At 41.9% G+C, this 72089-nt stretch overlaps 1 long non-coding RNA gene across 2 annotated transcripts; it reads right to left on the minus strand.

Moving 5' to 3' along the window:
* Positions 1–28357: 28357 nt before the first annotated feature.
* LOC140199830 (uncharacterized) lies at positions 28358–53682 on the minus strand. Of its 2 annotated transcripts, none has more exons than XR_011886503.1 (3): positions 53576–53682; positions 38857–38974; positions 28358–32307 (listed from the first exon to the last, which is right to left on the minus strand). It is a non-coding gene; the product is annotated as an uncharacterized lncRNA (long non-coding RNA). The 2 variants fall into 2 exon arrangements; XR_011886502.1 differs by having other exon boundaries at positions 38737–38974.
* Positions 53683–72089: the final 18407 nt, after the last annotated feature.

The raw sequence follows: 72089 nt of genomic DNA on the forward strand, positions 1-72089 counted from the left end.
TCTGTGGGTAAGCCTATTCTGAATTCATGTACGCTGGTTTCCCTGGATCCTATGCTTTCCTACTTTCTGAATGAGCCTACCATGGGGAATCTTGTCAAATGCCTTAATAAAATCCATACGAACCATATCCACTGCTCTATCTTCATCAACTCGTTTTATCACTTCCTCAAAGAATTTAATCAGACTCATGAGGCATGACCTACCCTTCCCAAAGCCATGCTGACCATCCCTAATCAGACTATACTTCTCCAAATGCTCGTAAATCCTGCCTTAAAGAATATTCTCCAATTGTTTGTTCACCACAAATGTAAGACTCAGTGGCCCATAACTCCCAGAATTATCCCTATTATCTTTCTTGAAAAAAGGAATAATATTTGCTACCCTGCAACCTTCCTACTCCTGTGGCCAGTGAGCATCATTGTCAAATGCACAGCAGTCACTTCCCATTATAGCCTGGGACATGTCTTGCCCTGTTGGTCTTATCTATCCTAACATTTCTCAAAAGTACAGGCACATCCTCTTTCTAATGTCAACCTGTTCCAGCAAATTAGCCTGTTCTACACTGACCTACCCCACTGGAGCAAAGTATTAATCTAATTCATCCCCTAACTCCAAGCAAATGTTTCTTCTTTTATCCCTGGTTGGTTCTACCCTCACTCTAGTCATCTTCTTGTTCTTTATATATGTGTACAACACCTTGGGGTTTTCCTTAATCCTTTTTGTCAAGGCCTTCTTGGGTCCCCTCCTAGGTCTCGTACTGGAAGTCCCATCATAAAATGCTTCCAAGCTACCTTAAAACTCTCAAGAGCCCTGTCTGATCCTTGCTTCCTAAAATGTAAGTATGCTTCCTTCTTTCTCTTGGCTCGATGTTTCACTTCTCTTGTCATCCATGATTCTTTGACCCTACTATCTTTTCCCTGCTTCAATGGTAAAAAAAACCTATCAAGAACTCCAAGCAAGTACTCCCTAAACAACATCCACATGTCCATTGTACGTTTCCCTGAGTATATCTGTTCCCAGTTTACGCTCCCAAGTTCCTACCTAATAGCATCATAATTTGCCTTTCCCCAGTTACAATCTGTTTCTATCCTTCTGTAAGGCTATGGTAAAGATCAGGGAGTTATCGTCACTGTCTCTGAAATGCTCACCCATTGAAATGTCTGTCTCCTGATCAGGTTCAGCGCCTAGGACTAGATCTAGTATAGCCTCTCTAGTTGGACTGCCCACATATTGTGTCAGGAATCCTTCTTGGACACATCTAACAAATTCTGCCCCATCTAAACCTTTTGCACTAAAGAAGTGCCAATCAATATTAGGGAATTTGAAGTCACCTCTAGTAATAATCCCATTATTTTTGCACCTTTCCAAAACTCTACCTCCCAGTCTGCTCCTCAGTGTCTCTGCTGCTGAAGAAGAAGCTATGGAATACTCCCATCAGAGTGATTGCTCCCTCCCTTTTTCTGACTTCCACCCCAGTAGACAATCCTTCCACAATGTCCTTCCTTTCTGCAGCTGTAATACTATCCCTGGTTTACAATGCCATTCCTCCACCTCTTTTACCTCCCTCCCTGTCCCTTTTGAAACATCTAAACCCCAGAACATCCAGCAGCCATTCCTGCCCATGTGACAGCCAAGTGGCCACAACATCCTAGTTTCATATACATGAAGGCAGGGACAATAAAAAATAGGATTAACAGAGGATTAGTCCAAATGGTTGGTCAATGATCGGTACAGGCACAGTGACTGAAGAACCAGTTTCTGTGCTGTATGAATCTAGGTCAATGGCTGTGTAGGGTAAGCAGTTAAAAGCATATTTGTTTCAACAAATGTATCAGCATTTGGACCAGAGATTTACCAATGTGTAGGAGGACTGGGGGGAGTTGAGAAAACAACTTACTTCACTGAATGAGTGATGGGGTGTGGAATTCATTGCTTGTAGGAGCATCAGAGGCATAAATCCTCACCACAATTAAAAAATACCTGGATGAATGGTTGAAGTGCCATTATCTTGCAGATCTGTGAATTGGGACCCTGGAGTAAATTTTTGCCTGGAATAAACACAATAGGAACAGGGGCCTCCTCTGTGACATAAAATTATGGCATGACAGAAAATAATGTATTTCTTGAAATTTGTCTGTTCCAGTAAACTGCATTGCACTCTCTGTCATAAGATCACACAAGGAAGCTGCCTCCTGAGCGTACTGTTCTTCAGATGTCTCTGCAGGTTCCTTTGCCTCACTGGGATGACTGTGCCTCCCCATCCTCCCATTATCCTGGCTTGCACTTGTTCCTTGCCAACACTCCCCAGAGGAAGAATGCAGGTTCGACAGTTGTGTGACACTTTCAGGGTTTCTTCCTAAAGCTAAATCCGTGAGGTGAGGTACTACTGCCACAAGAAATTTGACCCACTGTTTCTAAAACAAAGGATTACTTAAGTGAGGCCACTGTCACTCTTTTAGAGCTGGCTCCAAAGAACATTGTTAAGGAATTGCCAGAGATCATTTTAATTTTGAGAAAACGATGCAGTTAAATTTCTAAGCCAGACGCTACAGCATTCTTCTTCACTTCAAAGTGAAATCTCGACTTCTGATTGTATTAAAATATACTTCCCACAGTTTGCCCCATCTGTTTAATTTGTTTAAATGTGTTTGATTCAATGTTATTAGAGTGGAAAAGTAGAGGAAGAGTTTTGATGCAAAAGAAATACATTTCTCAGAAGTGGGAAAAACCAAAAAAATGGTGAATTCCTTGAATCTACGTGATTTGTTAAAGTGATGAATAGTTTGCTTCCACAACCTTTTGGACCCCAGCTGTAACATCCCTGTTGATTTCAGTGTCTACCCAATATCCCATTTCTATGTCTTGTATCATTTAGTAACTTGCTGTCAATTCAATGTCTCCGACATTTCCCTATATTTCCCTCTTTATCCTGTCCATCCTTTCCTATCCTCAAAAATAACTTGTTTTATCCCAGAACAAATGAAAGGTCTTCAACCTGCAATGTTCACCAAGTTTCTCTTTCCACAGATGCTGCTTGATCCGCTGAGTATCTCACTCATTTTCTGTTTTCTTTCTTCATATCCTTGGCACTGCACTTTAGTTAGACTCCCAAGTCTCCGGAATGGGATTTGAACTTGTGTACAAATGGTATCTCCTTCTCCCTCTTGCTCGAAGCTGCCGCAGGTTGGTGCTGGATGCCTGGGTCTTGGGCAAGGTTTGATCAATGTGATTTGTGGATTGGACTCTGGAGTTCATGTTGTGATGTGTTTCTGGTCTCTGGTTGCTCCTTTCTTTGCTGCTGTTCTGTGCAATTTAGATTGGGCAGCTAGCAGATGATGAATGACATGGTGTTAAATTGAACTGAACTGACCTGTACTGGATACGCCTGGACTCTGTTGATAACTTTTTGGGTTGATTATTTAGATTCTGTGTTTTTTGCTCTCGTTTTTGCCAGTTGCACAATTTTCTTGTGCATTGGGTGATGTTTTTCTCTGAAAGGATTCCATGGTTTTCTTTGTTCCATGGCTGTCTGTGGGAAAAACGAATCTCAGGGTTGTATACTGCATACATACTTTGATAATAAATGTTCATATACTTTGATAATGTACTTTGAATCTTCAAAACCCTCTCACTGACATAAACTGAGCTAACACTGAATCAAAGCTGAGACTGAAAAGGCACTTGTAACTTGTACGAATAGCCCTGGGTGCTTTCCAAGAACGACACTTCCTTTGCTTTTGACTGAACATTTGTTCATCGTTAAATGCAAGTTTATCCTATATCCAAGACTCTAGACCTGACTCTGGATGGATCACTGATAGCCAAACATAATAAGAGATACAAGGGTAAGAAACAGCTGAGTGATGTTAGACTGCAAGCTCCAGAGGCTAAATATCCTTGTCTCGTCCCCATGCAATCTCTCTTGAAGATGAACATCTAGGGAGAAAGAAATGCCCCTCCTCCCGTTCTCACCCCATCCCTTATTTATTTATTTATTTATTTATTTGTCTGTTTGTTTGTTTATCCTTCTCTCTCTCTCTCTCTCTTTTCTCTCTCTGTCCCTCTCACAATTACTCCTTGCCTGTTCTCCATCTTCATCTGGCGCTCCCCTCCCCCTTTCTTTCTCCCTAGGCCTCCCGTCCCATGATCATTTCCCTCCTCTATTCCTTTCGCCAATCAACTTTCCAGCTCCTAGCTCTATCCCCCTCCTCCTGTCTTCTCCTACCATTTCCGATCTCCCCCTCCCCCTCCCACTTTCAATTCTCTTACTATCTTTTCTTTCAGTTAGTCCTGACGAAGGATCTTGGCCTGAAACGTCAACTGTACCTCTTCCTATAGATGCTGCCTGGCCTGCTGCGTTCACCAGCATTTTGTGTGTGTTGCTTGAACTTCCAGCATCTGCAGATTTCCTCGTGTTTACGTACCTATTATATGGAATTGAGTTCCTGAAAGGGGTAGTAGAAACAATCCAATTTTAACATTTAAAGGAATTTTTGGATAGGTTTCTGAAAAGGAAAGAGAACAAACAGAATGGAGAGAGTTGGTTTACCCACACTCATTTCACAAGTGAGGATGGCCTTTCGTGCTTAATATTTGAATATTCTAAAGCAGTTAGTGTGGGATCTAAGGTACAGGAGCCTTAAGTCCCACACCACCGGGTTCAGGAACAGTTATTACCCTTCAACAATCAGGCTCGTGAACCAGCATGGATAACCTCACTCACCTCAACTCTGAACTGATTCCACAACCTATGGACTCACTTTCAAGGACTCTGCACCTCATGTCCTTAATATTATTTATTTAGTTCTTTTTTGCATTTGAACAGTTTGTCTTCATTTGCACGTTAGTTGTTTGTGTGTAGGTTTTCATTGAGTCTATTGTACCACTTTGTTCTGCTGTGAATGCCTGCACGAAAATGAATCTCAGGGAAGTATATGGTGACACACACGTACTGTGATAATAAAGTTACTTTGAACTTTGGATTAAGAATAAATGTTGGTTGTTAATACAAACTGTTGCACCAGCCCTAGAGGAAATGACTGGTCTTATGCTGAATGAGGGAGCTCCAACATAAAGTATCTGTTGACCTATATGTGAACTTGCCACTTGCTGTTAGCCCAGTAGATTAAATCTGGATGTCTGCTGTGCATTCATCAAACAAGCTACAAGAAAGCAGGCTCGTAGTTTAAAAGTGTTGCAAGTTAGTAAAGAGCTGGCATTTGTAGGTTACAAGTATGAAATTAAACACACATGTTGCCTGATCATTATGTCTAAAACCATCAGCTACCTCTGTTGGTAGTATTGTGGCACTTTGACAAAGCAGCCTCCCAGCAGCTGCACACATTGCAGACACTGTGGGTGTGCGTCTATCTGTTAGCTGATAACTGTGGAACAGCTGGGCCCACTGACAGAGTCCGGGTTGTCTCAATGTTCTGCCTGCATTGATCTTCATCTGGTGTTCCTGTCTATTCAAGTGTTTCATAGGAGGACATGTCGGTCCGCGGTGTCCTCTTGTACTAAGATGAGGAATCCTCAGAGTGGAAGAGCAACACCTTATATTCTGTTTAGGTAACCTCCTTCCAGTAATTTTTTTCCTCCCCTCTCCTCTTCTTCTATTCCCCACTCTAGCTTTTCACCTCATCTCACCTGGGCCCCCTCCGCCTTCCCTTTCTCCTATGGTCCACTCTCCTTTCCTATCAGATTCCTTCCGCTCCAGCCCTTGAGCTTTCCCACCCACCTGGCTTCACCTGTCACTTTCTAGCTAGCCTTCTTCACCTCCCCCTACCTTTTTATTCTGGTATCTTCCTGAAGGGTCTCGGGCCAAAATGTCAACTGCTTATTCATTTCCATGGATGCTGCCCGACCTGCTGAGCTCCTCCAGCATTTTGTGTGTGTTGCTTTGGACTTCCAGCATCCGCAGACTCCCTTGTGTCATTGAAATATTTACAATTTGTCAACATTGAACAACAATAAAAGGGAAGTATGTTTTCAACATGGACGAGAACCACAAACAGGAGGCTCAGATCCCTTTCCCAAGAACACTGTGGCCACTACATCGGCATTTTACTGCAACCTGCCTATTTGTGGTAGAGCAAGACTTGCTGTAGTAAGCTGTGGTTCCTAGGGAAAGGGTCACAGGAACATACCTGCAGCATACGATACATTTGTGAACTTTGAAAGGAGCATTCCTGGAGACTGGATCAAGAGCCATAACTGGGTATCTGTTGCTGTGATTCTGTGCCATCTCAACTGAGGCACCTGTTGATCTAACCACCCTCAGTTCAAGTACCTTTCTTTATCTGTAGTTCCTCAGGTTTCATCTCCCTGATTTCTACCCTCCCACCCTGCGAAGAATTACTCCTTTGCAGGTTTAGATATAGTTGCTCTGGTTTCTGGATCTGGGGGAAAATGGTAAGTTTGCTTGGGACTGAGAAGAGTCTTAGTAGCCTACTTTATCCAAGCAGGCTCCTATGTAATCTCAGAAAATCAGGCTAAGCTGCTTAATGCATGAAATTACTGAGACCAGCATGTGCAACATGCACCACTTTCAATTCCACACGAGTATTGCATCTGAGGATATTCAGTCAGTGCATGGTTGCAATCTGAATCACAGTAATATCGAGAGATACAGAAGAGAAACTTTCCTTCAGGCCACCATCCACTCTGACTAATAACCACCCACTTTCATGTGTTCCATTTTATTCTCATCAACTCTCTCCAGATTCTATCACTCACCTACACACTGAGGCAATTTACAATGGCCAATTAACTTGCCAGCCTGCATGTCTTTAGGAGGTGAGAGGAAATGAGAAGGCCCAGAACAGTTAGTCAGATCACTACACCCTTACTATTGATAGGGCACTGATTATTTTAATTCAATTCAAGTTTAATTGTCAATTAACCAGACATGAATACTCACGAATACAGCCAAACAAGACAGTGTTACTATGGGGTCAAGGTGCAGAGACGTGTTACCAACAGTCACACACAGTCAGCAGACAAAAATATTATAATCACGTAATAAGAATTCCGAGGCCCACCTCCCACCATCAACCCCACTACCCCGCCCCCCCACCGCCGGGACACTGCGGGTTGATGCATACAAGCCAACAAGCCCATATAAAATATTAGTAAAAACACAACAATGCAGAATATGCATTTATATGCATATTCCATAAGACCAGAAGACTTCTTATTAAACCATATTATTAAATCAGAAGACCAGAAGACATAGAGGCAGAATTAGGCCATTCAGCCCATTGAGTCTACTCTGCCATTCCATCATGGCTGATATATTATCCCTCTCAACCCCATTCTCCTGCCCTCTCCCTATAACCTCTGACGCCCTGATTAACCATGAACCTTTCAGCCTCAGCCTTAAATATGCCCAATGACTTGGCATGCCCAGCCATTTGTGGCGATGAATTCCACAGATTCATCCCCACAGTAATGACGACCAATTGGCGGATTGATAAGGCCAAGCATTCAGAGGACACACCACAATCAACAGCACACTGACAATGTCTCCTGGCATGGTGATGAAACACTTGCAAGTGAATTGCCAAGACCAGAGAACAACTCAACCCAACCAGATTCACCACCCTCTGGCTAAAGAAACTTTTCCTCAAATCTGTTCTAAACGGACATCCCTCAGTCCTCTGGTCCTAGACTCACCCACTACAAGAAATATTCTTTCCACATCCACTCTATCCAGACCTTTCAACATTTGGTAAGTTGCAATGAGATCCAACCCCCTCCTCCCATTCTCCTGCAGGACCAGAGCCATCAAACGCTGCTTATATGTTAACCCTTTCATTCCCAGGATCATCCTTGTGAACCTCCTCTGGACCCTCTCTAATGCCAGCACATCTTTTCTTAGATAAGGGACCCAAAGCTGCTCGCAATACTCCAAGTGCAGTCCGACAAATGCCTTATAAACCCTCTACATTACATCCTTGCTTTTGTGTTCTAATCCTCTTGAAATGAATGCTAACTTTGCATTTGCCTTCCTACCACCGACTCAACCTGCAAATTAACCTTTAGGGAATCCTGCACAAGGACTCCCAAGTCCCTCTGCACCTTGAATTCTTGAATTTTTTCCCCATTTAGAAAAAGTTCCTACCTTTATTCCTTCTGCCAAAGTGCATGACCATGCACTTCCGTAGATTATATTCCATTTGTCACTTCCTTGGCCATTCTCCCAATCTGTTTAAGTCCTTCTGCAGACACCCTGCTTCCTCAACACCACCTGCCCCTCTACCTATTTTCGTATCACCCGCAAACTTGGTCACACAGCCATCAATTCCGTCATCCAAGTCATTGACATACAACTTGAAAAGAAGCGGTCCCAACACTGACCCCTGCGGCACAGCACTGGTCACCGGCAGCCAACCAGAAAAGTTCCCTTTATTCCCACTCTTTTCCAATCGTCTATCATGCTAGCATATTTCCTGTTATCCTATGGGCTCTTAACTTGTTAAGCAGCCTCATGTGTGGCACCTTGTCAAAGGCCTTCTGAAAATCCAGATAAACAACATCCACTGTCTCTCCTTTGTCTATCCTGCCTGTTATTTCCTCAAAGAATTCCCAACAAATTTGTCACACAAGATTTCTGCTTTAGAAAACCATGCTGACTTTGACCTATTCTATCATGTGCTTTAATTATGCTGAAGCCACTTCCTAATAACAGACTCCAACAACTTTCCAACAAAATGGATCAGCACAAACTGGATGGGCTGAAGGGCCTACTTCTGTGTTGTACTTCTCTATGACTATGACTCCATGACACTGAAGTCAGGCTGTCTGGTCTATAATTTCCTTTATTCTGCCTCCCTCCCTTCTTAAAGAATGGAGTAACAAGTGCAATTTTCCAATCCTCAGGAACCTTTCCAGAATCTAGTGACTCATGCCTCCATAACCTCTTCAGCTACCTCTTTCAGAACTCTCGGGTGTAATCCATCTGGTCCAGGTGGTTTATCTACCTTCAGACATTTCAGCTTCCCAAGCATCTCCTCCTTAGTAATAGCAGCAACACTCTCTTCTGCCCTCTGACCCTCTCACATTTCTGGCATTTTGCTATTGCCTTGCACAGTAAAGAATGATGTAAAATACTCATGGGGAAGTAATACTTATGGCGTAATAACACTTACTGCGTTTCTCCGCCATTTCTTTGTTCCCCCGTTACTTCCTCTTCATCATCATTTTCCAGCGGTCTGATATCCACTCTCATCTCTCTTTTACTCTTTATATATCTAAACAAATATAATGTATCCTCCTTGATATTATTGGCTAACTTACCTGCATATTTCATCTTTTCTCTCCTTATGGCTTTTTAGTTGCCTTCTGTTGGTTTTTAGAAGCTTCCCCATCCTCTAACTTCCCACTAACTTTTGCTATATTATGTACCCTCCCTTTTGCTTTTATGACTTTGACTTCCCTCGTCAGCCACATTTGCCTCATCCTCCCTTTAGAATACTTCTTTATCTTTGGGATGTTTCTATATGACGACTTTTGATTTTGCTTCTGAAGTAGTTAATTTGTTATAATGTGCTTTTGCACCGCTCAAGGTCATGGAGAGTATCATACAAACCTTCAACTTATTAAAAGAATGTTGTCTAAATATTTAGCAGGACACTGAAGAGGATCATTAGCATTACTGTTAACAAAGATACATACAGTAAGTACAGTCTTGTTATCAGTGAGGTCCAAGAAACTGATATAAAAGGAAAGAATGCATTTTCTTTAATTTCACTTTTCTGTAAATTTGGCTTAAAAATAGAAATTGCTGGAAATAGTCAGGTGGTTGGGTAGCATCTGCGAAGAGAGAAGCAGGGTTTACTGTTCAGGTCGGTGACCTTTAACCTGAAGTGGAAAAAGTGAGAAATGAGAGAAGTTTTAGGTTGCCGGGAACATGGGGAGAGGGAAGAGGTAACAAATAGAGAAGAAGGTATTATGAGGAGGAGATGAAGGAAATCTGAGGTATTGGTGGGGGGTAAATTAATGCTGAAAATGAGATACAAGACTAGAATGGCTGATTATTTGAAATTGTTGAACTAGATGTTAAATATTGAATGTGCAAAGTTGGATAGTTTTGCATCTTGAGTTTATGTTGGGCTCTTCTGGATCACTGTTGAAAACCAAGGTCTGAGAGAGTAGAGTTGGAACGAGATGAAGAATTAAAGTGACACACAATTAGTCACCCATTCAGAGAGATGGTGTCCTGCAAGGCAGTCAGCCACACAGGGGAGACCATATTGTGAGCTGGAAGTAATACAACTAACTTGGGTCTCTAGACAAAGTGGGGAGAAGAAGAAGTGTTGCATTCCCTAAAGCATTGCATTGGAAGGGACCAAGGGAAGAGTGGTTGCTACATAAAAAAGAAGAGGCTATGTTTGATGTCTTTTGACAAGTGTCATTAATTTCATAAGATATTTATCAAATGTGGAAGCTGATGGGAAGGAAGGTGAGGATGGGGCAACACTATTGTTGCCCTATGTGGGAGAAGGGATCTAATTCAGTTCATTGCAATAAATATACAAACATAGGTTATAAACACCACAAAAATTAGCTTTCTGCAGCATCATATAGACTACAAACATAAGTTAACTTAAACTTAAATTAACATAAATTATACATATCTTATATAACAAAATAATAACATTAAAGCAACACACACAAAAAATGCTGGTGAACGCTACAGGCCAAGCAGCATCTATAGGAAGAGCTACAGTTGACGTTTCGGGTCAAGACCCTTTGTCAGGACTAACTGAAAGAAGAGATAGTAAGAGATTTGAAAGTGGGAGGGGGAGGGGAGATCTGAAATGATAGGAGAAGACAGGAGGGGGAGGGATGGAGCCAAGAACTGGAAAGTTGATTGGCAAAAGGGATACGAGGCTGGAGAAGGGAGAGGATCATGGGACGGGAGGCCTAGGGAGAAAAAAAGGGGGGGGAAGCCCAGGGGATGGGCAAGGAGTATAGTGAGAGGGACAGAGGGAGAAAAAAGAAAGAAAAAAAAGAGAATAAATATATACATACATACATACATACATACATACATACATAAATAAATAAATAAGGGATGGGGTACAAAGGGGAGGTGGGACATTAACGGAAGTTAGAGAAGTCAATATTCATGCCATCAGGTTGGAGGCCACCCAGACGGAATATAAGGTGTTGATCCTCCAACCTGAGTGTGGCCTCATCTTGACAGTAGAGGAGGCCGTGCTCCATCCCTCCCCCTCCTGTCTTCTCCTATCATTTTGGATCTCCCCCTCCCCCTTCCACTTTCAAACCTCTTACTATCTCTTCTTTCAGTTAGTCCTGACGAAGGGTCTCGGCCCGAAACATCGACTGTAGAGATGCTGCCTAGCCTGCTGCGTACACCAGCATTTTTTGTGTGTGTTGCTTGAATTTCCAGCATCTGGAGATTTCCTCCTGTTTGCGTTTATAACAACATTAATGTAAGTTGAGGGAGAGAAGAAAGAAATATGGTCCAAGGTAGTGTTAGGGTTTTTCAGGTCAGTTTAGACACGATGACAGTAGAGAAAAAGCTACTATTGAGCCTTAAATTGTGGGTCTATATCCTGCCTGATGACAGCATCCAGAAGAGAGCATTGCCCAGATGGTGACAGCCTTTACTAAAGGGTATCGCCTTCCTGAGACATTGCCTCTTGTAGATGTCCTTGATGGTGGGGGAGGGGCTGAACCCAGGGTGGGACTGGCTGCTCCCCACCATTCTTTGTAGCCTTTTGTGTTCTTGTGCGCTGGAGTTTGCATACCAGGCCGTAACACAGAATGCTTTTCACTGTACACCTGTAGTAGTTTGTCAAAGTCTTAGATGACATGCTGGATTTCCTTAAAATTCCAAGAAAGTTAAAAAAAGCTGGTGTTTCTTCTTCATGGTGACACCTATGTGCTGGGCCCGGTGTAGATGGTCCGAGATGGGGACAGCCATGAACCTGAAGCTGTTCACCCTTTCCACTTTATTACCTTCAATGAGGGTTGCTGCACGTCAAGTATGGGAAATGGAACTGGTTCCGTCTGAGAATCCTTCAACCTCGATAAGGCAAAATCACAACCGAGGGAAAAAGAAATAATCTTTAGGCGAGTGGAGCAAACTCAGGTCTTGATAGTAGAAGTTGATGAAAAAAGATTTGTTTACAGAATAATATAGAGAATAATCAACCTAGGAGCACACTTTCTCAGGATTTGAGCACACTGAAGGGTAGTTCACACAAAGCTCGAATCCAAAACTCAGCGATGAGCGCTGGTCCAGTATAACCTTAAATACAACATAAAACACAGGAAACTCGTACAGGTCAAAATCAAAATCTAATCAGTCAAAACTGAGAAGCTTAAGGAAACCATATTCACATAACCAGCATCACAAATAACACAGTGGCAGCTTATTAATAAAAGTAGTCATTAAACAAATCAAATGAATAATGTTCAGCTGTATTGAGACCTGCCACTACCTGGCACCCCTCACTGGTCCAAAGTTTTAACAAGATAATATCCTATGGCATTTCGGGAAAGATACTGACATGGATAGAGGAATGGTTGGCAGGCAGGAGGCAGTGAGTGGGAATAAAAGGGACCTTTTCTAGTTGGCTGCCAGTGACTAGTGGTGTTCCTCAGGTGTCAGTATTGGGACCGCTGATTTTCACATTGTTTGTCAATGATTTAGATAATGGAATTGATGGCTTTGCGGCAAAGCTTGTGGATGATACAAAGATAGGTGGAGGGGTAGGTAGTGCTGAAGAAGCAATGTGATTGCAAAAGGACTTAGACAAGTTGGAAGAATGGGCAAAAAAGTGTCAGATGGAATACAGTGTCGGGAAACGGACGATAATGCATTTTGGTAAAAGGAACACTAGTGCAGACTATTATCCAAATGGAGAGAAGTTCAAACATCAGAGATGCAGAAGGACTCAGGAGTCCTCATGCAAGACTCCCAGAAGGTTAATTTACAGGTTGAGTCTGTGGTAAAGAAGGCAAATGCAATGTTGGCATTTATTTCAAGGGAAATACAATATAAAAAGCAAGGAGATAATGCTGAGTCTTCATAAGACACTAGTCAGGCTGCACTTGGAATATTGTCAACAGCTTTGGGTCCTTTATCTCGGAAAGGATGTGTTGTCATTGGAGACAGTCCAGAGGAGATTCACGAGGATTATACTGGGAATGAAGGGGTTAACATAGGAGGAGCGTTTGGCAGCTTTGGGGCTGTACTTACTGGAATTTAGAAGAATGCGGAGGGAATCTCATTGAAACCTGTGAATGTAGAAAGGACTAGATAGGGTGGATGTAGAGAGGATGTTTCCTATGGTGGGGATGTCCAGAACTAGAGGGTGCAGCCTCAGAATTGGGGGGTGACCTTTTAGAACTGAGGTTAGGAGGAAATTTTTTTAGCCAGAGAGTAGTGAATCTGTGGAATGCTCTGCCACAGACTGCGGTGGAAGCTGGATCCAAGGGTATATTTAAGGTGGAAATTAATCATTTCCTAATGGGTCAGGGCATCAAAGGATGTGGCGAGAAGGCAGGTGTATGGGGTTGAGTGGGATCCAGGATCAGCCATGATGGAATGGCAGAACAGACCCAGTGGGCTGAATGGCCTAATTCTGCTCCTATGTCGTATGGTTTTGTGGACTCATGACAAAGACATGCTGGAAGCACCCGGTGTGAAGGGTTGCAGTGTCGGAGTGGATACAATAGAGACAATGAATCCTGTCGAATAGAATGGAGTCCTTAAACAGGAGCAAGGTGGGAGGAAGTGCAGTCAAGTCAGATGCAAGAATCTCTGAGCTTGTAATGGAAGCCCAGAGCTAGTTTGCTAGCTAAGCTTTTATCTCGCACAATTGTCACACAGAGTTTCCATCCTTCATTTTGATCTAAAACCACAATTGCTCAAATGAATTTTTGTAATTGCACAACTCGCTTGCTGACAGGGAATTTCTGAGTACTTTCAATTGGAGCACTGAAGCTAAGTGAAGGAATAAACAGACCTTTCGAGCAGAAATAGCAAGGAAATAGGGTTGGAGAGTTTCTCAGAAATGTAACAAACCATGTTGCTTAACAGGAATTGAGTGACATGAAGGGAGATATAGATAGAGCTTGGTTTCCCTAGCTCGGCGAAGAATGCTATATTTATCAGCAAATTTTGTTTATATCTGAATATTTCAATTAATTAGTCTGTACTTACCCTTCATTCAGCACTTTCTTTAAATATTCTGCTATCCTTGAATTAGTCATGGCTAATCAGGTTTTAAAAGAGAATGTAAACATTTAATTTGACTTCCTAATATAGGTTTTTTTCGTATTTTGATATAGCAGTTTTTATTGAGGTAGCAGAAGTTACTTTATGTTAAAATGGGAAAGGATTGTGCACAATATAAACCAGTTAAGCTTGAAAGTAATTCTTGACTATGTTCAAAACTAATAACAAGGTTTAGAATTTGGCCTTTATGCACCTAATACTTCGTATGACTTGCCTAATCTCTTATTACACATAGCAGTTGTTTTGAAATTCTGCCAATACATATTCTTTGATGCTGCTGAAATTACCTCTATTAATGTAGTTTACATGGTTCGTGGAATTTTTTAAAACTTTTATGTACATAAAAATATTAGTCATAAAGAATCTACTGCAGACTGTTAAATACTTCAAAAGATAGCAATGCCAATTGTAGTCACACGTACTGAATACTACTACCATTGTGTTATCATATTTGATTAAATTTGAATTAAGTTTGCTTACTCATATGATGAAGTCTGTGCTCTTCAGGCTGATGAAAATAGATACCGCATCTTTAGCTGTATTTCTTTAATTTTATCATAATAACAGTAGTCCAGGGCATAAGTGTTTTATGCTGAAGCAAATGGATTATAAAATGCATTTCTTAAAATCCGTTGACTCTTATTTATTAAAACTAATTCAATCTAAATTATCAATCGATTTAGGTTAAGCACAATAATGGAGCTTCAGTTGACTGACATTTTAATAAACAAACTCACTGAGCAAATGTCTAGCCCTAGGGGAAGCAGAGTGTAAAAGCCTTTGCATAAGTCACATGATTAAATGTTAGACGGAATATAGTGTAGGAAAGAGCTTGGTCATGCACCTTGGTAGAAGAAATAAAGATGTAGACTATTTTCTAAACGGGGAGAAAGTTCAAAGATCAGAGGTGCAAAAGGAGTGTCCTAGTGCAGGATTCCCTAAAGGTTAACATTCAGGTAGAGTCAGTGGTAAGCAAGGCAAATGCAATGTTAGCATCCATTCAAGGAGAGTAGAATATAAAAGCAAGGATCTGATGCTGAGGCTTTGTGAGGGATTGGTTAGACTGCACTTTTTGAGCATTGTGAGCAGCTTTGTGCCCCTTAGCTAAGAAAAAAAATATGCTCGCACCGAAGAGGGTCCAGAGCAGGTTCATGAGAATGATCCCAGGAATGAAACGGTTAACATATGAGGAGTGTTTGGTGGCCCTGTATTCACTGGAGTTTAGAAGAATGGGGGGCAGGGGATCTAATTGAAATCTATTGAATATTGAAAGGCCTAGATAGCGTTGCATGTGGAGAGGACGTTCCCTGGAGGGCACAGCCTCAGAATAGAGGGACATTCAGTTAGAACAGAGATGAGACCAGAGGGGGGGCGAATCTGCGGAACTTATTGTCACAAGTGGCTGTGCAGGCCAAGTCATTGGGTATATTTAAGGTGAAGGTTGATAGGTTCCTGACTAATTGGGACGTCAAAAGTCACAGGAGAATGGGGTTGAGTGAGATAATAAATCCGCCATGATGGAAACACAGAGCAGACTGAATGGACTGAATGGGCTGATTCTGCTCCTATCACTTATGGTCTGTAATCCAAGAACAATGAAAAAGTCAATACACTAACGTGGTCATCTTACTAATCAACTAGACTTCTGTTGAACTAACTATTGCTACCAATAGGGTTATAACATAGAATTATGTGGAACCTAACGCACAGAAAAAAGAGATTTGTTACTGAAGCACCTTCTTCACCCAGAGAGAAGTAAGTGCCTGAGAAAGTGGCTAAATCTGGGTCCCTGAGAGCATTTAAGAAAAGCCAAGCTGAGCCCTTGAATTGCTTAGGCATAGAACACCCCAATGGGGTCTTCATTATCGCAGGCGATTTTAATCATGCAAGCCTAAAGACAGCCCTGCCTGATTTCCACCAGCATGTTGATTTTTGCTACCAGAGGTGAAAATACACGAGACCTGGTTTACACTAACATACCGGGTGACTATAAAGCGGTCCCTCAACCCCACATTGGAACATTAGTTCACTTTTCTGTAATGTTAATTCCAGCAACCAAACCGGTGACCAAGCGGGTCAAACCAGTTGTAAAGGTGGTGAAAACCTGGCCTGAGGGGGCAATCTTGGCACCGCAGGACTGCCTTGACAACATGAACCAGAGAAGATTCAGGGAGGCTGCGACCCATGGCAACTGAGGAATATGTGGATTCTGTGACCAGCTACATAGAGAACTGGACTGAGGATGCTACCATCATGAAACACATCCTCTGCAGAGGTCCGTGCACCATGCCTGGCTGAGGGATTGTGATGCTGCTTTTAGATCGGGGGATGCGACAGCTCTCAGGGAAGCAAGAACTGTGCTCTCCTGCTCCATCAGGAAGGCGAAACGGGAGCATTCTCAGAGAACTGACAGTCACTTCTGCGATACCACAAACACAAGGCAGGGAATTCAGAGGGCTACAGACTGCAAGTCTACCCTATACATCAGTGACCAGGATGCTTCACCCCCTGAGAGGCTGAATGTCTTCTATGTCCGTTTTGATGCGCAGAACAAAGTGCTGTGAGGAAAGCACCCCCCCCCTCCCCAGGGGAGCAGACACTCCAAATGGCTGAAGCTGAGGAGAGCAAGAACCTGGCCAGAGTCAACCCACACAAAGCTGTGGGGCCCAATAATCTACCAGGTTGGGTTCTGAAAGACTGAGCAGCCCAGCTGATGGATACATTCAACATTTTTCTGGAACTGTCCGTTTTCAAGGTGGCAACCATCATTCCAGTGCCAAAGAAGGCAACAGTAACTTGTCTAAATGACTATTGTCCACTACTACTACTATGTCCACTCAGGCCTAGGGAGCCAGTGTCAGACACGATGACGGACTCTCCACTTCTCTCTCTCCCTGATCACTGTGTTCAGTTCATCTATATTAGCCGCGCCTTTGTCTTCTAGGAGCGTGTTGACCATAGTCTTGGGAGGGCGCCAAGGGTTCATTCTCCCATGCTTGGGCTCCCATATGATGACTAGGCTGGCAGGTAGCTCATGGTGGCATAGACAGTGCCCTGCTAGTTGCAGTCTTCTCACTTCGATTTTAGTGGTGAGCAACAGTAGGTCGTTATAGAGCTCGATGTTCGTCATGTGCTGTTGCCAACTCACGTCAGAGCCATCCGGAGCATTTGTGTATAGCAACTATCTAGACTATTGTCCGGTGGCATTAAATTCAACCATTATGAAATGCTTTCAGCAGCTGGTCCAGGAGCACATTAAAGTCTTTCTCACGGCTACACTTGGACCCCTTCCAGTTCACTTATCACTCAAATCTATCCACTGATGATGCAATAGCCTCTGCTCTCCGCTCTGTCCTGTACCACCTGGAAAATGGGGTCTCATATGTCAGACTGCTGTTTATAGACTTCAGTTCACCGTTCAACACCATCAGACCCCAGAAACTGGTGGGAAACTATTCTCGCTGGGTCTCTCCACCTTCCTCTGCAATTGGATACTGGTCTTCTTAACAGTAAGGCCACAATCAATCTGTGTGGGCAGCAATGTCCCTCGTTCCATTACGCTGAGCTCTGGCACTCCTCAACGCTACGAGTTCACCCCGCTGCTGTTCACACTGCCGAGGCATGACTGGGTTGCACGATCCAGCTCAAACTATGTCACTAACAGTGGCTGGCCTTATCAAGAACAGTGACGAGATGGAGTACAGAGAGGAAGGAGAGCAGCTGGTGGACTGGTGTGAGAAGAACAACCTAAGTCTGAACGTGGAGAAGACAAAGGAAATCATTGTGGAATTCAGAAAGGTACAAGACAAACCACCTCCCTCGGCGATTACACTGCTCCTCCATAGACAGAGTTAAGTGCACCAAGTTCCTCAGAGTTCACATCACAGATGACTTACCTGGTCCCTTAATGTCACCTCCCTGAACAAGAAGGCACAGCAGCACAGCAGCACCGCTACTTCCTAAAGGAGGGTGAGGCAAGTAAGGCTTCCCCCATCAACCCCACCCCCACCACCTTAACTGCATTTTACAGAAGCACCATTGACAGCATCTTGACAAGTTGCGTCTCCACCTGGTACAGGAGCAGTCGAGCATCAGACTGTAAATCCCTACAAAGGACTGAGAAGATCATCGGGGTCTCCCTACCATCCACTAGGGTCATTTATCAGGAGCACTGTGTACACAGGCCACTTAATATTACCAAGGATCCCACCCACCCATCCATCCAACATCCTCTTTAAGTTTCTACCATCAGGCAGGAGACTCTGTTGCATAAAAACAAGAATGTTCAAGATGAGAAACAGTTTCTTCCCCCAGGCCATTAGGTTTCTGAGCTCCCAGCCACATCGCATTCAAAGTGTCGCTAGTTAATCTGTTCGGTACTTTACAATACTTAATAATAATGCACTTTAGTTTGTTATTTATGTGTGATTCATCTGTTGATTTTATCCTTATCTTCATAAGTTGTCATAAGACCATAAGACCATAAGACAAAGGAGCAGAAGTAGGCCATTTGGCCCATCGAGTCTGCTCCGCCATTTTATCGTGAACTGATCCATTCTCCTATTTAGTCCCACTTCCCCGCCTTCTCACCGTAACCCTTGATGTCCTGGCTACTCAGATACCTATCAATCTCTGCCTTAAATACACCCAATGACTTGGCCTCCACTGCTGCCCATGGCAACAAATTCCATAGATTCACCACCCTCTGACTAAAAAATTTCTTCGCAGTTCTGTTGGGAATGGGCGCCCTTCAATCCTTAAGTCATGCCCTCTCGTACTAGACTCCCCCATCATGGGAAACAACTTTGCCACATCCACTCTGTCCATGCCTTTCAACATTCGAAATGTTTCTATAAGGTCTCCCCTCATTCTTCTAAACTCCAAGGAATACAGTCCAAGAGCGGATAAACGTTCCTCATATGTTAACCCTCTCATTCCCGGAATCATTCTAGTGAATCTTCTCTGTACCCTCTCCGTCAGCACATCCTTTCTTAAATATGGAGACCAAAACTGCCCACAGTACTCCAAGTGAGCTCTCACCAGCGCCTAATAGAGCCTCAACATCACATCCCTGCTCCTATACTCTATTCCTCTAGAAATGAATGCCAACATTGCATTCGCCTTCTTCACTACTGACTCAACCTGGAGGTTAACTTTAAGGGTATCCTGTACGAGGACTCCAAAGTCCCATTGCATCTCAGAACTTTGAATTCTTTCCCCATTTAAATAATAGTCTGCCCATTTATTTTTTCTGCCAAAGTGCATAACCATACACTTTCCAACATTGTACTTCATTTGCCACTTCTCTGCCCATTCTTCCAATCTATCCAAGTCTCTCTGCAGACTCTCCGTTTCCTCAGCACTACCAGCCCCTCCACCTATCTTCGTATCATCAACAAACTTAGCCACATGTGTTATATATGTTTGTGTACTGCTGTGCTTTACACCCTGGTCTGGAGAAACGTTGACTTGTATGGTCATATACATGTATATAGTTAAATGTCAATAAACTTGACTTTATATGACTTGACTTGAAGGCTATGGACCTAATGCTAGAATATTAGGTTAACTTGGAGGGTGCCCACTGTTTGGTGTGGACAAGTTGAACCAAATGGTTTGTATCCAGGCTATACAATTCTACAACTGTATGGTTGCTGTATTGACTATAATTCACAAATAAAAGATGAAAAGTTTTTCCCTAAAACTCTCTCTGAGTTACAAGTGCTTGACTGATGGACAGCCTGTATGTGCAAATAAGCATTCGGGAGACCAACAGGATGGATGGAGATGGGTTTGACAAATCATCATCATCATCAGGTGCCGTGCCCAGTTTGAGCTTTGACTGCCATAGACCACACACTCCTGTTTCGGGTCAAGTGGATCAATTCATTGGTATTCATTTCCAGTTCTCTGTCTGCTGTCTCCATCATCATTTGTCTTTGCCTTTCACTTGCTTTCTTCCCTTCAATCTTTCCCATAATTACCATGCATTCTAACTCCTCTTTCCTAATCACATGTCCAATGAAGTTACGTTGCCTTTTAACGATCTCATACATTATTTCTCTTTTTGTGTTTGTTCTGTTCATGACATCCTCATTAGATATTCGTTTCGTCCATGATATTCTTTGCATCCTCCTCAAAAACCACATCTCTGCTGCTTCAATTTGTTTCCTCATGTTACTAGATATTGTCCAATGTTCTGAGCCATATAACATAACTGGATAAACGTAACATTTCAGTGTTCTGAGGCGGGTTGTCATGCCTAGTTTAGTGTTGGTCAGTATACTCTTCATTCTCGTAAAGGTGGCTTTTGCCATCTCTATTCTGCTTTTGATGTCCATGTCGCACCTGCCATCTGATGTCACCCAGCTTCCTAAGTAGCAAAAGGACTGTACCTGTTTTATGTCTTCCCCGTTTATTCTCAGCCTGCAGATAGGATTCTCCTTTTTGGATATCACCATACATTCTGTCTTTTTGTAATTGATAGGTAGACCCATTTTTGCACTTTCTTCAACAATTATATCAATTAAGTTTTGTAGTTCTTCCTCTGTACTTGCAATTAACACAGTGTCATCTGCATATCTAAAATTATTGATGTTTTCACCGCCAACTTTGATTCCCAAGATGTCTCTTACTTTTTGTAATATTGTTTCACTGTACACATTAAACAAATCAGGGGAGAAAACACACCCTTGTCTAACGCCTCTCTTGATTTTCATAAACTGACTCACTTCTCCATCTATTCTTACAGCGGCAGTTTGTTCCCAGTACAGATTTCTGATTAGGCGGAGGTCTTTCGAATCTAGATCTAGAGTTTCCTGTAATATTTCAAATAACTTATTGTGCCTCACTTTATCAAATGCTTTTGTGTAGTCAATAAAACAAACAAACAAATCTCTTTGCACTTGAATAGCTCGTTCTGATAGTATCCTTAACATCAATATCGCATTTCTTGTACCTTTGTCTTTCACAAAACCACATTGTTCTTTACCTGTTTCAGCTTGTATCTTACTTTTAGCTCTTGTCATCAAAATTCTTAGAAGTATCTTAGCGATATGACTCTTTAAACTTATGGTCCTATGTAATTCATATTCTATTGCTCCATGTTTCTTAATAAGAGTGATAGATTTTTTCATCTATTCTGGTATTATTCCAGTCTCATAAATGTAATTGATTAAATCAGTACGTTTTCAATTCCATAATCTTCAAGGGAGATAATTTGTTCTATTACTAATTCATCAGGACCTGCTGCCTTTCCTTTTTTCACCTTATTTATAGCATTACAAACTTCAGATTTTAAAATACTTGGACCTTCAATGTTCTTAATTTCTGGTTTTTCACCTCAATCATCTTCAAACAATTCCTGAATATACTCAGTCCATGTGTACATAATCTCATCTTTTTCCATGATAATGGTACTGTCCTTTGCTTTCAAACATCCACCCGAAGAACAGAGGAACTTTTTACCAGTGGTATTCGTGATTTGTTTATGTAACCTTTTTAGATCAGTAATAGGGATTCTTTCTCGTTGCTCACATTCCGGGTTTAACCATTCTTCTTTGGCTTTTTGACATAGGCTTTTAACTTTTTTCATCTAAGGACTTATACTTGATAGGATTTGCTTTCTTCCGTCTCCTTTCTTCCATTAGATTTTTGATTTCATCTGTCATCCATTTATTCTTTGTGCTTTTTTCTTTTTTAGGAATCACTGACCTTGCTGATTCTACCAAGGCATCTTTCAGACAGGTAAACTTCATTTCTACATGATTGCTATCATCTTCAACAGATTCTATTTCTAGACTTTCCTTACTTCAATTGTAAATTTTTGCCTTAAGTTTCTTTCTTTAAGTAATTGCAACTAGTCAAGGGATTGTTCAGGTTTTTGCTTCTTTAGTTTTTTAAGTTTTACTTTTACATGACATATTACTGGGTTATGGTCACTATTACAGTCTGCACCTGGGTATGTTTTGCATTGAGTCACTGAGTTTCTAAGTCTTTGGTTTATAGTAATAAAGTCAATTTGATTTCTGGTGTTATCACCTGGACTTTTCCAAGTTCACAAGCATCTTGAACAGTTTTTAAGAAGGTATTCATAATTACCTGATTATTCATCTTGCACCATTCTACCCATTTCTCACCTCTTTCATTTGTTTCCCCTCGTCCAAATTTTCCTGTGGTATTTCCATAAGCACCTTGTCCTACTTTAGCATTTAAATCTCCCATGGCAATAACCATATCTTGAGATTTGCATCCATTCTTTGCTTGTTCAAGCTCTTCATAGAATTTGTCTATATCCTCATTTGTTCCATCTGTTGTTGGTGCATATACCCGTATAATTGCTAAATCAAATGGTTGTCCTCTGAACCTAACAAGGAGCACTCTTTCTGATATTGCCCAATGTCCTAAAACACTTTTTGCCATGTTTTCATCCATAAGAATTCCTACTCCATTAGTACGGAATGTTCCACAAGAATAAATTAATGTTTTATTTCTATTCTGACATGTTCCAGCACCTGTCCAACAAACTTCGCTAATTCCCTTGATGTTAATCTTTAGTCTTTCCATTTCATTTACCATATTGTTCAATTTTCCTGCTTGATATAGGGTTCTTACATTCCAAGTGGCAATAATTTTATTTTGTGTTACTTGAATTTTATGAGCAGTAGCTTGATGACGGTTGGGGATCCCCGCTGCCCAGAATCAACCCTACCGAGGGAAGCATCTTCAGAATTGTCCTGAAGATCCTCTTGGCGCTGTTGTGTGCAATACATTTTGTGAGTTTGGCCATGAGTTTCTTAGCAAATAGATTCTAGGAAACCTAGTATCTAACAACGGTGGTTTGCTATTGCCTTCCGTTGGGCGAACTAAAGAAATCACCATTTCTCTTCCCAAATGTTCATCCGCCTGTTCTATAGCCATTGTCATTTGAGGTCCTAGCTCATCCACCTTCTCTGTCATAAGATCAGTTACTGAACCTGTCGGATCTGCCGTTGGCCTTCGCTCGTATCCTGAACAGGAACCCTTACAGGTGCTATTGTTCTGGGTCAGAGCGGCCCTGGGAGCAATGAATGACTAAGGGGTAACTCCACTTTCCCCAAAGCTCTGAAAGTCCCCAGTCAGAGCCTCATCACCGGTTGTAGTTCAGAGTCATGCCCAGGACAAATTTGACAGATACCCTGGTGGAAATGCTGCATGTCCATGTAACTTCTCTCCCCAACTGCAAACCACACCAACCCTTCACCTGCTCCACCCTTCAGCCAAAACCCTCAGGACTCTGGTTGGGCCGAGCAGAGCTGGAAGTGCTGAGCAGAGTCCAGGCGACCAGGTGGCAGACACTCTTCCCACACCTCTTCACTCTCCCCTGATGGCTGTTACTGTGATCCTCTCGCACACACTTCTTCAGAATGTAATCCTAATGCAACCTGGGAACTCTCTGTATATTATTTCAATCATTTTGCTGATAAAGTCTGGTCAGGGAGAGTGAGAAAGTGAAAGAGTGGAGCTATAGGCAAGTAGTCTCTCCAGGGCCTTGGGAGACAGATAGGTGGGTAACAGTCAGGACAGGGAAGGGCAGGAGTCAAATACTAGAGAGTACCCCTGTGGCTGTCCCTCTTAACAATAAGTACTCCTGTTTGAGTACTGTTGGGGGGACGGCCTACCTGAAGGAAGCAACAATGGCCATGCCTCTGGCACAGAGTCTGCTCTGTGGCTCAGAAGGGTAGGGAAAGGAAGATGGCAGCAGTAATAGGGGACTCTATAGTCAGGGGGTCAGACAGGCGATTCTGTGGATGCAGGAAAGAAACGTGGATGGTAGTTTGCCTCCCAGGAGCCAGGGTCTGGGATGTTTCTGATCCCATCCACGATATCCTGAAGTGGGAAGGTGAACAGCTAGAGGTCATAGTGCATATTGGTACCAACGACATAGGTAGGAAAAGGAAGGAGGTACTGAAAACAGACTACAGGGAGTTAGGAAGGAATTTGAGAAGCAGGACCTCAAAGGTAGTAATCACGGGATTACAGCCTGTGCCACGTGACAGTGAGTATAGAAATAGAGTGAGGTGGAGGATAAATGCCTGGCTGAGGGATTGGAGCAGGGGGCAGGGATTCAGATTTCTGGATCATTGGGACCTCTGTTGGGGCAGGTGTGACCTGTACAAAAAGAACGGATTGCACTTGAATCCAAAGGGGGCCGATATCCTGGTGGGGAGGTTTACTAAGGCTATTGGGGAGAGTTTAAACTAGAATTGCTGGTGGGTGGGAACTGAACTGAAGAGACAGAGGAAGGGGCGGTTGGCTCACATACAGAGAAAGCTTGGAGACAGTGCGAGAGGGAGGATAGTCAAGTGATAGGGAAGGGATAAGCTCAGATTGATGGTTTGAAGTGTGTCTGTTTTAATGTAAGAAGCATCATGAACAAAGCTGATGAGCTTAGAGTGGAGCTATGATGTTGTGGCCATTAAGATTTGGATAGCTCAGGGGCAGGAATGGTTACTTAGAGTGCCAGGCTTTAGATATTTCAGAAAGGACAGGGAGGGAGGCAAAAGAGGTGGAGCGTGGCACTGCTGATCAGAGATAGTGTCATGGCTGCAGAAAAGGAGGAAGTCATGGAGGGATTGTCTACTGAGTCTCTGTGGGTGGAAGTTAGAAACAGGAAGGAGTCAATAACTCTACTGGGTGGTTTTTATAGACCACCCAATGGTGACAGGGACATCGAGGAGCAGATAGGGGTAGGAGCCGATAGCAGATAGGAACAGATTCTGGAAAGGTGTAATATTAACAGGATTGTCGTGGTGGGAGATTTTAATTTCCCAAATATTGATTGGCATCTCCCTACAGCAAGGGGTTTAGATGGGGTGGAGTTTGTTATGTGTGTTCAGGAAGGTTTCCTGACACAATATGTAGATAAGACTACAAGAGGAGAGGCTGTACTTAATCTGATACTGGGAAATGAACCTGGTCAGGTGTCAGGTCTCTCAATGGGAGAGCATTTTGGAGATAGTGATCACAATGCTATCTCCTTTACCATAGCATTGGAGAGGGATAGGAACAGACAAGTTAGGAAAGCGTTTAATTGGAGTAAGGGGAAATATGAAGCTATCAGGCAGGAACTTGGAAGCATAAATTGGGAACAGACGTTCTCAGGGAAATGTATGGCAAAAATGTGGCAAATGTTCGGGGGATATTTGTGTGGCATTCTGCATAGGCATGTTCCAATGAGACGGGGAAAGCATGGTAGAGTACAGGAACCATGGTGTACAAAAGCTGTTGAAAATCTAATGAAGGAGAAAAGAAAAGCTTACGAAAGGTTCAAAAAATTAGGTAATGATAGAGATCTAGAAGATTATAAGGCTAGCAGGAAGGGGTTTAAGAATGAAATTAGGAGAGCCAGATGGGGCTAGGAGAAGGCATTGGCGAGCAGGATTAAGGAAAACCCCAAGGCATTCTACAAGTATGTGAAGAGCAAGAGGATAAAACGTAAGAGAATAGGACCAATCAAGTGTGACAGTGGAAAAGTGTGTATGGAATCGGAGGGATAATGGAGGTACTTAATGAATACTCTGCTTCAGTATTCACTATGGAAAAGGATCTTGGCGATTGGAGGGATGACTTACAGCAGATTGAAAAGCTTGAGCATATAGACATTAAGAAAGAGGATGTGCTGGAGCTTTTGGAAAGCATCAAGTTGGATAAGTCACCGGGACCTGATGAGATGTACCCCAGGCTACTGTGGGAGGCGAGGAAGGAGGTTGCTGAGCCTCTGACGATGATCTTTGCATCATCACTGGGGACCGGAGAGGTTCCGGAGGATTGGAGGGTTGCGGAAGTTGTTCCCTTATTCTAGAGTGGGAGTAGAGACAGCCCAGGACATTACAGACCAGTGAGTCTTACTTCAATGGTTGGTAAGCTGATCCTGAGAGGGAAGATTTATGAACAACTGGAGGGCATAATATGATTAGGAGTCAACATGGCTTTGTCAAAGGCAGGTCGTGCCTTACAAGCCTGATTGAATTTTCTGAGGATGTGACTAAGCACATTGATGAAGGTAGAGCCGTAGATGTGGTGTATATGGATTTCAGCAAGGCGTTTGATAAGATACCCCATGCAAGGCTTATTGAGAAAGTAAGGAGGCATGGGATCCAAGGGGACATTGCTTTGTGGATCCAGAATTGGCTTGCCCACAGAAGGCAAAAAGTGGTTGTCGATAGGTCATATTCCGCATGGAGGTTGGTGACCAGTGGTGTGCCTCAGCAATTTGTTCTGAGACCCCTTCTCTTCGTGATTTTTATAAATGACCTGGATGAGGAAGTGGAGGGATGGGTTAGTAAATTTGCTGATGACACAAAGGTTGGGCTGTTGTGGATATTGTGGAGGTCTATCAGAGGTTACAGCGGGACATTGATAGGATACAAAACTGGGCTGAGAAATGGCAGATAGAGTTCAACCCAGATGAGTGTAAGGTGGTTCATTTTGGTAGGTCAAATATGATGGCAGAATATAGTATTAATGGTAAAACGCTTGGCAGTGTGGAGGATCAGAGGGATCTTGAGGTCCAAGTCCATAGGACACTCAAAGCTGCTGCGCAGGTTGACTCTGTGGTTAAGAAGGCATACGGTGCATTGGCCTTCATCAACCGTGGGACTGAGTTTCAGAGCCGAGAGGTAATGTCACAGCTGGTCAAACCCCACTTGGAGTACTGTGCTCAGTTCTGGTCACCTCACTACAGGGAGGATGTGGAAACTATAGAAAGGGTGCAAAGGAGATTTACAAGGATGTTGCCTGGATTGGGGAGCATGCCTTACGAGAACAGGTTGAGTGAACTTGGCCTTTTCTCCTAGGAGCAATGGAGGATGAGAGGTGACCTGACAGAGGTGTATAAGATGATGAGAGGCATTGCTAATGTGGATAGTCAGAGGCTTTTTCCCAGGTCTGAAATGGCTATCATGAGAGGACACAATTTTAAGGTGCTTGGAAGTAGGTACGAAGGAAATGTCAGGGGTACATTTTTTACGCAGAGAGTGGTGAGTGCGTGGAATGGGCTGCCGGCGATGGAGCTGGAGGCAGATATGATAGGTTCTTTTAAGAGGCTCCTGGATAAGCACATGGAGCTTAGAAAAATAGAGGGCTATGGGTAACCCCAGGTAATTTCTGAAGTAAGTACATATTTGGCACAGCATTGTGGGCCAAAGGGCCTGTATTGTGCTGTAGATTTTCTACATTTATATCTTTCTAAAGGAACCTTAGCCTTCTTGATCTGTGATATTTTGATTAGTTTAGACAACTTTGTTAAACAATCTGTTGTAAAGAATGCTTCTCATGATCTAGCTATTAAAAATCAATGTATACAGTATATACATCAGATTCAGTGGAGTTAATTACTTCTTTACTGCTGCATGAATTGGATCAACATGTTGCAAGCAACCATCTAACCAGAAAATGTAGCGCTTATTCAAAGCAATTTAAACATATGTAAAGGAATGGTAGAGGTTAGATGTGTGCCCCTGCAACACATTTCAGCCAATTATGAAAGTCTGAAATTAATTAAGCAGATGATAAAATCTTTTCTTGCTCTTAATTTATAATCTGTCTATTTGATTTAGTTGGTGCGCAATCAGTAAAGTTCCCAAGTTTCCTGTCAGATGCCAAGTCCTACCAAAGCAATGATTTAGTGATGGAAGTTCCCCACCCATGTGCTCATTACTTTAAATGTTTCACAGGATCAGTCACAAATTTAGTGAGTCAGCAAAATCTTTTGTATCAGAACGTTTGCAAACAGTATATTTCAATGGCGTTGAATGCTTTGAGCTGCATTTGGTTTGCAACAATCCAATATGGTCATTTCTTACACAGTCAACACTTTGTGGAGGAATTTTTTAAAAATGAGGCTTACATTCTAAGAATTCTTTTAACAGCAGTACATGGAATTTTCTGAATGTGAAGCTAATCTATATTCGCATCTCCGAAGGGTCTAATCTTTATTCCACTTCACAGAAAATATATATATACACACACTATGTATAAATGTCACATACAAAGATTGCTATATGAAACCAGAGGAAAGAGAAACATCCAGTGACCCAGCGACTGAAATCAGAAATACAGTATGTACCTGTTTTCTCTTTAAAGCGATAATTACCTCGAGTTCATTTTGGGTCACTCTCCTAGTTTCGTTTTGAAGTTTAAGCATGAGACATGCCTGAACTTCATGAATTTGATGTGGTTTGGAGGATCATGAATGCATGGGGACAGGGCAGTGGTAGAGCAGAACATGCTGTTGCCTCATGGATCCAGGAACCCGGGTGCAGTCTATGTGGAGTTTATATGTTCTCCCTGTAACCACCTGGGTTTCATCCCACATTTCAATGATGTGCCGATTGGTTGTTTTGAATTGCCTCCAGTAGTAGAATCTGGAGGAAGTTTTTTAGGAATGTGTAGAAAATAAAATGAGGCTAAGTTAGGATTAGTCTGACAATGGATGCCTGGTACTTGGTGAGCCAAAGGAGCTGCTTCTATGATGTACCATGACCAAATGTCTTTATTGGCTTCAGAGTTGTAGCCACATTAATCTGGATGCTTTTTCTTATAAGACTGCTTACATTTCACATATGGAAAACACTCACAAGAGTCTTGTAAACTTTTCAAGTACACAGTGAAAACTTTATGTCACACACCTAAAAATCACAAAATCATGTCATGTTAATAGTGGCTACCTGGCTGAAACTGGCTAATAGGTGCTGGATTATTTTACCATCCAAATACTATTCTTCTCTCAGCACTGGTAAATCCTCTATTTCAGATTCATCTTTTGAGATTACATTAAATGCTTCTTCTAAAACACACACCCAAATTGTACTAGCTTGTCTAAATCTCATGTCAAGAGATTCACATGTACAAGTCCGTGGTCTGTAAAGTCATTTTCCAGTGCGGCTGTAACTGTTTAATTTTGGTCCCTAAACAGATTCAAACTTTCAAATTGTCCTGTTCACTTAAATAGATACAAAAGGACATGCAGGACATTTGAAGAAGAAAATGAGAGTTCCTTTTTGATTATGACTTTGGTTAAATCAAATGTTTCTCATTCTTTATAATTTGGAAATGAAACATAATTGACTCATATCTGGTTAAGGTGTCAGTAAGAAATAATTACATGAAGATTTACAGCAATTTACAGCATATGGCCTTTCATCCATTCATTATCTTACAACTTCAGCAATTTGTTTGAGTCATGCCAACATCTGAAATATTCCCACTCTATGTGGGTGTTCTTTAGACTTTTGTACTATTAGTCACTTCCAAGGTCATATTTAGTCAATGGTTTACATTACAACACATTGAAAAGTAGAATTAGACTAAACCTTGGTACAGTTTCAAAGTTAAATTTAACATATTCTCCATGTTAAATAATCCACAAAATAAGAAAAGGGAATCTAGTAGAAGAAATATAGCCTTAGGCAATACTGAATGAACAAGAGGGAAGCTAGTTCATGCCACGCCATGACAGAAGCAAAGCAGAAAACCAGCCTCAAGCCTTAACAGTCACTGCAGAAGAAATTGGCCTTCTTCCATAGGAGTGACCAAAGAAGGGCGGCAAAGGTGGAAATTAGCCTCTTGCCTTACTGAACAGTGGGCAGTGAAAGTAATCCAATCTCATGCCAGATATTGAAGTGAGAAATAAACATGCCACCACATACAGCGAAGAAGGTGACCAGCCTAATGTCACAAGTAGGAAACTTGGCCTCGCGCTGCACCAAACAGCCAAAAGAAAAATAACTCAAAAGGTGCAGGTGCTAGAACCCTAAAATAAGAACAGACAATGATGGAAGTGCTCAATAGATCAGGCAGCATCTGGAGAGTAAGAAACAGAATCTGGAAACAGAAAGAACAAATTTGAGTTATTTCTTTGCTTACCCAGTGTTCATTCACCTCAATCAGCTGGTAATAATTACTTGTTTTTTTTATTAAAGTAAGCTCAAACTTAATTTTAATTCCGTTGTTATGCAAAATAAGTATAAATAAGTATAAAAACATTCTGAGTTTCTTTCGTGTATATTTTGTCCACATTTCTATCTGCAAAGATTGGCTGTGTCCAGTTTTCCTCTTCGTATGATGTAAGGCGAGGTTCCCTTTTCACTGCCTGTTATGACTTGAGGTGAGGTTCCTTCTTTGCTGCCCATCACAGGAAAAGGTTAGTTGAATTCTTTACCGTTGGGCATGACGGCAACTTCACCTATCCTCATACTCAAACGTAGAATTTTTCATTGCTAGTTCCATCACAGTTTTGTTTGACCAGCCAGGGTTGTTAGCCCTGAGCTGAACCCCCAAACCTGGAGGATTGGTGGACCACTCTTAGTCTGGCCTCTACCTTTTGACATGTTTGGTAGAACAGGTGACCCTACCAAGAGCCAAAGCATAAAGCTCTGCCTCCAGCAGACATAGCTCTCTGGGTCATTGAGGCACACAAGGGAGTGGGAGGAGACAACTGAATGAATTCGCTAGCTGCATGAAACTGCTCAAGTAAAGCAGTACATCACACACAAGTATTCTATGCTTAAAACTTGTGGAAAGTTGCATGTGTCAGCACCACACACAAAATGCTGTGGAAACTCAGCAGTCCAGGCTGTATCTATGGAAAAGAGTAGTCAACGTTTCAGGCCGAGACCCTTCTTCAGAACAGAAGTGTGTGGTCCTTGGATTTTCAGAATCTCCAAATTTTCTCTGATTTGTTAAATGTCAGCACCTCGCCTTTCTAAACAACAATATTTTACACTGCATTGTAATATCTTGAGGTTAAATAGTACTAACATAAAATATAGCAAAACTTAAATCAAATGAAAGACTGTATTCACCATCACATGAAGAGCCAAATCTTCCAATGGGATGCGGCTGGAGCCAGCCTACATCAGTACTGACCTAATGTGCAGTATGTTGGATTTGGAATTAGAATTAGTCTATTATTGTCTCATACTGTGGTAGAGTGAAAAGCTTGTCTTGCAAACTGTTCATACAGATCAAACCACGACATAGTGCACTGTGGTAGTACAAGGTAAAACAAGCAGAGAGTGCAGAACAAAGCAAAAGAGGAAGTGAGGTGCAGGCAGACAAGAAGCTGCAAAGGCTGTGACAAGGTAGTCTGTGAGGTCAAAGGTCCATTTTATTGTACTACAGAGCCATTCAAAGGTCTTATAACAGCAAGTAGAAGCTGTCGGTGGACCTGCTGGTACGTGCATTCATGCTTTTGTATATTCTGCCCAATGGAAGTGGGGAGAAGAGAAAGCGACTGGGGTGGATGCGTCTTTGACCTGCTGGCTGTGTTTCCGAAGCAGCAAGAAGTGCAGACAGAGTCCATGAAAGGGAGGCTCACGATGCGCTCTGCTACGTCCCCGACTTTCCGCAGTTGTTTTGTTTTTGCTGTTACAGACAGATCAGTCCACAAAAAAAGCTTTTTTTTTTTTAACAATCCCCTGAAGGATTCGATGAGCTGGACCCTCAAGAATTCAGGAATGGCCATCACCATGGCGGCCATGGCTGGAGTGGACTTCAGGTCAGATTAAAGTGTCGAAGCCCGAGAGTGGAAAACAAACCAATGTTTAGCCAATTTAAGTGCCGAGCCAGATTAAAAAGATTAAAGCGCCAAAGCCGAGAGCAGAAAAATACCTGAAGTCCAGCTCACTTCTCCATGTCAGCTAATATCCCGTAGCATCAGCATATCCTATCTGTATGGGGTTGATCTGTCTCCCTCTCTTCCTGTTACTACTCTTGGGTGGGAGGTGCGGGAGGTTTTGTCCACGACACCAGATTCAAGAGTTTTTGCTACCCTGCAGCCATCAGGGCTCCTGGACCGGCTTCACCCACCTCAGCATTAAACTGGTCCACAGCTCTGGACTCACTTTCGGGGACTCCGCCGTTCATATTCTATCCATTATTTGTTTACTCTTTCATTGTTTGCACCATTTGTTTTCTCACACATTGGATGCTTGTCGGTCTTCTGTGTGGTTTTTCATGAATGCTGTTCTGTTTCCTTGTTTTGCGGCTGCCTGCAAGAAGATGAAATTCGAAGTTTGTATATTGGTTATACATACTTCAGTAATAAAATTTACTTGAACTTTGAACCGTCACGATTCCAAACTGTGAGGCATTCTGACAGGATACTTGTTATGGTGCATCAATAAGAATTGATAAAGGTTGACGGAGCATGCCAAATTCCTTCAGCCTCCTGAGGAAGTAGAGGCATTGGTGAGCAGTGACATCTATGTGGTTGGACAATGACAGGCTGTTGGCAATGTTCTCGCCTAGGAACTTGAAGTTCTCAACCCTGTAACCCTCAGCATGTTGATGAACGCTGGAGTAGGGGCACCACCCCCCTTCCTGAAGTCAATGACAATCTCTTTTGTTTTACTGACATTAAAGATAAGGGTGTTGTCATGACACAACATTATTATATCTCCTTTATCTCCTTCCTGTACTCTGACTTTTCATTATTTGGGATGCGGCCCACTACGATATTATCATCTGCAAACTTGTAGATAGAGTTAGGGCAGAATCTGACCACGCAGTCATGTGTAAAATAGGGAGCTGAGGACACAGCCTTGCAGATCACCAGTGGATGATCGTGGCGGAGGAGTTGCTGCCTATTCTTACTGATTGCAGTCTACTAGTCAGGAAGATATTTAATTTATTCTAAAGGCATCCGTTAGTCTTGCAAGACCATGGATCTGCAGCTGGAAAGTCTTCACTCTCCAGGGCGCAAGCCTGGGCAAGGTTGTATAGAAAATCAGCAGTTGCCCATGCTGCAAGTCTCCCCTCTCCACGACACCAATGTTGTCCAAGGGAAGGGCATTAGGACCCATACAGCTTGGCACCAGTGTCGTCACAGAGCAATGTGTGATTAAGTGCCTTGCTGAAGGACACAACACGTTGCCTTGGCTGGGGCTCGAACTCACGACCTTCAGGTCGCTAGTCCAATGCCTTAACCACTTGGCCATGTGCCCACACTAGTTAATATAAATCAAAGAGGACTGTGTGTCCTCATAATCTAATCTAATCTAATTCTATCTAATCTAATTCTCACCCTTGAGTATACCTAATGACTGATTATCCCAGGAAGTAGAGAAGTTCTTAGATTTCTAGACCACCATTTAAATAAATTTCTCTTCATCTCAGATCTAAGCATGCAGATTCTCATCCTGACTGCAAAGGGCCACTCAGCTTCGCTTGTTGAGGGGCCAGTCAATAGGTCTGGGCTGTTCACCGCTCTGAGAAGGCACTAGGTCCACAGCCGTTCACTAAATGCAAAAAAATCCAAATTGCAAGCAAAGGTTCATTTTATCGTCAAAGTATGCATGTACAATACAACTCTGATATTTGTTTACTACAGATAGCCATTAAATACATAAAGATAATGGGGATTGTTGAAAGAAAGGGCATCAACCACCTCCCCCCCGCATGAAAATGATAAAGAAACAAAACTCGCAGACGCCAACATCCCTCATCCCTTCCCTGCCGAAAAAAAAGTGACAATAGCATCAAATCAACAGACTAATTAACAAAAAGAGCCCTCTTTTTGGCCAAATAACAAAAAATTGACGCAACACCCACCCACCAAGCGGCCACAAGAAAGAGGGCCACCAAAAAACTGATGGAAACCAATATAAAGTACAGTCCCATAATCACATAAATCTCAGAACACTGGAAAAAATCTTTTCATCTGCATGTGAGAAGAGCAGCCGAACTCAGTCCTTCCGTAAAAAGTGACTGCTGATCCGCGTCTGAACACTGCATATCCGGGTCTCAATGCTGCTAATTCGGGTCGGAATGTGCTGATCCGGGTCTGAACGTGCTGATCCGGGTCCGAATGCTGCCTGTCCAGTTCTGAATGTGCTGAGCCGGGTCTGAACGCACTGATCCGGGTTTGAATGCTGCCTATCCAGGTCTAAATCTGCTGATCCAGGTCTGAATGCGCTGATCCGGGTCTGAATGCTGCCGATCCGGGTCCGAATGCTGCCGATCCGGGTCAGAATGTGCTGATCCGGGTTTGAACGCGCTGATCCGGGTTTGAACGCGCTGATCCGGGTTTGAATGCTACCCATCCGGGTCCAAACGCGTTGATTTGGCTGCTGACCATCTTCGCCCTGGTGGACCCCTCTGCATTCACCTCGATGTTTCAATCTTCCTCGTCACTTCAGGATGGGGTCGTTCGTGACCCTGCACCTCATCTTGGGTCTGTTCCGTGAGTCAGCTTGTGTTCCCAGAAAATTTCGCCCCCCCCCCGATATCTAATCTCCACGAAGCAGCTCTCCGGACTCAGCAGACCGCTGGATCCTTCGATCAAGTTCCAAACTGTACTTCACAGGCTCCAAAGTTTCCGTAACCCGGACAAGACAAAAAGAACCAACAGTAGGAGCTGAAAAAGTGAAACAATCGGAGAGATCTGCTATCTGGAAGATGTCCAGTCTCTATCCGACATTTGATTGGGCATTTCAATAATGGAATTGATGGCTTTGTGGCAAAGTTGTGGACGATATGAAGATTGGTGGAGTACAGGTAGTTTTGAGGAAGTAGAGAGGCTACAGAAGGACCTACACAGAGCAGGAGAATGGTCAAAGAAGTGGCAGATGAAGCGCCCAATCAAATTCCTGCTGGCATAATTTGACCCAGAAACCATGGTAATTGTGTTCTTTTAAAAAAAAAATCATCATCCATATTGTGCTAAAATTTTAAAAAATGTACCTCACAATTGAATTCCTGGACAATAAGACCATAAGATATAGGAGCCGAATTGGGCCATGTAGCCTATCAAGTCATGGCTGACCCATTTTTCCATCTCAGCTCCAATCTCCTGCCTTCTCCATGTATCCTTTCATGATCTGACTAATCAGGAATCTATCAACCTCTGTCTTAAATATACCAGAAATTTACTACTCTCTGGCTAAAGAAAGTCCTCTTCATCTCCATTCTGAGACTGTGTCTTCTGGGCACCACGGGAAACATACTCTCCACTGCCACTTTATTGAGGCCTTTCAACATTTGACAGGTATCAATGAGTCACCTCTCATTCTTCTGAATTCCAATGAATAAAGGCCTAGAGCTATGGAACACTCTTCATAAGATAAGCCTTTCTAGCTCAGAATCATTTCTGAGAACCTCCTTTGAACCCTCTCCAATGTCAGCAGATTCCTTCTTAGATAAGGGACCCAAAACTGCTCACAATACTCCAAGTGAGGTCTCACCAGTGCTTTTATAAAACCGTAACACTACATCCTTGCTTTTATATTCTAGTCCTCTTGAAATGAATGCTAACATCACATTTGCCTTCCTCACCACAGACTCAACCTGCAAACTCACCTTTACCGTATCCTGCACAAGGACTCCCAAATCCCTTTGCACCTCCGATTTTTGAACTTTCATCCATTTAGAAAATAGTCTAACCTTTTACTTCTTCCACCAAACTACATGACCATGCACTTCCCGACACTGTATTCCATCTGCCACTTCTTTGACCATGCTCCTAATCTGTGTAGGTCCTTCTGTAGCCTCTCTATTTCCTCAAAACTACCTGTATCCACCAGTCTTCATATTGTCCACAACTTTGCCACAAAGCCATCAATTCCATTATTGAAATCATTGACATATAATGTAAAAAGAATCAGTCCCAACACAGACCCCTGTGGAACACTACTAGTCACTGGCAGCCAACCAGAAAAGACTCCTTTTATTCCCACTCTTTGCATCCCACCATTCAGCCAAAACTTTATCCATGCTAGTGTCTTTCCTGTAATACCATGGGTGCTTAACTTTTTAAACAGCCTCATGTGTGGCACCTTGTCAAAGGCCTTTTGAAAATCTATGTACACAACATTCACCAGTTCTCCATTGTCTATCCTGCTTGTTATTTCCTCAAAGAGTTCCAACAGCTTTGTCAGGCATGATTTTCCCTTGAGGAAACCATGCTGATTACAGCCTATTTTACCATGTGCCTCCAAGTACCCCAAAACCATATCCTTAACAATGGACTCCAACATCTTCCCAACCACTGAGGTCAGACTAACTGGCCTATAATTTCCTTTTTTTCAGCCTCTCTCCCTTCTTAAAAAGTGGAGTGATATTTGCAATTTTCCATTCCTCTGGAATAATGCCAGAATCAATTGATTCTTTAAAGATCATTACTAATGCTTCCACAATCTATTCAGCCACCTTTTTCAGAACCTATGGGCATATACCATCTGGTCCAGTTGACTTATCTACCTTCAGACCTTTCAGTTTCAGAAGAACCTTCTCCCTAGTAATGGAAACTTCACAAATTTCTGCCCCCTCACACACTCAAACTTCTGGTATACTGCTAGTGTCTTCTATAGTTCATCTGCTATTTCCTTGTCCCCATTACTATCTCTCCAGTATCACTTTCCAGTGGTCCAATATTCATTCTCGCCTCTCTTTTATACTTTATGTATCAGAAGAAACCTTTGGTATCCTCTTTAATGTTATTGGCTGGCTTACCTTCATATTCCATATTTTCCTTCTTAATGAGTTTTTAGTTGCCTTCTCTTGGTTTTTTAAAAACTTTCCAATCCTCCAACTTCCCACTAATTTTTGCTCTATTATATGCCCTCTCTTTGGTTTTTATGGTGGCTTTGACTTCTCTTGTTAACTACGGTTGTGTCATCTTGTCTTTAGAATACTACATCCTCTTTGAAATGTCTACATCCTGCTCCTTCCAAATTGCTTCCAAAAACTCCAGTCATTGCTGCTCTGCTGTTATCCCTGCCAGTGTTCTTTTCCAATCAATTTTGGCTAACTCCTCTCTCATCCATCTGTAACACCCTTTACTCCACTATAATACTGATAGATCTGACGTTAGCTTCTCCTTCTCACATTGCAGAGTGAATTGTATCATGTTATGATTTTGTTCCTCTGAGTGTTCCTTTACTTTAAGCTCTCTTATCAATTCTGGTTCATTGCACAATACCCAATCCAGAATAGCTAATCCCCAAGTGGGCTCGACCATAAACTGCTCTAAAAAGCCATCTCATTGGCATTCTAAAAATTCCCCCTGTTGGGATCCAACACCAACCTCATTTTCCCAATCTACCTGCATATTGAAATCCCCATTACTATTGCAACATTGTCCTTTTGACAATACTCTGTTGATATAGAAACGAACATTGAAAACAATTCCCCAAATAAGGATCACCAACACTCTATATAATAACAGTAAAACTTCCTTATCTTTGTACACCAACACTCTTCTTAACAAAGTCCCACAATCCACTTGACTTCACGTGTTTGATCTGCCTGCCTGTCTTCTTTTTGCAATGCAGGAAGCAACACATCAAAATCGCTCTGCACTCCACCATCCACAATGTTTAAATTGCATTCTTCATTTATATTCATCAAACTAGAGTCGATAACCACACATTTTTCCCACATTGTAATCTATTTGGCACTTTCATGCCCATTTGCTCAGCTACCTCTTTCCCTTTGCAAAGTAAAAAGCTGACGATGTTGGAAATCTGGAATAAAATAGAAAATGCTGGAAATGTCTGGCTGCATTTGTGGAAAGAAAAACATAGTTCACACTTCTAGACAATTATCTTATTTCAGAAGTTTCTTTTTCTGGTCATGAGTGTGGTTTCAGTTGCAGAACGAGGGAGAGATGGACAGTACAGCAGCCAGAGACCTGAAACATTAATTCTATTTCTCTCTCTTCAGATGCTGACTGCCTTACTGAGGGTTTACAGCATTTTCTGTTTATATTAAATCCCTTGGCAAATTTCCTTGGGTCCTCCAAAACTCGCTTTCCCATGTAGCTTGGTAACTTCAGTAAATTTGGATTTTCTTACTGTCTAAGTCATGAATATGAATATTAATTACTCAGGATCCAAAACTGACCTCTGTAGCAGCTAGAATCAGTCTGCCAACCTGTAAATGACCTGGTTTTTCCAATCTCAGTTTTCTGTACATAAACCAATCCTTTATCCATCCTAATCAGCCTTGATATTAAAAATTAAGCTTTCAGGTGGCAATTTATCAAATGCTTTTGGAAAATTAGTAATTCCTAATAATTCAATATAATTAGAATTATCCTATAAAACAGGCTTTTAGATCTAGATTTACACAATTTTAGTCACCTTCATATCTCCACTTCTTTCTTTTTCATGGGTTTTAGTGATGTTAATTACCATTGATCATTGTCAATTACTGGTATCATGAAAGCCTTTCTTTCTTTCTATTTCTATAGTATTCACTGAGCTTCATTCCTTAGTCTTTTATCTATTTTCCGTAATGGCTATTCTTTGGAACAAGCAATCATATTTTGATATTTACACTTTTTCATTGTTGCAGTGATTCTTACAATTTTTTTTTATATTTCTTATAAATTTATGCTATTAACACATTTGCTCATTTTGTGCCGTATATTGCTGACGCCCACAATTTTTGTGATCCCTTGACCTCAGGGGAATCTTTACCTTTAGATTATTGTCTGGTTACATCAAAGGTTATAAAGAAAAGAAGCCATTCGGCAGCATGGTGGTGCAGCTAGCAGAGCCACTGCTTCACAGCTCTGGTGACCTGGCTTCAATCCTCACCATGTTCTTCCTTTGATCACATGGGTTTCCATCTGGAGCTCAGGGTTCCACCAACATCCCAAAGGTACGTAAATTGATGTCTGTAAATTGCCGCCAGTGTCTGGGTGAGGAGTGAAATCTGGGGAGAGATATGGAAAGAAGAAAGTGGCATTTGTGTAGGATTAGTGTTAACAGCTATTTGATAGTTGGTGCAGTCTCCGTGGGCCTAAGAGTGTGTTTCTATGTTGTATGACTCCTTGAGTAACATCTAAGCAATGATACTAAACTTGGCTCCAAGACATATGGGACCCGAAAAATGTCCCTAAACACATTCTATGAATTCATGCTTCAAACTACATTTATTAACTTGTTTTGCCAGCTTAAATATTTTTTCATTTCCTCAATTGTGCTTGGGGGGTGGGGTTCGTCACACAAGTTTTTTTTTGTTCTTTATCATCTACACCCTTAAAAACCCCACTTCCCCTCATTCTGGACCAAAATCATTCTTCACTTCTGCCCTTATACCACATGATCCCACTTGCCCCTCTGCCCCTTTAAATTTTGTCCTTCCATTCTAATCTTCAAGCATCCTGGACTATTTAATTCACAGTGTAAGTGATCATTCAAACATAGATCTACAGAATACTTTAGGGCATAGTCATTTATCCCTGTTTGTGCTAACATATGCAAGTTTTGTTTCCAATGCTTTGTGAATTCACATACAAACTTTAACATTATTCCATTTTTCTTTGAACAATCTTTACTTACCTTAGCACTGAGCTCTTTTGCCTGGAAGCAATTAAAAACGTGAAAGCAATGACTCACAATAATCCAATCTATTCTTGCCTTCCTCCCTGTAAATCTCCATCCCGACAGATCCTTAGTGTAAGTGCAGAGACATTCAGAAAAGTCAAGCTTTGTTGTTGGACTTCATGCAGTGAAGCACAGCTGGAAAAATCACAGACCAAACTCAGCCAGCAGGCATGTGACTTGTTTTTCTGGCTCTTGCAGTGGCTAAATACCAGAAATTTGGTGTGGTATTAACAACATTTCCCAGTAAGAAATTGCTATTTGGCCATTATTATCAATAAAGAAAGTCAGACATCCATTTAGAAAGTGCCTTCCAAAGCCACAAAACAAGACTTGAGTATAATCCGTGCTGTTCTGTAGGAAAGGCAGTGGCTAATTAACGTACAGCAAGAACCCACTGGGATGAACTGCTGGATGATAGGTTTAGAGGATTCGATACTGTTTCAGCCACTGGAGTGAAATCAGAATGAGGTTTAATATCGCTGGTATATGTCGTGAAATGTGTTGTCTTTGTGGCAGCAATACAATGCAATACATAATAATAGAGAAAAAACATGAATTACAGTAAATATGCATATAAAATAGTTAAATAAGTTGCGCAAAAGCGGTAATAAAAAATTAGTGAGGTGGTGTTTATGGGTTCAATGTCCACTCAGAAATCAGGTTGCAGAGGGGAAGAAGCTGTTCCTGAATCATTCAGTGTGTGCCTTCGGGCTTCTGTACTCCTTCCTGATCATAGTAATGAGTACAAGGCATGACCTGGGTGGTGGAGGTCCTTTTTGAGGCGTCATTTGTTGAAGATGTCCTGGATACCATGGAGACTAGTGCCCATGACGGAGCTGACTGAGTTTACAGCTCTCTGCAGCTTACTTCGACCCTATGCAGTTAACCCCCACCCCAGACGGTGATGCAGCCAGTTAGAATGTTCTCCAAGGTACATCTGTAGAAATTTGTGAGTGACATTAGCAAGATTTTACAGAATATACTCCTTTGTGCAGGAGCAATACTCTGGAATATTTTATACTCAGCTGAGGAGGTAGAAAATGTTTAATGTTAAATGTGAATCTCTGTACGTCTGATATATATCTCACTACATCCGAATATGCAGTGACTTAAATTACAATCTATAATAATGCAATGCCAAGATTTAATTATCAAGATATTATAGCAATCTAGAGTTGTAATATTTTCTCAACCACAAGAACATCTGCAGATGCTGGAAATCAAAAGAAACACACACAAAATGCTGAAGGAGCTCAGCAGGCCAGGCAGCATCTTCTGAGTTCCTCCAGTATTTTGTGTGTGTGTTGCTTTGTAATATTTTCTGTGTGGTCATCTTTCCTTTATGGGAAGGATGATATTTTTAGGTATTGTTAGATGGGACCTTCGTGCTGGATTATATTGAGTAACAGACATGAATACAAATGAGAATCAGACTTTAAAATAAGCCATGTAACATTCATTGATGGTTTGAGGACACTGAAACCAACCATTGAACATGGGACACACACACAATGCTGGAGGACCTTAACAGGTCAGGCAGATCTATGGAAATTAATAAGCAGTCGATGTTCTGGGTTGAGTGAGACCTGTATCAGAAGTGGAAAGTATACAGGACAGAACAATAGGTGAATGTTTACGTTATTCTGGACAGAATGAGATTGCAGAAGGATTAAGTGGCCATTTTGTCACAATGCATTATTAAAGACATATTCTTGTCTCTTAAAGACATATTTGTTTGTCTCTCAAAAACCTGGACATCTGTATATGCAGGGAGCTCTCACTCAATACTGTGATAAAAGGAGCATAATTTGAGGATCTGGAATTTTGTATTCAGACCTCCTCAGACCATCAAAGGTGTGTTGTCAGTTGAGAATTGTTTCTGTTATAATTGCATAATTCTACAAAGTTACCTATCTACACTAAATGTTGGAGTAAACTATGTAGTTATAAATATTAAAACGGTATTTAATCTCCTGTTGTTATCATCATGCTTAAGGAGTTTAAAACCTCAATATATTTTTGAATTAAAGATCTTCTCTGAGAGATTTTTCCAGAATGCCTCCTAGCTGTGCTGAAAAAGGATCTTTTATATCAACAGCTCTAATCTTGGCATGGGTCATTCACAGTAACAATTCAAACAACGCTTTCTTGCTCATTTTTTCCTTTGGTTCATCATGCACACCATCCTATCCGCCTTTTCTTTCCAACCTTCTTCATTCTCCAAATCACTCTGCTCTCCCAGTGGAATTAGCCCGTGTCTAAGTCATCCAAAAAGATCTAATTTTGAAGAGTTTTCAGAATTTACATACTCTAAGGAAATTTTAATCACAGCAATATAAGAAATTAAACTATCATTTTGCCTGCAGATGCTATGAAACATATGTTATGGGTGATACATCATAGCCCACATTTAAAGTGGCTGTTATTTTTATACATCAATGACAATTTTTCTTGCTATAATAAAATAATTTTGGTTTACTATGTTGACTTTGTGGCTCAATAATTGTCAGTTGCTTTGCATATTTTCTTGCTTTAATTAATTCTCCCACCAGGCCACATGGTCCCTGTTTGATATTCCTTGTGGTTTTACAGAAATTGTCAATAGAGGTGCTGCCTTGCTTTCTTCATAATTGTACTCACGTGCTGCGCCTCGGACAAGTTCTCTGAAATAATAACGTGAAGGAATTTAAAGTTGCTGATCCTCTCCACCTCTGATCCTCTGATGAGGACTGACTCATTGGATCTTTGGTTTCCTCCTCCTGAAGTCAATAATCAGCTCCTTGGTCTTGCTGACATTGAGTGAGAGGTTGTTGTTGTGGCACCACTCAGCCAGATTTTCAATCTCCCTCCTATGCGCTGATTCGTCACCACCTTCGATTCAGAGACCATCCGTGGTGCTGTCAGCAAACTTAAGTATGGCATTGGAGCCGTGCTTAGCCTCACAGTCGTAAGTATAATGTACATAGAGCAGGGCCAAGCACACAGTGTTGTGGTGCCCCTGTGCTAATAGAGAATGTTGAGGAGATGTTGTTGCCAATTCAAACTGACTGGAATCTGCAAGTGAGGAAATTGAGGATCCACGTGCACACGGAGGTATTGACATCTAGGTCTTGGAGCTTATTGATTAGTTTTGAGGGGATGATAATATCGAATGCCAAGCTGCCAATGTCCATGAAGAGCATCCTGATGTATGCATCTTCACTTCAAAATGGATAATTGGGGAATAAAAATAAATTATTTTTAACTGGCAGTTGAAAACTAGCAACTGGTTGTTAAAGCCATATTGTGTTTTACTAGTTTCCCTGAATTGTTCGATGAGTTAACAGGGAAGGATGAAGAGAGAAATACATTTTTAGTTTGGTTGGATTTTCAGAAAACAGTTGATGAGAACCCCATATAAATGGTTCTGCAGCAAAGCTGAGGGTTAAAGAATTGTGGCAACTTGGGTAAAATACTGGCTCATGCCAAGAAGAGGGATTGTGGTAAGTGGTTGTTTATCAGTCTCTACATGCCCACCCTACCAAGGCCTTTCAATATTCACTAGGTTCCAGTGAGATCCCTGTTATCCTTCTTAGTTGCAGTGAGTACAGGCTCAGAACCATCAAAGTCTCCTCATACATTAACCCTGTCATCACTCTTGTAAACTGCCTCTATACCCTCTCCAACACCAGCACATCCTTGTTTAGAGATCGGACCCAAAACTGCTGACATTCCAAATGTGGTGTGACCACCCAACGCCTTATAAAGCCTTTATATTCTGGTCCTCTCAAAGTGAATGTTAACATCGCTAACATACTACTGACTTAACCTGCAAATGAATCTGTAAGGAAACCTGCATGAGAACTTCCAACTCCCTTTGCACATCTGTTTCTAGTTTCTCTCCCCATTTAGAAAATAGTCTGTGCCTTTATACTTTCTGCATGGCAATGCACTTCCCTGTGCTGTATCCAATCCACCACAAAACAATCAATTTTATCATCCAGATTGTTAATATATAACATGAAAAGTAGCAGACCCAACACCAACCCCCGCAGAACACTAGTCACCGACAGTCAACAAGGGCCCCTCTATTCCCACTCTGCCTTCCGCCAGTCAGCTGACCATCTGTCCATGTTGATTCCTTTCCTGTAATCATGGGCACCCATCTTGTTTAGCAGCCTCATGTGCAACACCTTGTCAGGGACTTTTTGAAAATCCGAGTAAACAACATCCACCGACTCTCCTTTGTCTATCCTGTTTATTACTTTCTCAAAGAATTCCAGCAGATTGATCAGGCAAGATTTCCCCTGAAGGAAAGCATGATGTCACCAGCCTATTCTCACTATACTTTTTCTCTCTCTCCTTTTTCTCCCTCTGTTCCTCTCACTGTACCCCTTGCCCATCCTCTGGGTTCTCCCCCTCCCACTTTTCTTTCTCCCTAGGCCTCCTGTCCCATGATCCTCTCATATTCCCTTTGCCAATCACCTGTCAAGCTCTTAGCTCCATCCCTCCTCCTCCTGTCTTCTCCTATCATTTTGGATCTCCTCCTCCCCCTCCCCCTCCCACTTTCAAATCCCTTACTCACTCTTCCTTCAGTTCGCCCTGACAAAGGGTCTCGGCCTGAAACATCGACTGTACCTCTTCCTAGAGATGCTGCCTGGCCTGCTGAATTCACCAGCAACTTTGATGTGTGTTGCCTATTTTATCATGTGCTTTCAAGTACCCCAAAATCATCATTACTAATGAACTCTAAAACCTTACCAACTGCTGAAGTCAGGTTAACTGGTCGATAATCTCTCGTTTTTTGCCTCCCTCTCATCTTAAAGATCAACTTTTGCAATTTTACAGTCCTCTGGAACCATTGCTAACCCTAGTGATTCATAGGAGATCACTACTAATGCCTCCACAATCTCTTCAGCTACCTCTTTCTGAACTCTGGGGTGTAGTCCATCCAGTCAAGGAGACGGATCCACTTGCAGACCTTACAGGGTCCAAGGGTCCAAAGCTCCTGCTCCTTGAATACCAGGAACTACACTCGCTTCCGCCTAACCTGATTTTACAGGTCTACCTGCATCTTGAAATATCACATGACTATCATAAATGTGCCTTTCTGACAAGCCTTTTCTGTCTCCTGTTGTAATTTGTACCCCACATCCTGGCTGCTATTTGGAGTATATAGTTTCCTTCAGGGCCTTCTTACCCTTGCAGTTCCTTAACTCTACGCCCAAGGAGCCTGATTCTATGTCACTTCTGGCAATCTTTTTTACAACAGAACCACCCCATCCCTTCTGCCCAGCTGTCTAGAGTTTTGATAAGATGTGTACCCTTGGCTGTTTATCTCCAGCTGTAATCTTCCTTCAGCCACAACTGTCATACCAGCCAGTTTCTAACTACACTACAAACTCATCGATGCTGTTTTGTATACTGCTTGCATTCAAATATAACACCTTCAATTCAGTATTCTTCTCCCCTCTTCTCAAGTATGTCTCCATGCTGCCCAAAGTTAAGTTCTTATCCCTTTCTAAACCTTCCAACTTTTCTTTATTGTGGAAACTTCAGTAATCTCTCCTATACTCTCTTTGCCTTTTACTTTGTCCATACTCTTCAAGCTGTTGAACCCAAACAGCACCACCCCCAACTATTTAGTTTGAAGTTCTATCCTCAGCCCTACTTAAGCAATTCACCAGGACCCTGGTCCCAGCATGTTTCAGGTGCAGCCTGTCCCATTGGAGCAGCTGAACAACACACACAAACTGCTGGAGGAACTCAGCAGGTTGGGCAGCATCCATGGAGGGGAATGAACAGTCGATGTTTTGAGCTGAGACACTTCATCTGGACTAACTCAAGATTTCCAGCATCTGCAAATTCTCTTCTGCCTCCATGGAAACAGCTCCCTCCTTCCCCAATACTGGAGTCAATGTCCCACGAATTCAAGCCCACTTCTCCTGCATCAATCTTTCAGTCACGCATTTAACCTTCATATTTGACAACCCCATACCAACTGTGTAAGTGCAGGTGCAGTGAAGTGCATTGCATCAAATTCTGCTCATCACACCTAAGGAAGATGAGAGGGTCCAAAAGCGAAAGGTGACTTTCTGGAATGGGTTACATATGAGAGATGTCAGCCACAACATTAGTGGAAAACTCTGACTGTTTTCCCTGGAACAAAGAAGGTTGAGGTGGGATTTACTAGAATTGCACAAAATTGAGATAAGTTTAACTAGGCAACAGAAACAATGCTGTTCCCATTAACATTTAGTTCAGCAACCTGGGAACACAAAAATAAAGTGATGGGCAAAAGAGTCAAAGTATGAGGACAACTTTTTAATGCAAGAAATGATTGCAATATGCAAATCACTGGCAGCAAGGATGATGGAAAATGAATCAATGAGTGTCTTCAAAAATAGACTGCATATGCACTCAGGGCGATGAAATGGAACAGTGCAGCTGAGTGTGAGAGCCTGTGCCAACTCAATGGACTGAATGCCTTCCATGTGTGCTGTATTGGCTTTATGCTTCAACATGGAGCAACTACCAAAGAGCGTGGCTGGTGAGGGCTTTTCTCAACATATTATTCATGAGATGTAGGTACTGTTGGTCATGACTGGATTTATTACCCATTCCCAATAGCCCCTGAATTGAATGGTTTGCTAGACCATTCTGAAAGACAGTTAAGAGTCACCTTCATTGCTGTAGTCTGGAGTCTCCCAGTGAACCAACCATGTACAGGCTGCAAATTTCTTCCTCACTCCAGCTTCGGAGAGGGTGCAGCAAAGTTTTACAAGGATATTACCTGGACTGTGTTGTATTAACGAGCAGAAGGCTGAGGCATTTTAGAAGCATATAAAATTATGAAAGGTATAAATAGAATAGATATTCAAAATGTTCTTCCCAGGGTGAAAAGGTCAAATATTAGATGACATAGGTTTAAGGTGGAAAGGGGGAACGCTGAAATGAGATTAGATTAGATTAGATTAGATTATGAGGACACGCAGTCCTCTTTTATCGTCATTTAGTAATGCATGCATTAAGAAATGATACAATATTCCTCCGGTGTGATATAACAGAAACACAGGACAGGCCAAGACTGAAAAACTAACAAAACCCACATAATTATAACATATAGTTACAACAGTGCAACAATACCATAACTTGATGAAGAACAGGCCATGGCACAGATAAAGAGTTCGAAGTCTCTCAGAAGTCCCACATCTCACGCAGACGGGAGAAGGAAGAAAACTCTCCCTGCCATGCCCGACCACAGTCTGACTCTGAGTCGTCCGAAAACTTCGAGCTCTGATCAGCCCTCCGACACCGAGTACCAAGCACCATCTCTATCTGAACGCTTCAACCTCAACCTCGGTCACCAGCAGCAGGCAAAGCCGGGGATTTTGGGGCCTTCCCTCTGGAGATGGGCAAGGAAAGTATTTTTGCACAAAGAATGGTAGGTGATTGGAACTTGCTGCCGGAGAAGTGCTAGAAGTAGATACAATAGTGACTTTTAAGAGACATTCAGACAGACACATGAGCAGGAAGGGATACATACCATGTATATACTGTAGACTGAAATCACAGTTTGTGTAGACAAGGTGAACCAAAGTGCCATTTCATATGCTGTACAGTTACATGTTCTATGAAAGATGATACTGATTCAAATAGATTTTTATAATAATCTGGCAGTTTTATGGAAACCGGAGGTGCATGAGCCAGTCCTCAACAGGGGATCAGAGGTGGAGAGGGTCAGCAATTTATAATTTCAGACGATCTGTCCTGGGTCCAGCATGCATGTGCCATTACAAAGAAGGTGTGGCAGCACCTCTATCTCTTTAGGGTCATCAACAGGTTATTCCTTTCCATAGATGCTGTCTAACCTGCTGAGTTCCTTCAGAATTTTGTGTGTATAACTCTGGATTTCCAGCTTCTGCAGAATCTCTTGTGTTCATATTTTGAAATGATTGTTCTGTTACATATTGAAAATGAATGTGCGGTTTGCAATTACAGTTCTTAGTTTTAACAAGGCTAATTTAATACTGTAGTGTGGACACTAACAATCAACCAGATGAAGACTGAAGTACGATCAATTTGAAATATTTAATGTTTCTTCTAAATAAAATATGATTTTAATTTAATATGCATATGCACCAAGAGACTATTTAGCTGGTGCAATTAACTTCAAAATGTTATTTGCCTTATCAATCCCTGGGAAACCTACCTTAACACAAGGCCCATCTCCCAGATACTTCTTCCAACTTGAAATGCAAGTAATTCACATTGCCAGAAACATCCAAAATCTTTAGTCTCATCACCTTGAAACCTTGAAATACAAACACTATTTCCTACTCCATCGATGCTGTCTGACCCAGAACAAGGATTTCTAGAATTTTCTATTTACATATCAAATAAATTTTTTTTAAACTTTTAGCATTAACAGATATGACCTCTTTGTGACATTTGCACCTTCACTGTACCATTTGGATAGGCAAAATCAGATTAATAGTTCTTGCGTACTTCAGCTGAAAGGCACTTCCAGATTCTGACTGAATACCAAAGAAACTGGAGATGAAATCCAAAATAAAAACAGACAATGCTGGAAACACTCAGCAGGTCAGGGGGCATTGGCAGAAAGAGAAATAGATTTCATGGTTCAGGTAAACATTCCTTCATCAGAACTGCAAAAGAGAAAATAGTTTTAAGTTGCAGAGATGGTGGGAAGGAAATGAAAAGAACATATGGGATAAGGTGGGGCCAAGGATGCTGAAGTGACCTGGCTGGTAGATTAATCAGAAATAAATTTAAAATGAATTATTTTAAGATGAGGGCAGTTAAAATGGAGCATAATAGCCTCAAAATGCAGAGGTGTATAGCTATGGTAATTGAGAGTGAGGAACTGAGCCAAGATTACACTGGGATGAACTGCAGCAGAATGAACTGATGCAAACAAAGACAGCATGTAACTTTACACTGTTGTATTTGCTCCTGAATCCATAATAATAACAATAATATCATTAACCAAAATCTTTGTTTTAAAAAACTCATAAAAGACACAACACCTTACTAAAAATACAAGCCTGATCCAGTTTTAGAGTCAGAGTCCTACAAATTGCATTATGTCTGATCCATTATTACAGAGAGGACAATCCATAATAACTGTCTGGATATATTATTACAGGATAAACAAGAACAACTTATTTAATAGATTATAGTCATTCCAAATACTCAAAACATACAGAAATCAATAAGTGAAAAACAACAAAAATATGCTGAATTAGAAGAGAAAATTTAGAGACTATGGAACATGAACAGGGTTTGCATTCTCCCAATATTAATATCTACAAGTGGTATCATCCCAAAGTCACTACACAATAGCATTAAACAATTGGGCCTACACAGCAATATTTATGTAAATCTCCAGATAGCCACAATACTAAACACCACTACAATAGTCCAAAAGTTCCCAGCAATTGAGAAATGAGTGTGCTTGGCTATATGCCCATACCTCAGGATTTACCAGCTTGAGCTGAGAAAAAGTAAAAATACAACAATAATGTTAATAACAATAATAACTTTATTTATATACCACCTTCCATACATTACGATGCAAACTCAAAGTGCTTTACACAGATTGTAAAGATAAATAATATAGCCATAAAAGTCTGAAACAAAATTAAAAATCATAAAACAAATATTATACAGAATAAAATATACTCAAATATACCAAATTATGTAAATGTAATCAACATCAACAGGCATTAAGTAATCCTATAAGTAGGCCAAATTTAAATGTAGGTTTTTTAGAAGTGTTGTGAAACATTCCACAGTACTAGCCTGAGGTATTTCAGTCAGTACAGTATTCCAGATTTTTGGTGCATAAGAGCAAAAGGCTGCATCACCAGTTTTTATATGCTTGGCTCTAGGAAAACAATTAGAGATGTAAGGGGATAGGCACTCCAAAATATATGGAGGAGCTAGATTATTCAGAGCCTTACATACAATTAAGAGTATTTTAAAATTGATCCTGAAGGACACGGGCAGCCAGTGCAAAGATGCCAGGTTTTCTTTTTTAGGTTAAGATTCTTGCCGCTGCATTTTGACCCAGCTGCAGTCGATTTATCTCTTTCTTAGGCAGTCCTGAAAAGAGTGCAGTAGTTTGATGGGCTAAAAACTGAAGTGTGTATCAGTTTTTCTACATCTTGAATAAAGTCCTGCAATGTTCCTTAAATGAAAGAACACAGTCTTAATAATATGGTTAATATGTGATTTTTAATTTAGCTCGGAGCCAATAATAATGCCTGAATTCTCTACTCCTGGCTTGATTTGTAAGGCCAGATGTTCAAGTTTATTTCTAAGACTCACATATTTTATTGCTACTAGTAACCAATTTCTCTGTTCTTTTCCTTACTTAGCTGAAGGAAATTCGAACTCATCCATTCTGCAATGCTAGTGAGACATGGGACCACTGGGGTTAGGCCCTCGAGTGTAATAGACAAATACAGAAGGCTGCAGCTTGTCGGGCTGTTCTTCCAGTTTACGTTGGGCCTCATTAAAACAGTGCAGGGGGTCACAGACAAATACTTTCAGAATAGCATTTGGGGTGGGGAATTAGAGCAGCAGGTAACCAGAATCTCAAGGTCACCCTGTGGACGCGGGTCACCCCGACTCTGCGGGTGTTCCACAAACTGCATTCGATTTGGCCAATGCAGAGGAGGACCGAAAGCGCTGCACCGGACTGCTAAAAGTGCAAGTATCTTCGGCTGGCAAGACTCGGTGGTGGGATGTTAAAAAGGGAAGCAGTAAACGAACAGGTGTTGCTTCTGTTCGCAAGTACACGGGGAAGTGCTACGCGAAGGGAAGTGACTAGTGGGGAGGGAAGAGCCCGCAGGTGAACAATCATGGACTGCTGAAAGGAGAGATGTAAGGAGAGCTCTTCATGTTATCTCTCTACAACTCCTTCAACCAGGTTATTCTTCGCCGACTTTTCCTCAGGACAGCACTGCACTCGCCCTATCATATCAGAGATAGTCCCTTTGTCCAGTCCGTCCCTCCCCACCGGAACTTAAAACTACGTCGCCTTCACTTTCTCTCAGCTTCGAAGAGCCTTGGATCTAAACACAGATGCTGCCTAGGTGGGGGGGGGGGGGGAGGACGGGGGCGAGGATGCTGCTGAGAGACTCTAGCATTTTCTTTTTTTATTTTGGATTTGGCTCTTCGGATTAAGTAACATAAGGAAACGGTTTTTATTGCTGCGCTTTGTTACTGATCTGTAAGTGGCGGAAGAAATGAAAACACCTGACATGAGTGCAAACGTGTGCCAGGTCTGTTTGTTTAAGGGATTTGGACAGAATGTCATGAGCAGATAGTTACACAATCGAGGTCCAGCAGCGATACTTATGGCAACATCTTTGTCAAACTTCTCTATACAGTACCGCCAGTTCCATCTCATCTCATCTACCATGAGATGACCTTAAAAACGTCAAATTTCAAATCTGTGATAATAAATCTGATTCGGATTCTTAACTGCAAATAATACTGAGCTCCGGTCTAATTAGTAGAGTATAACCTCCTTCTTGTTGAGTTATTGGTTTCTGCAGGGCTTTGTAGTCATATTATTGATCTGTTCTACCTTAATACACTCAAGTCCGTTAACATTTAAGATTTCCCTCATTAATTGGGTATTCCTTTGTTGTGTCTTATTATTTCCCACTTGTCTAGATTGAATTCTATTTTGCCACGTTTCTGTCCGACTGATATAAAGCTTTGCTCTTGACTTGATCACACATCCCTTTTTTTTTTAAATCTCCAACATATTTCATCTGGAACAGCTCAGATTGGTAACTATTTCCCTTTTCAGTCCACAAGTATGAAACCTGGAGCAAGAAGTCGACAATGAAAACTCTGTAGAAAATGTTCGGCATTGATGGGGTTTTACAGGGGCCCCGTCCCCCGCCCGGTAAATTTCCACTCTGACATAGACGTAGCCACTTCTGTTAGCAACTGGGAACTATTGAGTTCGTTTGTTAACGATCTCTATCGGGCGAAAATAGGGACAGCGCCTTAAACTGATCCATTTGCAAAAATACGATCCGATAAAATTGCAAAGGCGAAGAAAACTGAGACGGTGCCGGCAAAAGAGGTGTAAGAGCAAAGTCGGGGTAACTAAAATCGCCAAACAGACGATAATAGAAACGAAATACAACGTCAACGATCGGATTAAACCTGCTCGAGCCCAGATTAGAGCTTTCTTGGGTGCAGAACGCACTGAAAACCGCTAAAACTCTTTTAGGATTTCAAGACCGAGCAGCATGTCACCGCAATGAATTTGGATTTTTTTTCAATCTGATTTTCAATTTCACTCATAGATTACACGCGCGGTCTAAATTTCTTCGTTGCTTTTGTAAATACTTGACACGTTTCTAAGAAATTCTGATATCACATCAACAGCGCAATGTTCTCGCCCAAAGCAGTATAGAAATCACAGCACCACAAGATCAAACTGCTTTATTGCATTTTAAGACATTGTTTTAGTTACCGCCGATTTGGTTTGAACAATAAGGCTACAGTGGTAACTATTACATTTTCAAGGGGATTTGCAGTTCATAAAAAGGAAGAGAAAATGGAAAGATGGGTCCTATATCCATTTAGAGCTGATTCCACTGAACAGGGTATTAATTCGATTTATTGATCAATTATTTTTATAAAAACATATCGCAAAGAATCGAAATAATTTTAACAATTGAATCAACAGGTCCTTTGTGAAAGTTAGCTTAATGTGTGGGTAGAGCCGATTTTGTGTTGTTATTATTACCAAAACTGGAGTTACCGCGTCCTTAAATCTGTTGAAAGTAATATTGCTGTAATATTTGTGCTATTATTTAAATATTTCTAGCTATTTTTGATAATAATTTGCATTCCAGTTTTTAAAATACTTCCATTCTGTCATATTCTGTCATGGTCAGTAATTTTTGGTGAGGATAATTCAACGTCACTTTACAGATTCAATTTACTTCACAAAATTTGGTTTCCGCGTTTGCACTAGATGCGGGTGCAGTTTCTTTTTTAAAGTTTAATTGTGTGTATTTATTAGTGGTGCTGAACCGGTTCGGATACGCTTATTGATAAACTTCAGTATATTAATACCAACCATTACATGGTCGCCTTTCGTTTTTCAACGCCGACTCTTTGTCAGGAGTAATTTATCTTCACTTATATTTCGAACCGCATGAAGTTTCCAAGCGGATCCACAGAGAAAACTGCAGTGGGCATCTATGACCCAACATCGCCTCGTGCCTCGTGCCACGCGCCACCAGACTGTGAGAACCCCTTTCTCCCTGTGCAACTGGAGATGCGCTCCAACCGTACCCGTCGCTTTGGAGAAGCTGGGGGTATTTTCATTCAACCTATCCAATGTGCTCCCCTATCTTTACTGATTTAATTCCATTTGTTGTCTTTGACTTGATAATCATGAACACTTGCCCAGTGTAAATCTATCTGGAGTCGCTTCTGGCTGGGCGAGGATCCATTTCCATTGTATCAAATGGCCGAAAGAGTCCGAAGGGTAGCGAGCAAACTCCGGCTTCTGCATGTAGCTCTCTTCTGTTCCTATTATCTAGATTTCATTATAAGGCTATGTTCCTCTGGTGCCCTAATGGTTTCCCACTGATCAATTGCCGGAAACATCTCAATTTCCTCCTTATTTCTCTTCAGCTCATTTCTGTTGCCCGCTGTCATTGTCTATGTTCCATATTTGCATACAAGCTAAACTTTCGTTTCGATGGGCCTAAACTTTGTCTTTACATTTGTTCCCTGTCCTTTTTTGGTGCAATTTCGATTTAACAACGTTATTGTTATTCAGAAATCAACAGAGAACTGCTGGTGGGGGGTGGGGTGCACCGCGGGGAGTAGGTTGTGCAGAACTGTATGCTTTCAGATTTGCTGTCAACGAATTACTTACAATGGGGGGCGCAGAGCCGTGTCACCATGGGCAGTGGCGATCTCAGGGAATGCAGTTCCGCTGTGGTCTTTCTGTCACGTAGTCCTTGAGCTCCGAGCCAGTTCAAACGCAGCTGTTTCCTGCATATTCGAGGCTCTTCGAAGCTGACGTACATAATCAAAGCGACCGCATAATTTCATGACGAGGCGACCGGCTTCAAGGTCGAATTCCTCTGCAGTAGCGAGCGAAAGAAAAAGGGGGCAAAGGAAATTTTTACTTTGTTTTTGAGAAAGTGATACCGCTTTTAACCGAATTTTCTCGACAGCGAAGGTGATTATCAGCGGGGTTGCAGGTGGTCACGAACATTTAGAGTAGGAGACGCTATGCAGGCATTGTGTACTGTAGAATTATTATCTAATTATAGTGAGAATCAAGAACTGAATGTATGAGAATTCTTTCATTTTGGTGAAAAGTTAACCATTATGCATTAACGCGTAAACTCATTTTCATTCGATTCCTCTTCCTACGATATTTCCACCCTCCTGCCACTCGTGTATTTTATTTCCAAATCGCGAATAGTTTCATTGAAGTTGAAGTTAAAAGTCTGTGGATACTGAGCAGTAAGGTCTGCATTCTGTTACGCCCGTCAGCTCATGCCAGAACCGCTGTGACTGTGATTTATTGACAAGCGGAAGAACAGTTCGCGAAATAGAGGAAAGTTAACCTGCTTTATGGGACCACAGCAAAGCCAGATTCCGGGAGGGTTGTTTCCACCGGGCGCAAAATGCTAGGTAGTTCAGTACCTTGCTTATACTTTGTAATTTTCCTTTTGACAGTGAACCCTCTGAATCTGCTCTTCGCGACCTACGGCCGAGGAAGGCTCGGGAGATGTGTGCCAATTCCTCGGGAGAGATTGTCAGCGTTGACTTTGTTTCCTGTTGAAGAGCTAGCGAGATGAGAAATTTCGTGTTTGCCGTCTCACCCGATCAGCTACCTAGCCTTCAACAAATTGCATTATAAAATAGTATTGTCTTTAACATAAGATACCTGGATATCATACGATACGTAACGAATTAGAAGTTAATATCAAATGCAAAAACGTTAAAAAATAAAATATTTTTTGCTTCTGCCTTCATTCGGCCAGGTATCTCTTCCTTCTTAAGTTCTTGAATCATTGTGCACGTCCAAATGCTTGACATACACACAGCATAAATCAAACTACGGCCTTTTTAGTGTTTAAGAAAACGTGGGACGCGACGGTTGGCCATGATAATTGTTTATTGCACACTTTCGTCTCCTACGCCTGAAAAAAGTAAAAACCGTGTGGTAGATTAAATTCACAAGACCATGACTCCTAACAGAAACTGAAAAAGAAAGTCGGCACAAACCCAATCAGCAATTAGTCACCGACGACTCTAAGTAAAATTGCGTCACTGGAATGCTAAAAGTAGTGGGTATTAATTCTACTTCACCGGCATTGGAACTATTCGTTTCTGAACGCGGAGAATCCCCGTGGTCTAAATTGAGTCCACCTACCTGTTATTTTATCATTCAGTCCGGATATCTGCTAATCACCCAATATAAATGTAAGTAGAAATCTGTACATTGCAAGAGCGGGTGAAACTCAGAAAGCGGCAGATGGTGGAATTCTGAAATAAAATACGCTGGAGGTGTGGGGACAGAAAAGTGCGCTGCCGATCAGAACACTTTGGAATGCGGTGCATCTATGGAAAGGTGACGGGAAATAGTTCCCGCAGCCACGGGTCCCAAAAAATGTTCTCTCAAAATGAGAGAGTGAATTGGTTAAAATGGCGTCTGGACCATGGGTTCTGGTGGACAATAGCAATACATAGGGAACTGCATTTACATTTTATCAGGTTAGATTTCAAACAAAAGCGTACAACAATCCCTTGTGTGAAATTATTAAATGAAATAACAACATTCCAATTTCAAAATCGACAATTAATAGTGGTGCTTCAAATGACATATTGCATGACCAAAAGGTGTTAATATTCTCTGATGGTTAGCTTCAATTCCTGGTCTTAATTTTATAAGGAGAAGTGCAATCCCACATCCCACATTAACCCTCTGGGCAAAGGAAGTTTTCCATGGCTGAATGCAGCGATGCCTAGACATTGTTCAGGCAGAGCCTAACATGCTGCCACAAAAGGACTAAACCGTCATCATCCCCAACAGGACAGTCCAGTCATTTGACCTTGAGAGGCAATGGCTTTAACACTGGTAGGTATGCTGCCAACAGCACCCTTGTGGTGGCCAGTAGCCAGAAACTCACCTAGATCAGCTACACAAAGTTCGTCACTACAAGAGCACATGCCAGGTATCCAATGAGTGACACCCCCTCCTCATGCCTGGAGGCCTTTCTACAATTTACAAAGCTCAGGTCCACTGCTATGGTTAAGTGCAATACTGTACCCAATAACAGTCAAGAAACTTGACACTGTCCAGGTCAAAGCAGGCCATTTCATAGCATTCATTCTCTCAACCACCAGTGCATAATGTGCACTGTTTATAAGATCCACAGTAGTTACTCACCTGGCTACTCCAACAGAACCTCTGAAGCCTAGGATTCCTAGCACCAAGAAGGATAAGGACATTATGCACGCCACAGGCAAGTGCCTCTCCAAGTCATGCATCTTTGTGACTTGGAAATATATTGCTGGTCCTTCATCTTGCATCTAAATCTCGGAACTCCCTGTCCAGTGGCACCGCGGGAGTACCTTCACCAGCAGTTCAGGAACATGGTTCACCACCCTCCTCAAAAACAGTTAGGGAATGGTCAGGAATGCTGGCTTGCCAGTGATGCCCACAAATGAATGAGTTTTTTTAAATTAAAACTATTGTGAATTGCTGAATTGTGTCAGAAAGGAGGTACAGAATCCTGAAGGCACACACTCAGCGATTCAAGAACAGCTTCTTCCCCTGTGCTAAACAATTCCTAAAGGGATATTTTTTTATTATTTCTGCTTTTGCACTACTATTTTAATTTAGCTATTATATATATATATAAAAAAATATATTCATTTATGTATTCATGTATGCATTGTACTGCTGCCATTGAGTTAACAAGTTTCACTACATATGCCAGTGATATTAAACCTGATTCTGATTCCATGATAGTGGGATAGATCTGGGAAACACGTGAGAGTGGAGAACTGATTGCGAAGGACCGGATGAATGAGTGGAATGGATGAAAGAGGAAGTCAGTCAGGCTGGGGCTTAGCAGTAGTTTGCAATATGCTTCAGCACTGTATTACACCTGTTCCTTTTGGATCAAATTTGATATTTTGTAATAATCTGTGAAGACTACTAGGTAGGCTAAAAGTACACTACATTTTCCTGAATACAGCTGCTGATGCATCAGCTGCAGACAACACAGACCAATTTTACAAGCTATGGCTTACCCTAGCCACAATCCCTTGTATGCACACACAAAGGCATCAAAAGTTTCTCGACGGCATAAACAAGACATCTGTTGTGCTTTTACCAATGTCACAGGTGGCACAATACCCACATGCAACTGCCCTCATTCTAGATATTTGGTACCTGTAATGGTGCTCATGTTCCAACCTAGAAGCTGTTTTATGAATATTATTTTCAGAGAAAAGAGCTCTCTTTATGTATTTTGAATGATATCTTTAGAGTGCTAATGTTTTTCCTGGAACAAATCATTTGTATTTTTGATAGGTTATTTAATTAGCTTATAATTTTTATTTGGGGGAGAACAAGGAATACTTGCAATTGGCAGAGATTACAGTCAAGAAAAATTGGCACTTGTAGTGCCAAAAGGTGCTGCAAATGCTTTGAATTTTCTGTGTGTTGCAAACAAGCAAAATTTGGTCAAGTCAGTAGAAGTTACAACACTCTCAGGCACCAGAAGTGTGCAAAATAGGTAGATTACAATGTCAGCTGTCATGCACCAGTGAGTTGGTACCATTAATGCAAAACTGCAGTTAATGCAAATACAAGTTTATACAATCAGTCTAGTGTTTAGTAGCAGAAAGAAACACCTCTCCTGTACTATTCAAAGGATTGACAGATATTTGCAAGTCAGTATTTGATTAGGAGGAGCGCTAGTCATTGAGAGATTTGGCTACTTGCCTACCTTCCCACAGCTTCTCAGTCTCATAGTGATATGGCAGAAGTAAGAAATGTGTTCCTTCTTCGCATCTTTAGCCAGCTGTCGTTGCTGTAGAAGATGGGGCCACTTGGTAAACTATTTCTCTCAGCAAGCTAAGGTGGGTGAGGCCGTGCATACAGTAAGAAAAGTGAATTTCAGAAAGATGCCCTTTCCACAAACTATTTTCCATGGGCAAGATTTTCTATATGTTCCTCAAAGTGAAGCAATATTGAGGGAGATTTGATTCCTCTACTGAGTGCTAACATTATTAGGTCATACACTATATCGACAGACTGCATTTCAGTTATTACAGAGCCACAGAGTTGTACAGCACAGTAAAAGGAGTTTCAGTCCTCCATAACAAACATTGCTTTTAATCTATTCTGGTCACTTTTGCCAACATTCGGCCCCTTGCTCTTCTCAGCCTTATTGTTACTGGAGGTCATGGTGAACCGTTTGTACACCCCACTCTGAGTTAGCGGGCGTCATCTGGAATATCGCACAGTTTGCACAATGGAGGTGACAAATTCCATCCAATCAAAAGTGGATATTTACCTCTTTCTCACATGGAGTCATTGGGCAACACACACCTGTGTGCTGGGTTGGTTAAGGTCCTATTGACTAAACTCGCACAGCTTTGAATCCTGACAATGTTTTGAACCCAAGGGATTTCATTCCCTGTACATGCAGCTGGGCTGAAACCACAGAAGCTCTTCATAGTTGTTACCACATGCGCAAGAAACAGATACTTACATTTTTTGGCGATCTTTTGTGCCTGCCATTTTCTCACCATGCCAGATCAAAGGGCAACTATCCAGAGACTACCTAAATACTGAAGAATGCAAATAATGAGGCATCAGGGTAGCGTAGCAGTAAGCCCTGTCACAGCTCAGGGCGTCAGAGTTCAAAGTTCAATTCCGAAGCCGCCTGTAGTAAGTTTATGACTGTGTGGATTTCTTCTGGGTGCTCTGGTTTCCTCCCACATTCCAAAGACCTACCAGTTAGTAGGTTAGTTGGTCATTGTAAACTGTCCTGTGATTAGGGTAGGGTTAAACAGGTGGCGCGGCTCATTAGGCTAGAAGGGCCTGTTAAATAAACAAAATAACATGAAAACCAGCACTGGTGTTTTCAAACATTCCTACTGTCTGTACCATCTCTGCCTGCTACCAGAATGTGCCTCGCAGTATGCAGCAGATGGTTTGCTTTACACTCGGGCCAGGAAGCAAAGCAGGAGTAAGAAAGGGTGGGCTCAGGCATGACACCTTCTTATGTATCACTGGCTTTTTACCTTTTCCCTTTCCCATCTTCCAGGGACACAAACATTCCCTTCAGGTGAAACAGTGACTCATTTCACTTCTTCCAATTTAGTGTACTATTCACAATGTGCCCTTGACACCGGATGCCACCAACTCCCCCAATGTTGTCTCTATATTTTTAAGCATGATTGCTAATACCCCAAGAACTTAGTTATGCTAACTCATTAATCCTTTAAAATGCCATTCACTCAATTTCTAACAGAGAGCTGTCGACTGGTCAATCCTTTTACCCTGCCTGGCTACAAACTACATGTGCCCACTGACACATGTTGATCCCACCCTCTTTGTTCACCTCTACAATGTGACAGCGTCAGTAGCTAAGTTGGTCACTTTTATGTCTAAACGAAGAACAGGGCTGTCTTACTAATGAGGCACTGCTGCCTAGTCAAAGAGGAAGTATTAACACTGAGGGACTGGTCCTTAATCAGAAATCCGATCTCTACAAGTAGCGTAAGAAGTGTATGTTACTATTCAATGAACAACAAGATGGTTACTTCATTGTCTTCACCCATTAAGCCCATTAAGTAATGCCTTCTAAAGCAGGAGAGAAATTGGCTAATCCCTCAGAAATATCTATGGAGACCATGATTTCCCAATACCCATGCCCTGATTTAGGAAGCAGTTTTGTTGAAAGGTCACTGACCTAAGTGCTAGCTCTCACAGTTGGGGCCTCGCCCATCGAGTATAGCCAGCATTCCTGCTCTCATTTCAGATTCTCTGCATCAGCCGTCTTTGGGGTTTGTTTGGATTAAAGCTAAGACAGTTGTAGACCAGAGCATGGCACTCAAAGCTGGTTTCAGAAATACACGTTCATCGAAGCCAGAATCCACTTCTCCTGCAGGCTGCCGACAATCCATAAATGTGGCTATGCAACTCTTCATTGTAACCATGGTGCCCAGTGCACCCTGTCAGAGGAGTACACATACAAAAGAGAAATTTTCCAGCATTAGAATGTTCATAGACCAAGTGACACCAACCTAAATTAACTTTACTTCTAAGCACAATAAGATTCTATATAAAAATGTGTTTTTAATGGATCTCAAGAGAGTGAGTTTGTTGAATGCCTGGCTTTTTAGAGCCTACTGGGGGATCAGCTATACTGGTTTTAGTGTTACGTTTTGAACCAGGGGTGATTAGGGAGCTTAAGGGTAAAAGAACACTTAGGAGGCAGTGATCACAATATGATTGAGTTCAACTTGAAATTTGATAGGGAAAAAGTAAAGTCTGACATAGCAGTATTAAAGTGGAATAAAGGAAATTACAGTGGTATGAGAGAGGCATTGGCCAAGTAGATTGGAAGGAGCTGCTGGCAGGGATGTCAGCAGAGCAGCAATGGCGCGCATTTCTGGGAAACTTGAGAAAGATGCAGGATAGATGTATTCCAAAAACAAAGAAATACTCAAATGGCAAAATAGTACATCCGTGGCTAACAAGCGAAGTCAAAGAGAATGTAAAAGCAAAAGAGAGGGCATGCAACAAAGCAAAAGTTAGTGGGAAGATAGAGAATTAGGAAGCTTTTAAAAACCTACAGAGGAGCAACTAAAAGAGTCATCAGGAGGGAAGGGATGAAATATGAAAGCAAGCTAGCAAACAATATCAAAGTAGATAGTAAAAGATTGTTCAAGTATGCAAAAAATAAAAGAGAGATGAGAGTGGATATAGGACCACTAGAGATAGCAGGTGAACTAAATGAGTAATTTGCAACAGTCTTCACTGTGGACAATACTAGCAGTGTGCCAGATGTTGAAGGGTGTGAGGGAAGAGAAGTGAGTGCAGTTAGTATTACAAGGGAGAAGGTGCTCAAACAGCTGAAAGACCTAAAGGTACATAAGTCACCCGGACCAGATGAATTGCACCCTAGGGTTCTGAAAGGTAGCTTTAGAGGTTGTGGCAGCATTAGAAATGAGTCTTTCAAAAATCATTGGACTTTGGCATGGTGCTAGAGGACTGGAAAATTGCCAATGTCAATCCACTCTCTAAGAAAGGAGGAAGGCAGCAGAGAGGAAATTATAGAAAAGTTAGCCTGACCTCAGTGGTTAGGAAAATGTTGGAGTCAATTGCTAAGGATAAGGTAAAGGAGAACTTGGTGACACAGGACAGAGTCAGAATGGTTTCCTTAAGGGAACGTCTTGCCTAACGAACCTGTTGGAATTCTTTGAGGAGTTTACACATAGGATAGATAAAGGGGATGCAGTGGATGTTGTATATTTGGACTTTCAGAGACCTTTGACAAGATATCACACATGAGGCTGCTTACCAAATTAAGAGCCCATGACATTACAGCAAAGTTACTGCCATGATTAGACTATTGGCTGATTGGCAGGAGGCAGCGAGTGGGAATAAAATTATACCTTTTTGATTGGCTGCCAGTGACTAGTGGTATTCTGCAGGGGTCGGTGTTGGGACCACTGTATATTAATGATTTAGGTGATGGAATAGATGGCTTTTTTGCCAAGTTTGCAGGTGATACAAAGATTGGTGGAAGGGCAGGTAGCATTGAGGAAACAGGGAGGCCACAGAAGAACTTAAACGGATTAGGAGAATGGGCAAGAAAGTGGCAAATGAAATACAATGTTGGAAAATGCATGGTCATGCACTTCGGTAGAAGAAATAAATCTGTGGACTATTTTCTAAATGGGAAGAAAATCCAAAAATCTGAGATGCAAAGGAACTTGGGAGTCCTTGTGCAGAACACCCTGAAGGTTAACTTGCAGGTAGAGTCAGTGGTGAGGAGGGCAAATGCATTGTTAGTCTTATTTCAAGAAGTCTAGGATACAAGAGCAAGGATGTGATGCTGAGGATTTATAAGGCACTGGTGAGGCCTCATCTTGAGTATTGTGAACAGTTTTGATATTCTCATCTAAGAAAAGATGTGCTGGCATTGGAGATGGTTCAGAGGAGATTCACAAGAATAATTCTGGGAATGAAACGGTTATCATACAAGGAACATTTGATAGCTCTGGGTCTGTTCTCGCTGGAATTTAGAAGGATGAAGGGTAATCTCATTGAAACCTTCTGAATGTTAAAATGCCTAGACATGGTAGATGTGGAAAGGATGGTTCCCATTGTGGGGGAGGCTAGGACAAGAGGACACAGCCTCAGGATAGAGGGGCACCCATTTAAAACAGAGGTGCAGAAAAATTTCTTTAGCCAGATAGTGATGAATTTGTGGAATTTGTTACCACAAGCAGCTGTGGAGGCCAGGTCATTGGCGTATTTAAGGCAGAGCCTGGTAGGTTCTTGATTGGACACGGCATCAAAGGTTACAGGGAGAAAGCCAGGGAGTGGGGCTGAGGAGGGGAAAAAAGGATCAGCCATGATGGAATGGCAGAGCAGAATCGATGGGCCAAATGGCCTAATTCTGCTCCTATGTCTTATTTCCTCTTAAATGACTATTTTAGGTTCAATTTTTTAAAGACAGACAGCATAGTAATCAAGCAGTTTATCAACGTGAAGCATCAGTGTATAACCTGTGGATAGTGGTTTCATTTGATTTAGTTACAGGTTACATTCCTGTAACTCAGGCAGATTGGGCTCATTAGCTGTGGTTGGCAGTTCACCTGGCAGAAGGAAAACTCTGAGCTCAAACCTCCGCCGTCTTGCGGTTATACCCACTCATGGGGAAGACTTCGGGAGTAAAATCCAGAGGGAAAAATCTGGAGTCCCCAAGGCAGTCCTACATTGAGTTCTACACTGACTGGCAACTCCTGCGACGCTACTGGTACCAAACTGTATTGGACTCTGCAGTTTCGTTGGGTTCATCAGATGCATGGAGGTGGGGAGCTTGTTACATAGGCAACAGCTTGCTCTCCATATCATACCACCTTGGCTTGTGTATCTAGACAGCCAGGATACAACATCCTTGGTTGACCCTGACTGATAGAGGCTTCACTCACATTCCCACAGAGGTTTGCATTGGAGGGATGAGTGGTATTCATGGTGTAAGGAGGTAGACAAGATGCTGCTGAACTGGTCTCACTACAGCTTATTTATTTGTTTAGATATCAAGCATTAGGGAATTACAACTGATCATTACAGAAATCAGTCTTCAATTGATTAAGTCAATTACAAGCTAGAGCTGCAATTTAGCATATCATCCTATGCACTTCCCACCACCTTCAACCATCTTCCCCTTCTCGGTCACCATTCCAGAGATCATCCACTTTACGATTTCATTTACTTGCATTTGTTTTTTCTTTAGTTGCCTCAGTCATGCTGATTTTGCGCCCTAGAATTGTACAACAACTGAATTAAAATGATAAACAATTAATTAAACTCCTTTTGCAAGAGTTTCTTGGTTGCAAAGCACCCATGCCCAACTGCCGAACTGACTTGATCTGGACGTCAAAAACTTCTTTTATGCTAAAAGTTTGGCAGTAAGCTTTTCAGATTCCTGAACCGGTTCACTTGGCCTAAGTTCTTAGCATGGACTGGAAAGCCTCATGCGTCTCCTTTACTTTAGACCTGGTCTCTTTAAGTGACAAACTATCTTTAAGTGTCTCTTTGAAATCTGTGCAATTGATAGTCTGACCAGCAGAGCTATTCCTCTTCCAATTTCTGCAATAGTTTGCCATTAGTTGGTCTGTCTCTGCCTGCCTTGACAATTCTTTAGCTGTATCTATGTACTACCACTCCCTTTCTCGGTTCTGATTTGTGGCTGCACTCCTGACCTTCTCAGGCACTTCCTGTCTCTGTTTCTCTCCAATGACTCACTTGAGCGTCTGTCTCTCCCCCCACACCCCTCCCCCACGCCCGATGAATCAAAAGCAAAACAAGTGACTATGAATGAAAAGACGGTTCTAATGAGTATTGGAGTCAAAGCAGAATACATTTGCCTCATATACTGTAATCCAGACTCCACACAGCTTTTTAAAGTATGGAATTTCTATATTTATCAGCAATGTGACCTCTCTGTTACTTTGGCCAGGAGCACCTCATTTTTCCTAGCATTCACTTTTTCAGAGCAGGTGCTGAACAAGTTAGTACCTTTCTTGAGTGAGAGTTCTCAGAGGTAATAAATTTGGACTTTTAGCTTCATTACTGAACAGTCATGTGCAGTTTCCAGAACTATTGCAATATCCTGACCAGCAGTTCACTCATTGAAATCTTACATCTTGTCACCATCTATGATGTTGATTCCTTTCAATATGCTCACCTTAATATCTCTGCTAACCTCAATAGTCAAAGCATCCATAAGCAAACTCAGGACTAAATTATGTTGTGCCAGCCACTTCCTGTTTGCATCTACAAGGTGGTGTCGATTTTATCACGATCGTAACAGTGGCTGCTTTAATAGGGAAGACGGAAGATTTTCAGTTTCCCTGATGTTGGTAACAGAGACTCCCACTTTAAGCAATCATGGGTCCTATGGGTTTCTTGCTGCTCAGATTCCCATGGTAAGCTCATTTCCTGGTGAATTTTCCTTTAATTCCCTGATCCAAGGGTCTGGACTGTTGCACAGGTGTGTGGCTAGAGCAGAGATTGGGAACAATAAAAGGGTTTGTGCAGAAACTTATTGGCTGAATCTCACTGGGTTCTACTGAATTCATGGGAAGAGTATTACAGTTTAATGTAACGCTAGAAAAAGTAAAATAAAAGTTTGTTGGGTTGTTAATAAGAGTAAAATCCAATAGTCAAGAAAATCTGCTAGTCTGGTAGCAACAAAGTGCAGAGTTTGCTGGATATTTGTACTGAATATTGCATTCCATGTTGCCAACAAATTCACTGATATCAGATAAGTGTCCAAGACTAGGTGAATAAATAACAGTCTTTTTCTACTCAAGGATCACTGTAGCTTACTCTTCAACATTCTTTATAACTTCTAGAATCTTATTAGCCATAAAGAACATGTCCAAACACTCCAAGTTAGTACTAAGCAGTTTTATTGGTTCTTCTGATTTTTGCAGACTTTAACTACTTGTGCTGCTCTGCTCTACCATTCTGAGCTACCCTCTGCGAGTGTTTATTTTAATCTTGGAAATGCCTTCTGTTTTGCTTTGCTTTTGCAAACTTGCAGATTCATCCAGACTTACTTTTGACAGCTTGCTACTTTGAAACATCCTGTCTTCTTTGTCAGTATTGTATATTGTGGGTTCTTTTAAACTGGTCTGTGCAGCTGAGTATCATCATTACTCATTCACTCATTTAGACATGGAGTGTCAATGCAACATAATTGCTTATAATGTAGTCTGTCCTCAAATGAACTACATGCACAGTACAAACTAGGTGACAAGCTACAGCAATATTGCATAGTGTAGCAACCCACAAACCTCCAGGTGGCAGTTTTCCACAGCAGCAATTGGACACGGCTACATAACGCAGATGGAAAAGTTTTAGAAAAACTAAAATAAGAATTTTTTGGCTGTTGCTTGGAAAATTATAAGTATTTTTCTTGGTTGTTAAAAGTAGATATAGATTTACTCTGCACACTAAAATTCCATAAATTTGATCATTCAGTTAGCCCGAAATCTGTACACTTTTAGCTTTCGGTGCTCAAAAAGATAAAAAGATGAACATCTAGAAAGGCACACATTATGGATGGTATGGCAGAGACTCCAGGGTGAGAGGAATTCATGATTCTGGAAGGGATGTCTTGGGAACCAAGAGGTCCATCAGGCCAACTAGTTAATAGTGTCATTTCAATAATGAGACTCTTCATGTAATGAAGCAATGCCATAAGAAATTTCCCAACCTCACTGGGCATACGGAGAGCTCCAGATCAATGAAAGTACTATCCCTATTTCAAATGTCTCCATTTGGGCTAATATAGGTGGGAAGCCACCTAGAGAAAAGGATTACTTTATAGTTTGAGTGCCAGGCCCAACAAAGATCCTCCTCTAACTAGGGAGCAGAATGGCCACTGATCCCACTCTCCTCAATCTCTTCGAGAGCAAGTACAGTGTGTAGCTTGTTCGCCAAAGTTAGCTTGGGTTTGATGAACAGCTATGCATCACCATACAGATACTTTTTTATCTTCCCTTTATTTCTCTTCGGGGATAGATCACCTGGTTCACCACTGCCAGAAGATGAGGGCACAGAGCCGGAGTAACAGAAAGGGGTACCCAAGGGAGATGGGGAGTACCTACTGAGTTGTGAATGATGATGATTACACAAATTATTGGTGCCTGAAACCCACAACACCAAATCAAATTGGTACAAGGAGGGATTAGCTGATCAGAGAGTCAGGTATCGCAAGAAGCTACACAGGGTCCTAGCAAGCTGCAGGATTGGGCAAATAGCGCGGTGATTCATCAGGAAGGGTACGCAACAAGGTTCAGAAGAGGAATCCAATTGGAATGTTCTCATGTCAAGACTAACAAAGCTTGCACAGTGATACAGTTAGCACGTTGTCTAAATGGTTCAATTTAGACAATTTAATGTGCCTGTTTTATTGAATATAGGAGATGACAAGATATATGAAGAACTCCATCATCAACTCCTCATAAAAAGTTGTTCAGAGCCACTTGGAAGGTCATGTATACTTCTTTCTTGTGGATCTCTACGCAGCACCTATTGGTTGAAATGGAGGCAGAGACAGAAGCAATTTCCATCTAGCTAGAGGAACTGTCTCTACAATGCAGAAGCTTAACGTTCTTCAGGAACATCAATAAGCCACCTTGGTGTCCATGTTAAGTGGAGAAATGCTACTCTGTTCTTATCGGGCAGTGAAGTGTTTGGCAGACTGAGGTTAACAAAGAACATGGGGAAACCGCTCATGTGCACCTCTTAATCTTCAGAAGCAATTGTATGTTCTACTTGAATAATCAACTGCTCTTCACAAATAGAGAGGTACCACAAAGTTCAAAGTAAATTTATTATCAAAATACAAGTATATCACCATATACAACACTGAGATTCACTGTCTTGCGGGAAAATTCAATAAATCCGTGGAATACTAACCATAACAGAATCAATGAAAGACCCACAAACTTGGGCGTTCAACCAGTGCACAAAAGACAACAAACTGAACAAACTATTTAAATACAAAAAGAAAATAAAGAAATAATAATAATAAATAAATAAGCAATACATATCATGAACATGAGATGAAAAGTCTTTGAAAGTGATACCATTTGTTGTGGGAACATTCCAATGATGGGGCAAGTGAAGTTATTCCCTTTGATTCAAGAGCCTGATGGTTCAGGGGTAATAACTGTTTCTGAACCTGGTGGTGTGGTTCCTGAGGCTCCTGTACCACCTTCTTGATGGCAGCAGTGAGAAAAGAGCATGTCTTGCGTGGTGGGGGTCCCTGATGATGGTTGCTACTTTCCTGCAACAGGGTTTCATGTAGATGTGTTCAATGGTGGGGAGGGCTTTACCCGTGATGGACTGGGCTGTATCCACTACCTTGTGTAGAATTTTCCATTCGAGAGCATTGTTGTTTTCATACTGGGCTGTGATACAGTCAGTCAATATACCTTCACTACCCCTCTACAGACGTTTGTCAAAGATTTAGATGTCATGCCAAATCTTCGCAAACTCCTAAGGAAGTAAAGGCGCTGCTGTGCTTTCTTCGTAAAAGCGCTGCCGTGCTTTCTTCGTAAAAGCTCTTGTGTATTGGGCCCAGGATAAGTCCTCCAAAATAATAATACCAAGGAATTTAAAGTTGCTGACCCTCTCCACCTCTGATCCTCTGATGAGGACTGGCTCATGGACCTCTGGTCTCCTTCTCCAGAGCAAGCGGTTGTTGTGGTGGCACCTCTCAGCCAGATTTTCAATCTCCCTCCTTTATGCTGATGCGTCACCACATTTGATTCAGCCTACAACAGTGGTGTTGTTGGCAAACTTGAATAAAGCATTGGCGCTGTGCTTAGCAACATAGTCATAAGTGTAAAACGAGTAGAGCGGGGCCCCAAGCACACAACTCTGTGGTGCACCTGTGCTGATGGAGATCAGGGAGAAGATGTTGTTGCCAATCCAGACTGGGGTCTACAAGGAAGAAATTGAGGATCCAATTGCACAAAGGTGTTGAGGCCAAGTTCTTGGGGCTTATTGATTAGTTTTGAGGAGATGATGGTATTGAATGTTGAACTGTAGTCAATAAAGAGTATCCTGATGTACACATCTTTGCTGTCCAGATGTTCCAGGGTTGAATGAACACCCAATGTCGTGACATTTGCTGTGGACCTGTTGCTCTGGTAGACAAATTGGTGCAGATCCAAGTTGCTTTTCAGGCCAGAGTTAATATGTTTCATTACCAACCTCTCAAAACATTTCACCACTATGGATGTAAGTGCTACTGGATGACAGTCATCAATGCAGATTACCACGTTCTTCTTAAGCAATGGTATAATTGAAACCTACTTGAAGCAGGTGGGTACCTCAGACAGCCAAAGCGAGAGGTTAGATATCTCAGTGAATACTCCAGCCAGTTGATCAGCACAGGTCTTCAGTACTTGGCCAGGCTCTCATGGGTTTGCTCACCTGAAGGCTGCTTACTCACACGTTGACCTCAGAGACTGAAATCACAAGATCATCGGGGCAGTGGGAATTTGTGATGGTTCCTCCATGTTTATACAGTCAACGTGACCATAGAAGGCATTGAGCTCATCTGGAAGTGAAGCTCTGTTGTTGTCAATGTTGCTTGATTTAACCTTATAAGAGGTGGTCGTATTCAAGATCTGTCACAGCTGTCAAGGCTCCTTTGATGATTCAAAGATTTGTCATGTCATCTAAAACGTTAACGAACTTCTACAGAGGCACAGTGGAGAGCATCCTGCTTGGTTCCATGGCCTGGTATGGAAACAACAACGCCCAAGAATGGAAAAGCCTACAAAAAGTAGCTCATACAGCCCAGTCCATCACAGGAAAAGCCCTCCCCGCCATTGAGCACATCAACAAGAAGCACTGCCATGATAAAGCAGCATCCATCATCAAGGACCCCCACCCTTCCAGGCTGTGCTTGTTACTGCCTTCAGGAAGGAGGTACAGGGGTGGAATTCCAGAATTTCCACTTCGCCCTTAAGATGGCTCTTCAGAGATCATACTGGACCTCTTGTAACTTTCCTGGTCACCAGACTTAAATGCCTCTGATCTGCCCCTCAGCAGATTGCGGATCATCGTACATCCAGGGCTTCTGATTGGGGAAGATTCTGAAGGATCACATCAATATGTTACCAAAGACTACCCTGAAATTCATTTTTTTGCAGGCATTCACAGTAGAACAAAGAAATACAATAGACTCATTGAAGAACTACACACAAAGATTGATAAACAACTGAAGTACAAAAGAAGGCAAACCGTGCAAATAAATACATAAATAAATAATACTTAGAACATGAGTTGTAGAGATGTTGAAAGTGAAACCATAGGTTGTGGAATCTGTTCAGTGTTGAGGTGAGTGAAGTTATCTATGATGCGCACAAGACCAAGAAGCTGATTATTGACTTCAGGAGGAAGAAACCGGAGGTTTACGAGCCTGTCTTCATCAGATGTGTGAGGTGAGAAGAAGCTGGAAAGTGAAAGATGGGGAGGAGCAGGGGGAATAATGGGCAAATGGAACCATGTGCGGCAGGAGGAGAGTCGAGAAAGCTGCTGGTGGACAACAGGTAGAATCAAGTGAAAAGAAGGAAAATTACAGCTGCAGCTGGGTGGGGAAGAGAAGGGGTAAGGGATAATTAGAACCAGCTAAGGAAGGGGTGATGGGCATGGAACCTGGTGGGGGAGGGGAGCAGAGATGTTAACCAACAGAGAAGAAATCAAAGTACAATGGTTTCTGGGTGATGGGCTGATGGAACAAGGTGAGGACGGGCAATAAACTTATGTAACAATGTTGGGGAGAGGGGAGAAGAAGAATGGAAAGGGTGAACAAAGGGAGAGAGAACCTGGACAGGCTAGTGGGAGTGGGAAAAGTACAAGGGTTACTTGAAAATGGAAAGTTTGATGTTTTTGCATTTGGTCTATGTGCTACTTAAGTAGAATATATTCTGTTATTTTGACTCAGCCTGGCAGTGAGAAGGCTGAGGTCAGACAGGTCAATGCATGGTGGGGAGGGAAGTTGAAATGACATGCAACTTGAACTCAGGGTGTCCGTTGCAGACAGAATACAGATGTTCTACAAACCGAGTGCTTAGTCATACTGGTTGTTTGATCTCACTAACGCAGAGGAGGCCACATTGCGAATACCAAATGCAACACACTAGGAAGAAGTGCACTTGAATCTCTGCCTCCTGGAAGGGCTATTCGGGTTTTGGATGGTGATGAGGGAGGAGGACTAAACACAACTCCTACATTTGCAAGGGAAGAGTAGGGAAGGATGGGTGAGAAGGGAACTGGGAGACCAGCGCATCATAAAGAGAATGTTCCCTCAGAAAGCAGGGAGAGGGGAAGATGTGGCTGGCAGTAGGAACCCATTGGAGCTGGCAAAAGTGGCAAATGCTGATGTGCTGGGTGCAAAGACAAAAGGGACTCTGGCACCTATTTTGCCTGGAGAGGGGAGAGGGTGAAAGCAAACTGTGGGAGATGGAGGAAATGCATGGGAGCACTCAATCAATTATGACAGGGGGAGCCATGTTTCCTGAAGAAGAACATTTTACAAGTCCTAGAGTGGGAAGGTTCATCTTGAGAGCACATGAGCCGAGATGAAGAAACTGAGAGAAGGGGATGGCATCCATACAGAACACAGAGTGAGAGGAGGTGTTGGTCCATGGATTAATAGTAGTTATTGATGAGTTATTTGCCTCCTGAGATGGGCCCAGAGAGATCAGGAAAAGGAAGAGAAGTGTCAGAAACAGTAACAGCAAATCCTAGTGAAAGATGTGCAAACAAGTTGTAAGGGATACGCAGGCTGCACTTGAGTTGTTCTGTTCCTACAGCAGTTGGATGTGAGAAACATTTCAAGTAATATATGAAGCCTTTCAAAACAAGGGACCATTGTTTAAGATTATCACACCAGTACTATGCAAGATCACAAAGCTAACTCTATATTCTGAAAAAGATCATGGGATGTAGTTCAAAACTTGCCCCAGGCACAAAGCTCACTCTTCTTGGTATTATCTCAAGTGAATTTTTAATACACTCTCTCCATAATTTTGCTGTGTTTCAGAAACTAATGCAAACAAAACTACAAATATTCTAATATCTATTCAATCAAAGACTACTTTAAATTAAACAGTTCCAAGTTTTGTACTTAAAATAGATTATACTGTATGATAAACAAGATCTTCTGTGCTTTATTTTTATAAAGTAGCTTTATCCCAGGGTCGTAAAGAAAGCTTTTGGCACATTGGCCTTCATAAATCAAAGTACTGAGTACAGGAAATGGGATGTTATGTTAAAGTTGTATAAGATGTAGGGGAGGCCTAATTTGGAGTGTTGTGTGAAGTTTTGGTCACCTACCTATAGGAAAGATGTAAATAAGGTTGAAAGAGTACAGAGAAAATTTACAAGTATGTTATTGGGTCTGGAGGACCTGAATTATGTGGAAAGATTGAATGGGTTAGTACTTTTTTATTGAATGGGCCAGGAATGGGGTAGGTCAAATTTGAAGACAGAATATATTATTAATGGAAAGACTCTTGGCAGTGTGGAGGATCAACAAGATCTTGGGGACACTCAAAGCTGCTGTGCAGATTGACAGTGTTGTTAAGAAGGCTTATGGTGTGTTGGCCTTCATCAACCATGGGATTGAGTTCAAGAGCCATGAGGTAATATTATAGCTATATAAGACCTTAGTTCGACCCCACTTGGAGTGCTTGCTATACACGAATGCTCCGGATGGCTCTTGACGTTTGTTGGCAACAGCACATGACGAACGTTGAGTTCTATAACGACCTACCACTAAAATTGAGCTCACCACTAAAATCGAGCTCACCACTAAAATCGAGGCGAGAAGACTGCAACTAGCGGGGCACTGGCTACGCCACCCCGAGCTACCTGCCAGCCTAGTCATCACATGGGAGCCCGAGCACAGGAGGATGAACCCTGGGCGCCCTCCCAAGACTATGGTCAACACACTCCTAGAAGACAGCAGCGCGGCTAATGTAGATGAACTGAACACACTGATGAGGGAGAGAGAGAAGTGGGAAGTCCGTCACTGTGCCCGACGCCGGCCCCAAGGCCCGAGTCGATGTAGTAGTAGTGG

This window comes from Mobula birostris, chromosome 6 (genome assembly GCF_030028105.1).
Source record: "Mobula birostris isolate sMobBir1 chromosome 6, sMobBir1.hap1, whole genome shotgun sequence".
Classification (NCBI taxonomy): Eukaryota; Metazoa; Chordata; class Chondrichthyes; order Myliobatiformes; family Myliobatidae; genus Mobula; species Mobula birostris.